General features: G+C 42.8%; 9 protein-coding genes across 9 annotated transcripts in view; 1 reads left to right on the top strand and 8 right to left on the bottom strand.

Moving 5' to 3' along the window:
• Nucleotides 1-1,264: 1,264 nt before the first annotated feature.
• On the bottom strand, nt 1,265-3,441 carry LOC135440083 (glucose dehydrogenase [FAD, quinone]-like). The gene is made up of 2 exons (XM_064699092.1): nt 3,321-3,441; nt 1,265-3,266 (listed from the first exon to the last, which is right to left on the bottom strand). The coding sequence occupies exons 1-2, from the start codon at nt 3,439-3,441 to the stop codon at nt 1,546-1,548; spliced, it is 1,842 nt and encodes a 613-aa protein (XP_064555162.1). The 3' UTR covers nt 1,265-1,545.
• Nucleotides 3,442-4,608: 1,167 nt separating this feature from the next.
• LOC135440046 (oxygen-dependent choline dehydrogenase) lies at nt 4,609-7,141 on the bottom strand. Its single transcript, XM_064699017.1, has 2 exons — nt 6,404-7,141; nt 4,609-6,343 (listed from the first exon to the last, which is right to left on the bottom strand). The coding sequence occupies exons 1-2, from the start codon at nt 6,681-6,683 to the stop codon at nt 4,629-4,631; spliced, it is 1,995 nt and encodes a 664-aa protein (XP_064555087.1). The 5' UTR covers nt 6,684-7,141; the 3' UTR covers nt 4,609-4,628.
• A 4,953-nt stretch (nt 7,142-12,094) lies between these two features.
• Nucleotides 12,095-14,193, bottom strand: LOC135440050 (glucose dehydrogenase [FAD, quinone]-like). The gene has a single exon (XM_064699020.1). It carries the CDS (start codon nt 14,173-14,175, stop codon nt 12,316-12,318), a length of 1,860 nt encoding a protein of 619 aa, XP_064555090.1. The 5' UTR covers nt 14,176-14,193; the 3' UTR covers nt 12,095-12,315.
• Nucleotides 14,194-15,557: 1,364 nt separating this feature from the next.
• LOC135440058 (glucose dehydrogenase [FAD, quinone]-like) lies at nt 15,558-17,757 on the bottom strand. Its single transcript, XM_064699036.1, has one exon. The coding sequence runs from the start codon at nt 17,712-17,714 to the stop codon at nt 15,858-15,860; it is 1,857 nt and encodes a 618-aa protein (XP_064555106.1). The 5' UTR covers nt 17,715-17,757; the 3' UTR covers nt 15,558-15,857.
• A 6,663-nt stretch (nt 17,758-24,420) lies between these two features.
• On the top strand, nt 24,421-25,130 carry LOC135440045 (uncharacterized). The gene has a single exon (XM_064699016.1). The coding sequence runs from the start codon at nt 24,562-24,564 to the stop codon at nt 25,039-25,041; it is 480 nt and encodes a 159-aa protein (XP_064555086.1). The 5' UTR covers nt 24,421-24,561; the 3' UTR covers nt 25,042-25,130.
• A 7,277-nt stretch (nt 25,131-32,407) lies between these two features.
• On the bottom strand, nt 32,408-34,539 carry LOC135440040 (glucose dehydrogenase [FAD, quinone]). Its single transcript, XM_064699004.1, has one exon. The coding sequence runs from the start codon at nt 34,483-34,485 to the stop codon at nt 32,479-32,481; it is 2,007 nt and encodes a 668-aa protein (XP_064555074.1). The 5' UTR covers nt 34,486-34,539; the 3' UTR covers nt 32,408-32,478.
• A 15,267-nt stretch (nt 34,540-49,806) lies between these two features.
• Nucleotides 49,807-52,617, bottom strand: LOC135440079 (glucose dehydrogenase [FAD, quinone]). Its single transcript, XM_064699088.1, has 2 exons — nt 52,371-52,617; nt 49,807-51,604 (listed from the first exon to the last, which is right to left on the bottom strand). Exons 1-2 carry the CDS (start codon nt 52,485-52,487, stop codon nt 49,883-49,885), a joined length of 1,839 nt encoding a protein of 612 aa, XP_064555158.1. The 5' UTR covers nt 52,488-52,617; the 3' UTR covers nt 49,807-49,882.
• On the bottom strand, nt 52,501-60,496 carry LOC135440080 (putative uncharacterized protein DDB_G0279653). The gene is made up of 2 exons (XM_064699089.1): nt 60,344-60,496; nt 52,501-53,364 (listed from the first exon to the last, which is right to left on the bottom strand). Exon 2 carries the CDS (start codon nt 53,338-53,340, stop codon nt 52,501-52,503), a length of 840 nt encoding a protein of 279 aa, XP_064555159.1. The 5' UTR covers nt 53,341-53,364; nt 60,344-60,496.
• Nucleotides 60,497-67,967: 7,471 nt separating this feature from the next.
• Nucleotides 67,968-70,473, bottom strand: part of LOC135440059 (glucose dehydrogenase [FAD, quinone]) — a 13,748-nt gene continuing 11,242 nt past the window's right edge. The window contains exons 2-3 of the mRNA XM_064699037.1: nt 69,754-70,004; nt 67,968-69,349 (exon numbers count right to left, since the gene is read on the bottom strand). Of these exons, the coding sequence (XP_064555107.1) occupies nt 67,974-69,349; nt 69,754-70,004 (1,627 nt within the window). The 3' untranslated portion in view covers nt 67,968-67,973. The remainder of the gene's footprint in view (nt 69,350-69,753; nt 70,005-70,473) is intronic.

The following is a 70,473-nucleotide window of genomic DNA, read 5'->3' on the forward strand; positions in this document are numbered from 1 at the left end:
GAGGCTGCTATCTGGAAATCCATAATCCATATAGATACTTTCGAGTATGTGCACAGAATGCCCATCAAAAATATTATTCCAATATGCGTCACAAAGATATTCTCTCAAAAGCAAATAACAAGGTCTTCCTTTTTATTAATTTATATTTTCATAAATTAATAATAAGCAAATATATTTCTTATGTTTTTTATCCAACTCCTCGCAAAAACTAAACAAAAACATTTTTACTCAAACTTCCAGAATCTTGATTAAATAAGGACTTAAATTGATTCGTCTTTCAGGTCCTTTCAGCCTAAAAGCCGTGTTAACTTAACCTAAACATATCTATATATGAAGGTCAGACTAGAACTAAATACACTAATCTTTCGAGCATCAAATATTCTTCGCGAAATTCCTGCTTAACTCAGATCTATAACTCTAGAGCACAACAAAAATCCGATAAAATCTTTGAAACAAACCAAAAAAAAAGCAAAAAAAATAAACGGGAAAGTGGGGATATCAACGGCACGCCGAACATTGAATACTCTGTAAACAATTGCAGATATGTGAGAAGAATGAAGCTCGTAAGACTGATTGTAGAATGTAGAGCAATATCATAAAGAAGTGCGATTCTGATAAGATTTAGCCAATATAAGCAGCATATGTTAAATAGTAATTCCCTAGGTTAGACAAGATATCTTGAGAAACAAAACAGTTTTACATATAAGAACCTACTTTTCGATCTATCGTTTCTATGACAGCTACATGATATAGTGCAAAGCTTTAAAACTGAGAGACTAGTTCGCATAGAAACAGACAGATCGACAGTCGGACGGACGGACGGACGGACGGACGGACGGACATAGCTCAGCTGTTGATGCTGATCTAGAATATGAATATGCTTTATTGGGTCGAAAAACTAGGGTATTGTCGGTTGTTGTTTCGCTTCTCTTGTTACGCGTGCGTTGCGAAAGAAATGCCCCCTGCTGATGCATATTGAAATTTTCGTATGCAACAACAACAACAACAACAAGAACAACAAACACGACAAAAAGAAGGCAACGGGCACCGGCTCAGCCTTTGCGTACTGATAACCACTTGTAAGGACACCCCTTGGCTTCGAGGCAGCTCATCTGGTTGCCAGCCGCGCCCCACTCTTCCGCTGGCTAAACAATTCGCAACCCCCCTTTGAACTGCCCCCCTCCCCAACAACCCCATGCAACGTTTGCTTTGGGTACAGCCAACAGCTTCCGCTGGCAAGTTTTCAGTTTCATGTTTTGACTATTTGATGACTGGCGACAGCGTCGAAACCACCCCGTTGGATATTTTGTGCGGCTGTGCCTAGTCGAAAGTGTTTCAACCCTCGACACTTGGGACTGGGTGAATGCACTCTGCGGCCGGCCGGTCAACCCCCAGCTTAAGCCAGCTAAAGAACGGGCGAAAGGGGCTTCGGGAGCAGCTCTCGTCCGTCTCTCGTCCGTCTCTCGTTAGGCGATTTCATTTAATTAACTTGGCCGAAGCAAACAACCAGCTCGGAGCACGTCTGGCCTTACCCTTTCCTCGAGCTCAGTGCCAATCGGCCCTTATCAGGTCGGCCGCCTTCTCGCCGATCATAAAGGCCGCCGCATTCGTGTGGGCGGTGGGCGGCAGGGGGATGACACTGGTGTCGACGACGCGCAGCTTGCGCATGCCGTGCACCTTGAGCTCGGGGCTGACCACGGCGGTGGCATCACTCGCCGGACCCATGCGGCAGGTGGCCACCTGGTGGTGCAGCGTGTAGGACAAGGTGCGTATCGAGCAGCGCCAGTAATCATCCGACCCAAAGGGCTTATCCACACACCCAGGCACAGGGCGATCCAGCAGCCGAGCCCCGACAGCCTGCAGTGCTGGCATCTGGGTGATGCGTATGGCCTCCTTGATGCCGTCGAGCAGATACTCCACATCCTCCTCGTTGAGAAAATATTTCGGATCGATTTTGGGCCAGCCAAATGGATCGCGATTATGCAGCCAGAGCCGGCCCACGGACTTGGGATGAAACTGCATCACGAGCAGCGTGAAATGATCCTGTTGCGCCAGCTGCAGTGGCTTGTAGAGTGTGTCATAGATCTCATCCTTGAAGTTGGCGCCCCGCTTGATGGCCGTGCCCTCATCACTGGCCAGGCTACCCGCCAACATTATTAGCTCCAGATCCGGCCAGTCTCTGGACAGCGGCGAGCGCGGCGATTTAAGAAATGCCAAAGCCTCCACGCCAATGGAGCTCAGAGGCGTTGCCGGATTGCCGGCCAGGTAGAAGGACAGGATGTCCGGTATGTTGATGCGCGTGGCGAACAACGTCTGGCCCGTGGTGTTCGTCACAAAGGTGGGTCCGAAGTGGCACATGTGATCGTAGAGGAGCTTACCCACCGGCAGGGCCTGGACCACTGGCAAACCGACGGCACGCAAATTATCTGCCGGTCCGATGCCTGAGAGCATCAGCAGCTGCGGCGAGTTGAAGGCGCCCGCCGACAGGATGACCTCCTTGTGGGCCTTAAACGTGTATTTTTGCTGCTTGTAAACCAGCTCAATGCCCTGCGCCGACTTGGTGGCCACGTCGAGAAGGACGCGTGTCACGCGCGTAAAGGGAAAGATGTGCAGATTGGGCCGCAAATCGCGCACGGGCTGGATGTAGGCGGAGTAGGCGCTGTGCCGACGCCCATTGTTGGTATTCGCCTGCACATAGGACACGCCCAGCTGCGACTCTCCATTGTAGTCGGTGCGCGGATGACCCGCCTCCACGGAGGCAGCTACAAAGGCGTGCGCCAAGCTGCTGCGATAGCGCACATCTTCCACGCTCAACGGACCGCTGTGGTTGTGATACGGCGACTGCTCCAAGCCCAGCAGCTGGGCGGACTCGCTGCGCAGGAAGTAGGGCAGCACCTGGTGATAGCTCCAGCCGCGGTTGCCCCGCTCGGCCCAGGCATCAAAGTCGCGCCGATTGCCGCGATTGTAGATCATAGAGTTTATGGAGCTGGTGCCGCCCAGAACCTTGCCCCTGGGCAGTGCGCACTCCTGGTTGTACATGCCGCGACAGGCGCGAGGCTGCGGCACCGAACGATAATTCCAATTGGAGGCGGTTAGCTGCAGATGCCCGGCCAGGAGAGGCGTCAGGTGTACAATGTTCTCCACGCCGCCCGCCTCGATAAGCGCCACCCGCCAGTCCGGATTCTCGGAGAGACGCGCGGCCAGCGTGCAGCCAGCGGCACCGGCACCGACCACAATAAAGTCATAGCTGGCCAAATTCTGAGGCACTGCAAGCAGTTGACACATTGATCAAAGCAACAGCTGGTTCGGCCTGAACTTACCATTGGGACGCACCGACTGCTCCAGCAGATTGACCAGGCCCAGCTGCTGCAGCTGCTCCAGGAGTCGGGGATCCGCTCGATTAGCCACAACGAGCGTTATTAGCAGCGACAAAAGAAACATTTCACTGAAGCCAATGACACGGGATTAGGGCTTTTAAATCTGTTCAGCTCTCAGCTCGGCGCTCCTTCAGAGTTGAATTGCGACACGTTTTATATTTATTTTATATATTTAATTCGAATGCAGCTAAAAATGCACAAATGCCGAAATACCCTGTGCGAATAATTGATATGCGAGAGTAAGGAGAAGTGACTCGACGAATTCCTTTAGGATTCAGGGTAGCTGCCTACAGAAACATATTTAAGGAAACGTTAAAGTAGGCAATGGAAGTATAGAGAGCATATATTCACAGGGGATTCATTTATTTTATAGAGTTTGGTAAATCAAGCCCAAACGTAGAATGTAAACTAAAGATCTCGAGTGTTTCCTTCAAAAAAAGGGTGTTGAAAAAGGTAGAAAGATATTTAAACAACAAAAATGTCTGCATAAATGTGTAAATGGAAAGAAAGAAAGGTACCCCTAATGTACATCCTATGGGATGTACAAGAAAGGGGATGCAGGCAGCCAGACATCCATAAAGAGACATAAGGATTCATGTTTAAAGGAATATGCAGTAGGATCGTAATGGAAATATTAAAGAAGAAAGATTTAAGGAATATGTCAAAGAATCGCAGTAGAAGCATTTAAGAGAGATACTCTATAGAGGAAACCGTAGTGAAAAATATACATAAAGAAGAAAAGATAGGAAGAACGGCCGGAAGAAAGAAATCTATTCAAAAATCAAACAAGTTTTGTCAATAGAGACTTTATTTGGACTTTCTCCCTTATAGTTGTATTGTGCATTTTTGCGAGATATATTAAATATTATGCACTCTGTTCCTACTGACTGCGATTAACTGCTTACTTACTTACTTAGCTAAGACTGTCTCCGCGCGGAGGCCTTGTACAGAGTATGCTTAATTAGCTTGCTTTCGAGTGCTGGTAATTGAAATATCTTCATAATTTGAACGGTCGCGGGTTCATTTAACTTCTAAAAAACACGCCACGAAGCTCAAAATTCGCGACTGTCTAACAAGTTTGTACACCTTTGGTCGCACTGAAAACCCGTTGGACTTCTCATTAGCGTTCTCCATGGCGATTCTCGCCAGCTTTCAACTCGCATTTTATTGACCCATTTACATTTGACGCAGCCAACTCATCCAGTTATTCAGCTCTCTAGGTCGGCTCGGTCGACTTGGTCGACTTGGGACTCAGAGCCAATCGGCCCTTATCAGGTCGGCTGCCTTCTCGCCGATCATAAAGGCTGCCGCATTCGTGTGGGCGGTGGGCGGCAGGGGGATGACACTGGTGTCGACGACGCGCAGCTTGCGCATGCCGTGCACCTTGAGCTCGGGGCTGACCACGGCGGTGGCATCACTCGCCGGACCCATGCGGCAGGTGGCCACCTGGTGGTGCAGCGTGTAGGACAAGGTGCGTATCGAGCAGCGCCAGTAATCATCCGACCCAAAGGGCTTATCCTCACACCCAGGCACAGGGCGATCGAGAAGACGAGCCCCGACAGCCTGCAGTGCTGGCATCTGGGTGATGCGTATGGCCTCCTTGATGCCGTCGAGCAGCTGCTCCACATCCTGTTCGGCGGAAAAGTACTTGGGATCAATGCGTGGCCATTCGAGCGGGTTGCGATTATGCAGCCAGAGCCGGCCCACAGACTGCGGCTTGAATTGCATGACGAGAAACGTGAAGTGATCCTGCCGATGCCTGGCCAGATGGCGATACATTTTCTCATAGATCTCACCCTTGAAGTTGGCGCCCTTTGTGAGCGCCGTGCCCTCATCGCTGGCCAGGCTGCCGTCGACCTGAATAAGCTCAATGTCGGGTTGATTGTCGGCAGTTTGCGCCGTGGGCACTTTGATGAAGGTGAGCGTCTCCACGCCCCCGATGCTGGACAACTGCGTGTCCGCGCGACCCAGCGTAAAGTCCTTCAGCATGGGCACCGACAAGCGCGAACTGAACAGCGTCTGGCCCGTGGTGTTCGTCACAAAGGTGGGCCCGAAGTGGCACATGTGATCGTAGAGGAGCTTACCCACCGGCAGGGCCTGGACCACTGGCAAACCGACGGCACGCAAATTATCTGCCGGTCCGATGCCTGAGAGCATCAGCAGCTGCGGCGAGTTGAAGGCGCCCGCCGACAGGATGACCTCCTTGTGTGCGCGCACCTGGTAGCGACGACCTCCGTGCAGCAGCTCCACGCCGTAGGCGGATTTGGTGGCGACATCAATGAGCACGCGAGTGACCCGCGCCATGGTCAGAATGTGCAGATTGTTGCGGCGCGCTCGGACGGGCTCAATGTAGGCGCGAAAGGCGCTGTGCCGGCGACCCTTCAGCGTGTTGGCCTGCACATAGGACACGCCCAGCTGCGACTCCCCATTGTAATCGGTGCGCGGATGACCCGCCTGCTGGGCGGCACGGACATAGGCATGCGCCAAGCTGCTGCGATAGCGCACATCCTCCACGCTCAACGGACCGCTGTGGTTGTGATACGGCGACTGCTCCAAGCCCAGCAGCTGGGCGGACTCGCTGCGCAGGAAGTAGGGCAGCACCTGGTGATAGCTCCAGCCGCGGTTGCCCCGCTCGGCCCAGGCATCAAAGTCGCGCCGATTGCCGCGATTGTAGATCATGAAATTGATGGAACTGGTGCCGCCCAGCACCTTGCCCCTGGGCAGGGCGCAACGGTTGCCGGGCATGCCGCGACAGGCGCCAGGCTGCGGCTGCGATTGGTAATTCCAATTTGAGGCGGTCAGCTGCAGTGCGGGCGCCAGCAGCGGCACCAAGTGCATTATGTTCTCGACGCCGCCCGCCTCAATCAGATAGACCTGCCAATTGGGATTCTCGGAGAGGCGTGCGGCCAGCGTGCAGCCAGCGGCGCCGGCGCCGACCACAATGAAGTCATAATTGCCGCGGGGCACTGTTGAGGAATTTTTTTTTGAATTGGGCAGGCACTAAGATTCGGGTGCACATCACTTACGATCGCTGTAGATGGGCAGGCTGATCACATTGCCCAGTCCCAGTTGACGCAGCTGCTCCACATTGGCCTGTTGTTGTGTCTTTCTTGTTGTTGTTGTTGCTTTCAGGGCCAAGGCAACTGGCAGCAGCAGCAGCAGCAGCAGCTGCCACAGTGGAAACTGACGCCCGATCATGGTTGAATAACCGTACGTACGCTTGGCCAATTCGCTGGCGACTGTGCCGGTGAAATTTGGTCTCTGGTCCATTTGAATGCTGTCTGCGCACAGTGTTGCGATTCCCATTTGAATTGCATGAATTTTCAATATATTTATTTGACTTCTTCTTTGCGGAAAAGCTTTGCACTTATCTCAAGCCATGCCAAAGCTGTTTATTGTATTGATTTAAATATTTTATTTGCGCTTTATTTACCTTCCTCCATGGTCACATTTCTCACTTCTCACGTTATCTTTGTTATGTTTGTTAGCGTTATTCTTGGTCAAATATTTCTCATTTTCGGCTGTGAAAGTGTTTATTGTAGAGATTTCCCTCCACGTCCTCCCTGGTAACATTGAGAAAATTTCGTTTGACAATTCCTGAATATCTGTAGCCTTTTATTATCGTGAATGTATACTTGACCCACTTATATGTCCTCCATGGTCACATTGATGCTACTTTATTTAACAGCTATTATTTCGATTGATTCTTTAACTGGAGTATTGATTAATGCATTGTCACACTGTTTTCTATATATTTGTCTATATCCTCCATGATCCTATTTATCTATCTTTGGCCTGTCAATGCTTTCTTTGTTATCTTCCTCTTGTCGCAACAAACTTTTTATTGAAGGTCTGTCTTTTTTGGTCTGTCTAAAGGTACTTCCATGTTCGCCATGGTCACATTTAGCTCGCTTCATTTGTTGTTCATATGTTCACATTATTTAGAGTTTTATATATTTTAGGTTTACTCCTGTTCTCCATGCTAACTTTGAGCCAAATTTATTCGCCTATTGCTCTGCGCATATTGAAGTAATTTTGTTGCCTTTTTCAATAGACTTTGTGCCACTGTACAGCGTTGGCTTCTTCATGGCTTCATTAGCGTGATGCTTGGCTCATCTGAGCTCATCTTAGTTTTCATTTGGGCTCAACGCATTTTATTACCAACTGCCTATTAGCGTTTATTGTCTAGCTTGCTCCCTCTCTCTCTCTCTCTTGCTCTCTTTTGCTCTCTCTCTCTCTTTCTCTCTGTATCACTCGGTCGCTGACTGTCTCTCTGGTTGCCACCTTTCCCCTTGACTTGGCTTTTGTGCGTGGCTCATTTGGCCAGGCCAGTTGGCATTTTGACGGCTTCTTTTGCCAACTGCTTGCCTGGATTTCGTTGTAGTTCTGGTTCTGCGTCAGTTTATGTGCTGCCCGCTGTTATCTGCAGAGCGGAAACTATAAACACTTGTTAGCTAACAACTGGCGAGTGCTTGACTCCGGTGACTCCGACTCCGACTCTGTCATTGAATATTTAGCTTAGCTGGCTTTGTGCCAGGGGATTCGTTAACAGTCAACCCCATAAGCAACCCCATTAGCGCGTTTTTTTTCTTCTTGCTTTTAAATATTTATTATACCCTGTAGCCGGTGAACGTGTCCCAAACAGAGGGTATATTGTGTGTGAAAGGCGGTAGGTGACATCTACCAGGAGCCAGCTACAAAGTATATTAACTTAATCAGATTTATTGGCAGAGGCGAAATGTTCATATACATACAGTACGAGCGAGAGATTTCAGTGTGGAATGTATCGATAAATATCGATTTTAATCGAGCTTAAATCAAAAATGAAAAGGGCCACAGACTTGAGGAGATTATACCAAATTATATACACTTTTTTTTCGATAGTTTGTACCTTATCAATCTCGATAAATATCGATAAATATCGATTTGTTACCTGCGTTATTTTCCCCTATTAGGCATATCTCACAGACTATAGGTACTGTATGCACCGAATTTTTAAAAAGGTTCTCCTTTACATGAACTAAATATGTGACTTTATACCAACTTCCACATACCCTATAAATATATATAAGCTATCGGCACGTTTATTCAAATGGGTCATGCAAATGTATTTAGGCAGAATGAGGCATAACCGACTCCATAGAGTATATACATATATTCTTGATCACAACGACGAGCCGAGTCGATCTAGCCATATCCGTATGAACTCGTCGATCTCGGCCGTTATAAAAGTTATAAAACAGTTTTTTTTTTCTTTTCTCTGACTATTTTTATTCGGTCAATACATTTCCTTGATGAAATTAGAGCTAAGAATACAAAACTTGGTATAAAGTAATAGCTGACACAGATTATAAATATTTAACTTTTTGAAAGCTTGTGCTTTGGTATATGCCTACGTTTAGGTGCCATATTTAAGACCTGCAAATCTGATAATGATAGGACAATAAGCACTCGAGCTATTCCAGCATGCTGTACCTATAATATAAGACACAGTGAGGAAGAAGCACAGAGAGTTTGTATAGACGGAAGCTGGAATGTTTGTAAGGGCAGCGCGCCGCTGTGTACAGGGTACCTGCTAGTCAGGCACTTTGGGGTAGAGTCGCGTGACTTGTTTGATTTTATTTTATTTCGCCTTTTCACATGACAAAGTTGAAAGAAAACATAATTACGAACCTCGAACGCATCATGCGCAATCAGAGCAGATTAAACGGGCTTCAGACTGACAGCCACCCTATGCCAGGCCTTTGTTTAGCTGCAATAAACCACCCCACAGCGGAGGCTGTGCCATGGGATGCAGGACGCAGACACGATGCCTCCAAGCGTCCGTGCGTTGTCCGATCTGTCCGGCATATTGAAAATAGGTATGCACGTGCGCCAAATCCCTGACAACCACTCGCAAATCTGGCAACTGGCAACTGGCAACCGACAGGCCGACCGGGAGCCGCAGTTTATATTTGTTCTCTTTCGTTTTTGTTTTGGTCAGGTAATCGCTGGATCCAGTCAAATCTGTCTGCCTGCCAGTCGAGTCGCCTGCATATGCCCAGTCGCACCTGCCGAACCGCTGCCCCTGGCAACGGCAACGCCCACTCTGAATTCATGAATATTTGATGCTTTGATAATGAAAGTGCCGACTTTTGGGCAGGGGATGTGTGTGCCGAGAGCGGGGAGAGTCGAGATAACCACATCCGTACTCAAACTCCAGCGGGGTAAATGAAATGGGGCGCGAAATAAGAGTTGCTCGGTGACGTATCCAACAAATGTTGAAGTACTCTAAGTTTGACGTAGAAACCCGATGTCTCTAATCAAATATAATTTAATGAAAAAATAAAATAAGTAAAATAAATAATAATAAATACTCACTTTGTTTAATTAAATACAAGCAAGTACTTTTAGTTTGACATGCACAAATTAGTAATTAAAAATAACTCGTTGGGAAAATAATAAAAATAAAAAAATCAATAATAGTCAATAATCCATGACTTAAATGATAGAAATAATAATAAAATAAAAATACATAAATTCAATAATAATCAATAGTTTATTAGGTAAATGAAATAAACAATGATAATATAATAAATAAGCTTCATAATTAAATAAATTATATTAAAATATTTCAAGTTTAAATTTTAAAATAAACATGCAAGAAGATCCCGTCTACCTATCACATTTACTTGACATATCAAACATGTCAAATTCAAATACAAGCTGCTTCGGTATTTGTAGTCCGATCGTTCGATGACCCTAGCTCTAAGAAAAACTCGACATTGATCGATATTATGGATATGGAGGAGTATGTTAAAAATATGATGTACGCAAATATTATTTCAAATTTGACGTCTTTCGATTTTTATCGGACATACTGCGTGGGCTTAGTTGGTCGTTCTGATAAGTACATATTTGATAGGGTCGTATAGGCCTCCATCTGCCAGTTACATAGCCATTGTATACATTTTTGTACACATTCTAAATGGATACAGGGTATACTCATTAGAGCTTGTTCCGATTAACTCGGTGTATTTGCAGAGCTTTAAGCTGCGCCTCAGAAGCTGCGCTCACTTAAAGCTTCAATTCGCTTAAAGTACAATTTTGTTGCATACTTTCAAGCGCCGCACACGAAGTGCTTAAACTTGTTTGGATAAACACACGTCTCGTATTATCGATCTAACAAAATTGTGTTAAATACTCGCATTTTAAATAGTTGAAGTCAAGGTGAAGGCAGAACTTGAACTACCTACCCTAAGGACGGCAAGTAAAAATAAAACAAACTCAATAATTAACACGAATTTGGCAATTAGGCAAGATAATTTGATGCCTAGCTAAAATTAGAAACAATGCATTTGGCCAGCGAAATATGGACTAGAAAATACCCTGTAGACGGAATTTAAATACAACTTTTTCTGTTTTATGTGCTTGACTTGGGCACAATGCATTTAGTTTTTAAATTAAATTAAAAACGGGAAAAATTACATTTAGATGATTTAAAGCTCAACGAAATTAGCTCGGGTTTCTTGGAGATGCAAATGTCAGATAAGAGCCCAACTTTATGATACACTTTTTAACACGTTTCATGTGCGAACAGGGTATTCCAATGGAAGTCAAATATGTGAATGCCACTCGCATATTGTTTCCGCAACAATAAAAGTCGAGAAACAGCATTTAATAAATCTGAAAAAAAAAGAGTCAACAACAAACAAAAAAGAGGCATTTGATTTGGCCGAAGTCGCAGACTTCATAGCTCTCAATTTGATGGGTTTGTTAGCATTTGTTGTTGTTGCTGTTCTTGATAAGCATGAAAATTGCAGGTGAGAAACAACGAAAACAATGAGAATGAATGTGACAATGAGTTATAGAAGAAGCAGATGCACAAGAAATAAATGATAATATAAATGAAAGAAATGATAGAAGCACAAATGTCTATTGTATGCTTGTAAAATGGCGGATTTAAAGAAGCAGATAAATGTATAGATACATATACTGAAACAAAGAAAAATAGATTAAGATACATAAAGTAATACAGATACAGATAAATATATACAGTTACAGTTACAGTTACAGTTACAGTTACAGTTACAGTTACAGTTACAGTTACAGTTACAGTTACAGTTACAGTTACAGTTACAGTTACAGTTACAGTTACAGTTACAGTTACAGTTACAGTTACAGTTACAGTTACAGTTACAGTTACAGTTACAGTTACAGTTACAGTTACAGTTACAGTTACAGATACAGATACAGATACAGATACAGATACAGATACAGATACAGATACAGATACAGATACAGATACAGATACAGATACAGATACAGATACAGATACAGATACAGATACAGATACAGATACAGAATAAAAAATAAAAGACACAATACAGAGGGAGTTACAGATATAGATACAGATACAATGGAAGATTTGTTTACAGATGCATTTTCATGTATATATGTAGATAAATATTTGTATAAATATTCCCATACCAATATTAATACCTACATATATATGCGGATACAAATACTCACAGCTGCAGATAAAGTTGAGGTGTTATAAAATAGAGTTCAATGTCAATGTCAAAAGAGCTCGTGCCGGCCTGTTGCCAAAGTCCAAAGTCTCTCCGAGATGTTTGACGGAATGAGTCGAACTGTTGCTAAGAGGTGGGGAGGGTTTGAGATAACGGCAAGAACTAGTTGAGAATTGTTAAAAGTTTCTTAAAATATTTATTGTTGTCTTAGGAGCTAGCTTACATTAAAATCAGTTCATTATGTAGGACAGACAGAGATTGAATGCGGGCAAGATCTAACTAAAGCCCCGTTCGGCGTCGAAAAGTTTGCGGATCCAGCGAAGATCAGGAAGATCAGGATCAATCGCAGCTAACTGGAACTTGTGGAACGGAGCTCAAACCTGATGTGAAACTAAACCTAAACTAGAAAATGCTGACTGCACTGGGATTTATTTGATATAGCCATAATCCTGCTTGATCATATCGGCGGCCTTCTCAGCGATCATAAAGACGGGTCCGTTCGGATGACCGGACATGATCTCGGGCATGATGCTGGCATCTGCGACACGCAAATTGCGTATGCCATGGACACGCAGGCGGGCATCCACAACCGCCGCCCGATCCGATTTGGGTCCCATCTTGGTGGTGCCCGAATAGTGGTAAATGGTGAAGGTGAAGTGGCGCACATAGCAGGCCCAGTAGGCCCAGCTCTTGTAGGGATGCTGCTTGCAGGTGGGTATCTTGCGCTCCCACAGCTTGCCCTCGATGGCCTTCATGCCGCGCTGCTCCATCAGGCTGATGGCCTTCAGCAGGCCACGCACCGAGATGTCCACGTCGTACGGATGGGCAAAGTAGTTGGCATGTATCAGCGGATACTTGAAGGGATCGCTGCTCTTGAGCATGATGCGACCGCGACTCTTGGGCCGCAGAATCATAGGGAAGATCATGAAGGCATTCAGCGCCTTGTCCTCAATCTCGGCGAACAGCGAATCGTAGATGGACTTCTTTAGGCCAAAGGCGCGCGATATGGCTGGATTGGATGACATGGAACCGCCCACCAAAAACAACTCAATATCCGGCCAGCCATCCTCGTCGCGCTCATGATCCAGATCCCAGAAGGCAATCGCCTCACAGCCGCCGGGCGAACCATATGGACCCTCTCTGCGATTGAACCGGGTCAGCCAGGTGGGATCGGCAAAGTCTTCGAATTTCAGTGATGTGGCATTCGTTGTAAAGGTCACCGCCGGCGCCGTATGATCCTGCAGATTGTAGCCCACGGCCAGATCCGCAATCGGCTTAATGCCCACCTCGCGCAAATGTTTGGCCGGACCGACACCCGAGAGCATCAGCAACTGGGGCGTGTTGATGGCGCCTGCCGAGACAATCACCTCCTTGCGTGCGAGCACCTTCTGCATGCGTCCATCGGTCTGGACCATGATGCCATAGGCGGTCTTTGTCTGCGGATCGATGAGCACCTTGGTGACCAGCGCCCTCTTCTTCACATGCAGATTTTGACGCTTGCCCTTGAGGGGATAGAGGTAGGCGCGATTGGAGCTCCAGCGTGTCGAGTTGCGTGTGGTGGTGTGCAGAAAGGCAACGCCATTCTGAATGCGTCCATTATAATCGCGATATTTCAAGCCATCCTGTTGGGCGGCATCGACAAAGGCCTCCGATATCTTGGAGCGCCAGTTCACATAGCTGATCTTCACCGGTCCGTCGCGTCCCACAAAGTCCTCCTCTGCATCTGGGACGCTGCTGCCCTCGTATTTCTTAAAGTATGGCAGCACATCCTTCCAGCTCCAGCCGGGATTGCCCAGTGCCTCCCAGCGATCATAGTCACGGCGATTGCCGCGCGTGTACATCATGTAATTGAGGACGGAGCTGCCGCCCATCACCTTGCCGCGCGGCCAATTGCAGCGATTGTTGTTCATCGCCAGACAGGCGTGATCCGAGGGCTGTGTGCGATACTTCCAGTTCATTTCGCCCAGCTGCAGAAAGTGCGCTACAATGGGCACATCCATGACCAGACGCTCCGGTCCACCTGCCTCCAGCAGCAGCACCTTCCACTTGGGATTCTCGGAGAGACGCGCGGCCAGAGCACAGCCCGCTGTGCCGGCGCCCACCACTATAAAATCATATTCGCTTTCCATTTCAATGGTATTATCATAGTTCTCCAGCTCCACATCCGATTGGCCGCGTCGCAGAAAATTGATCGTCTCGAAGAGCACATTCTCGCTCTGGGCGGCGATCAGAGCCAGGCTAGCTAGCATTAGACCCACCAACAGTTGGCATTGATACACTTTAGCCATGTTCTTAGCACTTCACTTGATGTTGCACACAAAAAAAAAAAACAACTGTTTTTTGTATATGTGTTTTCAAATTGTTCTTTGGATAGTTTCTTAGACGTTCTTTAGAGTACGGACTGTGCGCGCATGCGTGGCCCGTGCCGTTAGTTCGTCTTGCCCAATCGGACTCGTAACTGGTAATGCTGGCAATCGCTCTGGCCAAGTTCAATTTAATATTAAATATAAGCGCTGCCGTCTCGGCCGAATCGTGTTTGCGAATCTTTTCGGCAGCGCGCTCGATCGGCAGCGCGATCGTTGTTCACGTTAACGATTACTGCCAAGAATCTTCAGAGCGGCAAACAGCAGCAGCAGCAGCAGCAACAGCAGCAGCAGCAGCAACAGCAGCATTGGCATGACTGTGGACACGTTCACAAAGCCAAATTGAAAGCGAAATTTGAGCGAACGCACTGACATTGACTTGAGCTGATCGTTCACACGATCACAGCAGCAGCAGCAGCAGCAGCAGCAGCAGCAACAGCCCCCAGACCATATTGATCGAATTGCGGAAGCTACGCAAAACTGTCTGCAGCTTGCAGGGCAACCTGAGGGCAATCTCGAGGGTCCAATTTTGACATCCATTTAAACGGCGATTCTCGATTGATTGTCTGGCCCGAAGATCGAAGATCAAAGATCGATTGCCCATGCTCTCAATGCGGAAGGGCCCACCACACGCGCACAGCCCATTTTTGTTTTGTTTTTTTTTTTTTTTTAATATTCCATTTAGCAACAATATGTCAACGCATTGGGGAGCAACACATAAATTGTCTGCAACGATCGCGTTGGGTGATCGACAAGAGCACAGTCAAGTTCACCTATACGTTGTTTTTTGCTCTGCAGAAGGTTTGTAATTAATTTAATTCATACTCCGCTTACAACGAACGTTGGTCGATCGACAAGAACACGGGCAAAATCACATTAAGGTTCCTTACGGAACAGGCAGTTTGATTTTATGAGCATCTACTTTGTCAAGCCTTTGGCTAGAAGCGCTTAAAATGTTACAGACAAGATCTTAAGTAAGATCTTTTGCCTGCAGTTCATGTCAAAGACTTTTAAATTAAAATATCATGGCAAGCAGCAGAAATTATAGACCAGATCACAGCTAAAAGAAGACTCATGTGATCTTTAAAGGATATGAAACAATCAAAATCCTTGATCGGGAAGATCATAGCCAAGATCATCTACACGATCTTTAGCCTGTGCAAGTCTTTGGCTTCTATTTATTAGTTGGCCTATTTAAGTGACCCATTCTGTAGATCTAAAGATCGCATGGAAGATCACTTAACATGCTTAAAATAAAGCAACATTTTTAAAGATATTGTATGGAAATAAATATGAGAAAAGATCAGAAGACTTTTGGCAAATATTTATGAGTCAGGATATTGTACACAATGAATGACTTATGATCTAAGTAGAACTAAGTAGGCTGTGCTTTATTCCATGGAACCAATGTAAAGACGAAAGATCCAAAAGATCGCTGGCTAGATCACTTGCTCGATTCTCACTTATAACTGTCACCAATTGTTATTGGAAAGAAAGAAATGGAAGAGCGCACAAAAAATGACCGCAAGGATCGATGGGTGAGCGGCAAGATCTCTGACAAGATCAGTAATGCGATCAATTTTCTATTCATTTAGTCATCACTTTTGCTAGCTATAGTTGTGATCCTCTTTGATCATATCGGCGGCCTTCTCGGCTATCAAAAAGACCGGCCCATTGGGATGACCCGCAACCAGATAGGGCATTATGCTGGCATCCACCACGCGCAAATTTCGAATGCCATGGACGCGTAGGCGTGCGTCGACCACGGCGCTGGGATCGCTGCGTGGCCCCATTTTGGCCGTGCCGGAATAGTGATAGATCGTGAAGGTGAAGTGACGCGCATGACACGCCCAGTAGGCTCTGGTCTGGCGTCCGAGATGACGGCAGGCGGGCAGCTGCGTCTCCAGCACACGTGCATTGATCGCCTTAAAGGCGGGCTGATCCATCAGGCTGACCGCCTGCTCGATGCCGCGCACCGTTATGTTCAAGTCATAGGGATGCGCAAAATAGTTGGCATCGATCCGTGGATGCTGCCGAGGATTGCGACTCTTGAGCCGAATGCGTCCGCGACTCTTGGCGCGCAATATCATTGGCAAGATCATAAAGGAATCGATATTGCTGTTCTCCAATCCGCCAAAGATGGTCTCATAGATGTCCGCCCGGACGCCGAATGCCAGCCGCAGTGCCGGATTCAAATGCAGGCTGCTGCCTGCCATAAAGAGCTCCATGTCCGCCCAGCCCTTGGCACGCGCATCATCGTCCAATCCGTAGAAGGAAATGGCCTCGACGCCGCCCGGATTTCGCAGAGGTCCTTGGTCTCGCAGATATCCGCCCACCGCATCCGTGTTCAGAAAGTTGCGCATTTTCAGCGAGCTGGCATTGCACACAAAGGTCACCGCCGGCGCCACATGATCCTGCAGATTGTAGCCCACGGCCAGATCCGCAATCGGCTTGATGCCCACCTCGCGCAAATGCTTGGCGGGACCGAGGCCCGAGAGCATCAGCAGCTGGGGCGTGTTGATGGCGCCTGCCGAGACAATCACCTCCTTGCGTGCGAGCACCTTCTGCATGCGTCCATCGGTCTGGACCATGATGCCATAGGCGGTCTTTGTCTGCGGATCGATGAGCACCTTGGTGACCAGCGATCTCTTCTTTATGTGCAGGTTGCGCCGCTGGCCCTTGATTGGGTAGAGGTAGGCGCGATTGGAGCTCCAGCGCGTGCCATTGTGGACCGTGGCCTGCAGATAGGAGACGCCCAGCTGAGATGCGCCATTGTAGTCGCCGTGCGGCAGGCCCGCCTGCTTTGAGGCCTCCACAAAGGCTGTGGCAATAGGCGTCCGAAATAGGGAGTAGCTGATGCTGACCGGTCCCTGGCGGCCGGGTCGCGACTCGCCCGTGTCCGCGTCGGGTATGTGCGAGCCCTCGTATTTGCGAAAATAGGGCAGCAGTTCGTCATAGCTCCAGCCGGGATTGCCCAGCGCCTTCCAGCGATCATAGTCATGGCGATTGCCGCGCGTGTACATCATGTAATTGAGGACGGAGCTGCCGCCCATCACCTTGCCGCGCGGCCAATTGCAGCGATTGTTGTTCATCGCCAGGCAATAGCTGTTGGAGGCCTGTGGCCGATATTTCCAGTTCATCTCGCCCAGCTGCAGATAGTGCGCCACAATGGGCATGTCCATGGCATAGCTCTCCGGTCCGCCCGCCTCCAGCAGCAGCACCTGCCATCTGGGATTCTCGGAGAGACGAGCGGCCAGAGCACAGCCCGCTGTGCCGGCGCCAACCACTATGAAGTCATATTCACTGAGCATCTGGTCGCGCTCGTCAAGGGCCTCGAGATCCATTTGATTTTGGCCACGTCGCAGCAGCTCCAAGGCATCGGCCAGGGCATTGCCATAGTAGCTTTGGGCCACTGCAGCAGTAATTAGGCACAAAGGCCACAGCATGAGTAGTTGCATGCCCATCCGGAGAGTTGAGCTGACAGCGAGCAACTGAATCGGCAATCAGTTCGGGAATAGAATCCATTAGAAGAAAGGAAACTTAATACTTGTTAATCACATTTCTATCCGAGCTGATGTTTTAATTATATCGAACAGCTGCTGGCATCAAGCAACGGGCATCAAGCAACGGGCATCGGGCATTGAGCAGGGTAGCTCGAGGTGGGGTTAGAGTCTCACATTGCGATTCGCGAGGCAATGGAACTGCCAATTATACAATATACATATGCACCAAGCTACGATTAAGAGCATGATTAATGAAGAGAAAACACTCTTAACTATATACCTATGATATTGTTGCCAAACGCCTGATTAGGGTCAGGTCCCAAGTGCCTAACATACTGAAACTGGATTCTGGATTGAGATTTTGCTTTTTTTTTATATTATTAAGTATTTCCGATTACAGCATATGGATCAGGCCCGATAGATAATATTCACGCTTTCCGAGTGAGAAATTTAATTGATTTTACAGCATTTTTGCCGAGAAAATTCTTGATTCTTGCATAAATTTCTATGCAAATTTTATTGTGCCTAGAACTTTCGAAATACATATGTACGTATGCGGTTATTTATTGCAAAAACATGAATGCAATAGCAACTAATACGATAATTCGTTTTCCCACATCAAATTGCACCTCAAATTAAAAAAAATAATAACTGGAAAGAATTAATAAATCCTATCAAGATACTCTCGTGAACAGAACGCAATTGGAATTATCTAAAATATAATACAAAACAAAAGATAAATAATGAGCTAATAAAAATGTCATCCAGTTGCATTGGTAAAGAAAAGTTCAGAGTAATTAATTAAACAGAACGCAACCAGTTTCAACGAAGGAATATAACTCGAAGATCAAAAAAATATAAATAAAGATAAAGTATAGAGTATATTAGAGAAGCGAACATATACATATCCGACTAGAGCGGAGATCGGATCAACAGGTCTCAATACGATCTTAATGCCTGGCTTTAGCGTTAGGAAATCGCAGATAATTTCGAGTGACCCCCAGGAACAGAGAGCAAAATCTGTGAAAGAAACTAATTGGATAGAATTGCAAGCAAATGGAAGAAACTCAACTGTCGCGTCTGCTTAAGTGGAATGCATCGTAATAACAGAGATAGAGCGGGAACATGGCAAACCTTCTGATCGATTATAGTATTTAAAAATACGTTTAGAGAATCTGTCAATTCGAGTGAACAGAGGGCAAGATCTGTGGAAGAAACTTATTGGATAGAATTGCAATGGAAGTAGGTTTAACTGAAATGCATAATATTAGCAGAGCTAGAGAGGGAACGGGCTATAGCAGCCGAGTATATATAATTTTTATTTTATTTTAGATACGTCAAGAGAAAACCATTTCCGGATCGCTGTAAATTCGTGTGACCCCTAGGAGCAGAGAGCAAGATCTGTGGAAGAAACTAATTGGATAGAATTGCAATGGAAGAAACTCAAATGTCGAGTAGGTCTAACTGAAATGCATAATATTAGCAGAGCTAGAGAGCGAAAATATCAAACGATCTGACGGAGTAGAGAGTCCGAGGTTGAATGGCTAAATGTCTTGTAGGTTTAACTGAAATGCATAATATTAGCAGAGTTAGAGAGCGAACATATCAAACGATCTGAGCGGGTATATTTTTTTTAGCTACATTAAGAGAAAACCATTTCCGGATCGCTGTAGACGCACGATCGTCTTGAGCTCTGTTGCATCGGTAGATCGCTTTGCAAATTCTAAATTGTAAATTCAAAATTCTAAATGACTTGGCTAATGGCAACTGAACGGGGCTTGTCTGTGACGAGGCTTTTCTGCAATCAGTTGCATGATTCAACAACAATCTTGTATGCGCTCTAGAACTTGCCCAGGTGCCCCTTGAAATCATTGAGTTTCATCACTTGCTGGATTTTGTTTTGTAAATCTTTTAATTATTTCCGTTTGCATGTGAATTATTTAACAAGAGAATGGGCTTCGAACGGCCGACCGACCTATTGTCATCGTCTGAAGTCGCAGCATTGAATCGTAGAATTTGTCTTAAAGCAACCGCTCGAGCGCCGCCCCATGACATACAAAAAAAACAAAAAAACAAAGCCGAAAAGATCTTTCTAGTTTTTTTAAGATAAGTAATTTGTTTAACCCAGCGTTTGATCAAATACCAACAACTGTTTAGGTAAACACCCTGTTGACGCGTTCTACTACTTAGCATAAGGTCGAAACATTGCCAGCGGTTTGGGGACTTAAGTCTGCAAACTTTCCATTGTATGCAAACCGGTTTTAGTTTAGAAATTAATAACCCATAATTGGAAATGGAAAATTATTAGAATGCAAGCACAGAGCTGTTATTATAACAATGGCAATTACATTGTTTTACAACTAATTAGATAGGAAAAGGAGGAAAATTAAATTCTGGAATGTTTCTCCTGTTGTTTTTAAGCCATCTACACCTAACTTTCTACACCTAACTTTAAATTTGTATAAAATTTATTTTATTTTTTCTTAGGTTTTTTTTATGATAATTATCATATATTTTCTTATCGGGTTGTGAGCAAATCAAATAAACCATTCTAAGGGTACTTTATAAGTAAAGTCTACATGTTTCGATATAAACAAACAAGTAAAGTTTGTTATATTGAAATATTTTTCGTGCATTAATGTGAACTAATATGACATTATAACTACTTAATCGATCAGGTGAATCTTAAAGTTAACTTCATTAAATAAAATGTTTAAGCAGCACGAAACAATAACAATTTGAAAGCTCAAGATAAACAGCCGCAAAGTCAGCTTCTCGTTTCGTTTGTCAACACGAACAAATCACAAATCAAAAACCACAAATTTGAGCTTATGTCAAGAACCAGATTGACTTGAATTTAATATACCCTTGAAGAGGGCATTATGAAGAGGGTATTATGATATTGTCACGAAATGTATACAAATAGTTGGAGCTGCCTTTGATGCCATTGACTATATATGGGTAGAACATCGAACTATCATGTATCATCTAGCACTATGGGTAATATTGCGGGAAAAATTAATTTTGGTTCTATATATTTACATCTTCTGCTTTTCCAGATGTATCTTAGTTTACCAGGCAGTCATGTCAACATCTTCCATTTAGTTGGGCCCATAAATTATGAATAATACCGCGCTGAAAATGGAGTACACTTTAAATAGTCTTCGGCTTCATTTACCAAAAAAGCGAAGCTATCTTGACAAAACTTAGCCATAGCGAGCTTGAAAATTGTCTTAAGATATCTCAAGTATTTATCTAACTATTTCATAGAGTTCCCAGAAGTACAATCTGTCGGAAATAAAGCTGTGCTATGAAAGTATTGCCAGGTCACATGTTGGCAAGGGTATTTAGTAGGCGGCTTCTTGTCATTTCTGGCTCAGTTATTTGTTGTAATTCTTGTGCAGGGTAAGCGTCGGCGGCTAAAGCTATGCCAGAACCTTGCCGGCAAGTTCTTGGCAGAGCCAAATGGTCCGTTGGCTCGTTGGCTCGCTGGCTAGTTGGCTGGTTGGCGACCAAGGTTTGACAAGAATCGATGACATTCAGGCGGCGGCATTCGAGTCAAGGTAGCGCCGTTGCCAACTGGTGCGCAATTTCGCAATAGTTGGCAACTCTGCGCGCCTAACGGCAATTAAAGTTTTCGGCACAATCGATAGTTAGTTAGTTGCCGTTGTTGCTGTTGTTTTTGCCAATTTGCTGCTAAGTAGTCAAGAATTTTGTTAGCCGTTGTCTTTGACCGACTTTTCAGCCGGCGAAACTGCGGCCAAATGCGTTTGGCGGCTGTTTTTCGTCTTTGTTTTTCCTTTTATGGCGCGAAATTGTCACCTTTTTTTTTCTTCTCTTTTTAGTCTTTGGAGTTTAGCGGACGCGACTCTGACATTTGTCTGCGTGGGCGTGGCACTGTGGCATGCCACTCATGAACTCTGCGCCTGTTGCAATACTTTGGCTCAATCAGGCAGGTTCGTGTTGACGCAGCTGTTGCTGTAGCATATCAGTAAAAAAAAGAACTAAAAAAAAAAACCCGAATGCGATTCGATAGTCTTGTCTAGTGATGATGACTGGACGGTTTTTTGATCTTGGTTAGCCCCCTCCGCTTCACTAGCCGTTAATTTGTCGCCAGTAGATTGTTCTTTTGGCGACAGTCGTCGGCATACTTGATTGTGTTCGACTGGGTGCGACTCGTTTTCAGCCTGTTGCGGCTGATTTTTATTAATCCGAATTTACATACTATACGCAGCTACGCACTATTGGGCTTTTTTCTGTATACCCTGTAAGTGTTTGGGCTGCAAAATGGGGTGTTCTTGAGGTGTGGCCATAACGAGTTGCGTTTGTGGCTCAACTTTCGGTCTGAACTCGAGAATTCTAAAAGCTAGAGTTATGAAATTTGGTACGCAGCCTTTTTGACCACAAACAAAGGTAATTAATTTCAAATATTTACTATAACCCAACAATTTCTTGAGTTACAGCCATAAACTTTTGGAATGCGTGTACATTTTTATGTAATATTTATATTCTTTGTATTTGGAGCTGTCTCAAAAGTAACTTTCGCATCTTTGATACTCTTGTGTATTCAGTTTTCATGCATTTCAAGGAAACTTGCTTGAACAGCTTTCCCTCTCTATATACTCTACAATATTGCTCTAATTGACTGTATATTATTCTATGTATATGCTATGTACATATATTATTCCGCGGACTTAATTGTTGTTTAATGCAAAGATTTAATTAATTTGCACCTAAGCTAAATGTTTGTGGAATCATATAGACTGGTATATATCTAGTATGTCGATATCGTTGACGCTTGCTAATGAGTGTATTTCACAATCGCATAGCTTAAAATCGTTTGCATTGTTTTGCTACATTTATGGATTCGATTTGTAGACACTCGTAAATATTTATTTTGCAAACAGCCGAAGAATAAGCATATATATCTGTGAATATTTTCATGTAGAGAGAAGTTGCGCCCTGTTATATGACTAAACATAAAAAACCAACCATAAAAACAAAAAAAAAAAAAAACAAAATGAAAAAAGCCAAACATGAAAATCGTTTTTTGCAGCCAACACACAAATCTTCTACCAAAGAATCTTCAAGGTTGCCAGCAAAAGACACACAAATAAACTCCGTCAAGAAACCGCGAAAGAAACAAACTAGCGCTGATTGCGAGAGAGAACGTTAGAATTGGTAGTAAAAAGCAATAAACCAGTTTTGAGGTACCGCAACGGTTAAATGCATAGATAATTTCTGTATCAAAAATATATATATAAAAAAGTATATCAAAGCTCCACAGCTGAAGAAGCGGATGCTGTATTTCTTCCTAAAGAAGATTCTCGAGGGGAAGAGAAATATATATCAATTGCGTTTTAACTAAGATCTGATCAACTGAATTTTTGTTATTATCAAATATTGCAAATACTAGAACAAATAATAGCAAAATATTGCTTGTTCAATTTGTTAGAAAGTCACTAAAATTCCAACCCCTCATCTATGCATTTTAATTAACTTTTTTTAAACTAATTTTTTTATATATTTTTTCTATTTATTTATGTTTTGAGTAATAAAAGCTGTGATAAATGTTGCAAATTGTTGCGGCATTTGAACCGGCGACCTTCCGCTTGCTAGTCTGACGCTCAAACTCTCAAGTCACTCAGGCTCTTGACGTTACGTTTGTCATTCTGGATTTATTTAGATATCAGATATTATATACCAAAATTTACGTTTATAAGTGCGAATATAAAAATTATGCATCTTGCAATCTAATATTTAAAGTGATCTTTAGTTGTAAATAATCTAAGGGATCCCTTTTTATATGAAACATCCTTACCTTAGTTTTATATATAAGTAGCAGGACGCAGCTGAGCTTATATAATTCAAGTGCCCTCTAATAGAAAGTGACCTTAATATTTGCATCTTAGTAATTTGATTTTCCAGAAGTACGTAAGTTCATTAAGAAAATCTATATCTATACTCATAAAGAATATCTATACTCATTGGGAAGAAAATTTCACGAAAATCTCGAAAAGCCGAATAGATTTTTAAGGTAGAGTAGTTAGTAACAAAAGGGTATAGTATTGTACAGTTAGCCACAATTGGTACGATTAGTTTGGTATTGTAAAGTTCATCTAGGTACAATGAGGTACAGTAGGGTACAGGAAAGTAAGGTGCAGTAAGGTACGGTAGGGTACAGTTGTGTACATTAGAGTACAGTAGGGTACAGTAGGGTACAGTAGGGTACAGTAGGGTACAGTAGGGCTCAGTAGCATACAATAGGGTAACGTATAGTAGCGTAGGGTACATAAGGGTACAGTAAGTCACTGTAGGGTACAGTAAAGTACATAAAGGTACATAAGTGTACATTATGGTACAGTAAGTTACTGTAGGGAACAGTAGCGTACAGTCTGGTAAGGTAGGGTACTATGTGTTATAACTTATTATAGTACGGTACACTTGGATTGACTACGTAACTAACTGTACCTTAGGGTACTTTAGTTTTCACAAATTTAGTTAGAGTACAATGCCATTGGGTGCGTATAGGGTAGAGTAGTACTATAATAAAAAGCTATTTACAATTGAGTACAGTTGTTTCAATTAGGTACACATGAATTTAGTAGGCGGCATAACTCTTCTGTGTGGTACATTGAGTTAATGTAGGGCCCAGCAAGTTTCAGTAGGCTGGAGTACTGAATTTAAAAAGCTGTGCCTTGTCTGACTGAAGTTACAAGCATTCAAATTCCAAAAAGCAATCAAATCGTTGGGATACATCTGCTAGCCAGGTACTGTGAATACGACAACAACAACAAGCCGCAGCAAGATGTCCAGATCCGGTGCACAGGAGCAGGAGCAGCAGCAGCAGCAGCAACTGTTAGATAGCCGCATTAAGAGCCGCAATGAGGAGGAAGTGGCCAGCATCCCGGAGCAAGTGGATTGGGCGCTCCATGCAAAGCCGGGACCCTCAGCTGCAGCCTTGGCCAATGAGTTATCGCCGGTGAACAGCTATCAGGAACAGGTGGCAACATCTGCCCCAGCTGAGCAGCCAGTTGGCCTCGAGCATGATCAGGAGCTGGACTCACGCTGGGGCCGCATGTTGCGCACGATGACCCGTTGCCTGGTCTACTGCACCGAGCGCCTGGCCGCCGGCTTTGGGCTGAGTCGCCAGCAGACGGCCTGGTACAAACACTGCTGGGACAATCCAAGCCCACATCCACGTGGCATTACCATTCTGGGCGCCACGGACAGATTCATAGCGCCGCATTCCATGATGGCAGAAGCTGCGGAGGAGAATACGATTTGATTGCTTCTAATTCTCTTGATATTTCAAAAAATGAAGAAATGATAGCTTAGCTTTTCGATAAATTATATAATAATGTCTTGTTCCCTGAATACACTGCTTTTTTTTAGCTGTTGCCACGGACACACCCCAAGACCAGTTTCTTCTTCCATCTCTGGTGTCTGGTTTTCGACGTGTGACAAAAAATAATTTATTCATTTGGAATATAAAACGCAGAGCTATTGTTTTAATATCTTTGTGATGCAGTCGCTTATGTTTTATTTGAATTTTTTTTTTGTGGATAGTATTTCAATTTTTAGATTTTCAAGTGTAATCTCTTTATAAAAGATAATGTCAATCTTGATCTGCCTTAGGTTTAAGAGCACATACATAGCGGGTATTAACCGGTTTTACCCGATGATTGATCAGCACTTTTCCACGCATTTTCCGCACGTGGAATACTTTAAAATTCCTCTGCTACTTTTAGCACACATGCATCCATTGGAATCGGTTTCCGCCTTTGGTGAATTGTCTTAAACATAAAATAATTCACACAGAATTTTGAAAATTAAATTGTAGTCGATTCGAGGGAACTCAAGAATTGGCAGCATTTCCGCCCAATAGAGAAAAGTTCTTAATCACAATGAATTTGTACAAAGATGCTTGAAAGTGAATTCGAAGCCAATCGGAGGGTAAGCCAAATGTTTCACCCAACCGTTTTCCACGCTTTTCTCACACTTGCGGGTGGAATCAACCAAAACGTCATCTAAACGTGAAATAACATGAGATTGAGTAAATACAGTAGGAGCTGTGGGTTGTCAATCAGTCAGTCAATCCGTCAGTCAATCCGTCAGTCAATCAGTCAGTCAATCAGTCAGCTAATCTGTCAGTCAATCAGTCAGTCAATCCGTCAGTCAATCAGTCAGTATGAATAGTTTTTATATAGGTATCCGTCTGTTTGTTACTATCTATACCTTCTCTCTTATTGAGACAATAAAAAAGATCGTTAATCTTTTCTCGATCCACGCTTTTTTCACACTTGCGGGTGGAATCAACCAAAACGTCATCTAAACGTGAAATAACATGAGACTGAGTAAATACAGTAGGAGCTGTGTGTTGTCAATCCGTCCGTCAATCCGTCAGTCAATCAGTCAGTATGAATAGTTTTTTAATATAGGTATCCGTCTGTTTGTTACCATCTAGACCGTCTCTCTTATTGAGACAATAAAAAAGATCGTTAATCTTTTCTTCACACATATTCCATATATATTTTTTGAAGCAAATAATTATTATAATCTTGATAGTGACAACTATTTTGACAGCTGCCTGCACCCACTTTGTGCACTTCCTTGCTCTTGTTCTTCTTCCGCTCTGCAAGTGTTTGAACTCTTGCTGAATACCGACACTTGAAAATGTTTTGTGTATATTTTAATTGTTTTTTATGTGGCGGATCGTTGAGCCGTTGACGTCACTTCCAGCTTGTTGAATATGAGAAAAAAACAAATCTCAAATAATTGCACACTTTAAAGTGCTTATGAGCTGAGCGCAAACAAAAGTGCTACCAAAATAATTATGAGCCCAGTCAACTGAATGGCAATTGACTGACAATCGGCAATTGTCAGAGTTAAGATCTGATTCAAACTGAACAATTGTCCACATGCTTGGCAATTATGCATTATATGTTCAAATAACAAAAGAAAAAACGTCTAACTTCCATACGCCGCAGCTTAAATGCCCTTTCGATTGTCGTGACAAATATTATGGGAGTCTACTTTAATAAGTTTATGCAGATACTATTTGTGGGCAGAATAGTGTAGCTTGTGAATGTCTAGTTTGTTGAAGGTAGTTTGGAAAGTGGAAAGCTCAAAATGCGACTGATTCTTTTTATAAAACTGTATAAAATAGAAAAACGGGGTTTCGAGTTATTTCACCCGCAAGTGTGGAAAAATCGTGAAAATGAAAAGATGTTTCACATTCCTTTCGGTATAAACGGCAGTCAAAGACCTATAAGACGAACCTATAAACGCGCAGATAAAGCTCGTTTGAAGTTGGAAATGAACTTGAACCCGAAACTTCATCCAGCAAATCTTGAAGCTTGCAATATATTTAACTTGATGTGCCTTCCCTTTGCACAAATATTATAAATGGCCGCTGCAAGGGTATACAGATGGGTTCACACTGAAAGCGAAAATGTTGTTCAACTGCCAAACGTTGGGCTAGTGAACCTCAAGTGCTGCGTCACGGCAGTCATCGGCCGGACAATCGGACAATCGGCTTATCGGACAATCGGCTTATCGATTGCCGATTGTCCGATTGGCCATGCTACGTAACGATATTCTATATGCACAATCGAACAATTAGCGATTATAAACGCACCTATTAGATGAATGATTAAGTTACAGCAAAACAAAGCAATTACATTGATGAACAGTAATTTATGGCCAGTTCTGGGCTTATATGTGTTAAAGTCTGTAAGGTATTTTAATTGGCGGGCCAGTGGCCTATTTCCGGGCATTAACTAACGCCCAGCGCTCAAGAAATTAAGTCAAGGTCGTCGCTAAGAATTCTAATAAACCAGTCTCCGCGATCCAAGTCAGATAATGATGCCGTTGATTATGTTGCCACTTATGTTAGTGTAAGCCATGGAGGCGATTATAACTATTTAAATACAGGGTCAAAGCTAGAGAGGGGAGATCGGTCGGATGGAGCGTTAGATGTTCTGTAGAGGCCCCGAAAACATTTCCGTCTCCAACATAGACAATCATTAATAATAATTCCAATGTGACGTTGTAATTTTTAAAATAGCTTCAATAATTAATGCATAACCTCTCCCTCTCTCTCTGTCTTTACAGGTGAGCCCAAACATAGAGTCTAGCTGGTTGCGAAGCGTGCGTGGTAAAAACTTCTTAGCCCTGAAATTCTTAATATTTTTTTTTTCATTTTCAGCTTAGTTTTTGGTTGTTGTTGTTGCTTTTTTCTTTTGGCTAGAGATCAAGTTCACTGGGTCTGGGTCAACTGGGTGGGCTGCGTGAGTTGGCTCTTGTCTAACGGATTCGCATGCAAATGCTAATTGACAAATCATATCAGACTATAACAAGTTTATTAACCTCTAAGTGGAACGTAACGACGCCGAACAAAAAAAGGAAGTTCATGCCTTTGATACTAAAAGAAAAAAATAAAAACAATAACAATAACAAGCTGTTGCCCGCGCAGAGTTTGTAGATGCGATTTAACTTCCGTCAGCCATTGACCCAGTTAACGGCTCGCTTTAGCTTTGCTTTGCATTGCCAAATTTTTATGTATCTACGTCTAAGATTTGTTTGGCTCGGCGAAGGGCACACCTGGTGACAAGTGGCAGCATAAGCCAACATCAGTTGCAGCCAATTGCGACCTGTGCTGCGTTCGCGTGCAACGTTGCGTATACGTAATGCTCAAACAAAGCTCTTCAAATGCCATAATCATGCGTAAACGTTGTTTGGCAAATGCGCTGTGCTCGTTTCTATAATTATTTAAATCCACACAATCAACTGCCACATACCAAATTTGCCAATCCAAACGCTGTTGGACTCCGAGTTCAGCTCAACTGTTTGGGCGGACGTCGTTGTCTTTGTTTCTGCAGGTGTTCTCTGTGGGCGTGTGCTCCACCATCAAACCAATGCATTCTATTCTGCAAGCGTAGTTTTTTCACGCAAAAAATGAGTCCACTTAAGGCAATTCGTTTATATAAACTCAGAGTTCATTTCTGCGTGTACTTTTCTGCACAAGAGATCACCTATCAAAATTGCTTTGTCTAGCTAACTTTGAGTTCTCTTCTGCGAGTACTTTTCTATTGCTAGCTACGTATACGTAATGCATAAACTACTTTAAATGCTCTAGCTGTGAGTGATTCACAAGCACATACCCTGTAATAGACAATATATATATATAGCTTACAAGCAGAGATAGCTTAAAAGAGTTGTGAGTGCTTCACATGCACATACCCTGTACTAGATGTAACTTACAAACAGAGATAGCTTAAAAGAGTTGTAAGTGCTTCACAGGCACATACCCTGTACAAGGGATGACATGGCAAATTAACTAAATCTAGCTCTTGCATTTCGTGAGCTCCAAAACTCAGTCAATCAGTTGAGTGAAGGCGTTCACTCCACATATATGGCTCTTAGATACCCTGCATTCGCTCTTAGTTCGCTAATGTTATTGTAACCTAATGTTAGTTAACCTAATGTTATTGTAGGCTATTTAATATCTTGTGCCTATACACAGCACACATTTGTATGACCCTTTTTTGCCAGAGTACAGGGTATAAACAGGTATAACAATTTGCGACGGCCTTCAACTGCGTGTTGAACCGCCTGCTGACCGTTAGCCAAGTGTAAAATGTAGCTGTAAAATGGTCAAGAGTCAACTCTCAGTTTTTGTTAGCTAAGCTTTATTAATTAAGTCAGCCAAAATTAGCATTTTATCGCTGAGCAAGTTTTTGTTTTTTTTTTTTTTTGTAGTGGAATATTTTCTTGTACCATTTTTGGAAGGCTTTCCGGGCAGGGTCTAAGCTTTTAACACCTTGTGTGCGTGTGTGTTGGAGACACGTTTCCGTTTTTTCTTAGCCGGAAAAATACCCAATGCAATTTGCATTGATTAGTCAATGGTCAGTCGATTCAAGTTGTATTGAATCAATGGAGTTTCCGGCTTCCGAACTTATGGACATGAAAATTGCTGTTCAAGGTCGCCAATCTTAAGCTCTTGAGATGATTTATGACCAAATTGTTGGGCGTTGCTCGCGACGAGTGGCTCGTGTTGTGGCCAAGTTCAAAGTTGAATTTATCGCCGATGCGCCCTTTGTCAGGGCTAAAAAGAAAAAATACCATAAAACATTTAACAATGCTCAGGCTGGGTGTGCTCGACTAGAAGATACCCTCATCTCCAGTTTCCCTTCTTCCCTTTCTTTCTTCTTTCTAACTTGGGTGTTTCTTGTCCGATTCTTATACAATTTTTAGGGCTTAAATATGGCGTACATTAGTGTGCACATACCAAAGCGCAAAGCTCTATCTTTGAAAATACGTTTTTGCTTATGTTGGGGACATGGGAGCAGGTATCCCAATAGCAAAATATTCTCGATATGTGTATACCATATGAATAGGGGAACCTTGCTAGTTCGAGTCAGCTAATCGGACTGATTAAGAACATATAATATAGATTTCTGCATGTTGCATAAATGCTCACAAAATCACTATACCCTTTTTTTAACCCATTTTCAATGGGTTCAGGGTATAACAAGCCGTATATGGTATGGATACCAGGGTCTGTCTCTCTGTTCCTTTGTTTATTTGTTCGGCTTTTTGTTGCCTTTGCTTTGGTAAAACTGAAGCAACGAGCCATTAATTCAACTAATTTCATTCAATTTGCATTTGCGTGTCATTTTGTGCTTTGTCATTTAATGACTGCGCCCAACTGTTGGGCTACATAAATTTCTCATTAGCTAGATATGCGCCTGACGCAACTATCGTTTGTATGTATGGAGCAAATGCTTGTTTGCTGACAAATAAATTATTTACCTAATGCAATTAATTAGAAAAAAGGAAGCATAATTTTTTATCAAAATAAGAATAAATACAACAAGAAATTTTCTAAGCAAAGCGATTACTTTTTTTAAATTGTATCGATTTTTGATTTTCGTAAATTTAAAATTTAAATTCATTTGCGATTAGTTTCTCCATGGAACTTAAGAAAGGAAGGGGACGTAAATATTATTTTGTTTTGATATTTTTGAATTGAACGTAAATAAATTATTTTATCAAATTCAATGAACGTATTTAAACAGGCCAATTTATAGCTTATGAATAAATGCAATTACTTAAAATTGAGCGTAAACAAATTGTGTTATCAAATTCAATGAATAACAATTACTTATAAAAACGTTAATTTGAATGCATAAAGTGTGTAAATATTAAAAAAATTGCCAATTTTAGAGGAACTTTAATTGATTTCGAGGCCCACACTGCGTTTACTCTCATATACTCGTGCTTTCATTCATCGTATGAGGCAGCTATTCATCGTTTGCGTTGCCATCTCTATGGTCACGCCCCAGTTATTTGCTGTTGACAATTTTGGTGTTGCCTGCTTTTAGGCGGCCGGCATAAATTGTTGAATTGCTTGGTCCAACCTTTGGGCTTGTTGCTGTTAATGTTGCCGGGTATATCTATTAAAAAGTATGACACACAAAAATAATATAATTATGTAATTAGCAAACGATGGCAACAAACGAGTTTTATTATTTATATTCTTGAGCGTAAGCGAGTTGATTTATCCTTGCTCGTGTCTATCAAAATAAGTGCTAGTTTATTTGCGGTCAGCCTTAAATAAATCATTAATAAGGCCAAACAGCAAGCCGTTAATTAAATACCTTTGGGGATATGAAACGATATTGACAAGCTTTATTTCCGACCAACTGTTCCTATGGGAACAGATTATGCATATATTTTCTGAGAGTAGTCAATCTCGTAATAGTTGAGTTTACTTAAGATATCTTGAAAAATAGAAAAGTTGTACATATAAATAATTATTTTTCAACCGATTCTTGCTATGAAGCTATATGTATGTAATAGTAATCCGAACTGATCATGATGAGCTTTGTGAATCTGATAAAAGCCAAGTTTGACCTCGAGAAAAAAGGGTCTTGTTTTTTAAATCTAGAACTCCTGGCCTAGTTATATGATATAGTGGCTCGATCTGGCTGAATCTCATATACACACAGCATGCAGAAAGACGCTAGCTTTTTATATTAAATAAAACCTTTTGGAAAAAGTGAAATATTGAACTTAGCTAATATGAATATTTAACAGATAAATAGGGTATACTCAAGTCAAGCATTGTCAATTCCATTTCGTTGTCAATTAATTAAATTTATTAAATAGACTTTAGTTCAGATGTTTTTTATAAATAATAATTATGCTCTTGTGTGGCTTATAAATAGTCAAAAATATTTATACAAATATTAAATTATAAATTAAATAAGACAAAAAAAAAAAAAAGAAATTAAAACTTAATAATAATTGCAATAATTATGTTTAGCTAAACTAGAGTCTAGAAATTATATATAGGGTACATAACTATGACTCGATTTCATGCTTTTCATGCCATTGCATCATTTTGGGATAAATGTTTGCATGGGAAACTGTTTGTTGTTGTTGTTGCTGATGTTGCCAACTATTGTTGGTTGTTGTTGTTGTTGTTTGGCGTTATGTGATAGCAGCCCAAAAAGGCGAACTGTTGTTTGTTTGTCTTAACACTAGATTGAAACAATGGCAAACTTTTGTTCGGGACTTGATAATATAAAAGCAACACGCTGTCCATGAAGGCGACTGTCCGACAGTCCGACAGTCCGACTGTCCGTTCGGTTGTTTGAGTCTTGTAAAGCTAGTTGACCCCTGAGCACACCTGACCCCTGCCCAACGACAGACACAGCTAGCTGCTTGTCAGGCTGTCAGCAGCTGTTGCTGCTACCGTCAAATTGTTGTTGTTGTTGTTGTTGCTGCTGCTGCTGCTGCTGCTGCTGCTGGCGGCCGTCTCGCTGTCGCTGTAGCCATCCTGCCGCTTGACCTTATACTCGGGATTGTTGAGCCAATCCTCCTTGATGAGATCGGCGCCCTTTTCGGCGATCATAATGACTGGCGCATTCGTGTTGCCGCTGCTGATGGTGGGCATAATGCTGGCATCAATGACCCTCAGACCGCGGACACCATAGACGCGCAGTCGTGGATCGACGACAGCCTCCGGATCCCAGCTGGGACCCATTTTGGCGGTGCCACAGGGATGATAGATGGTCATCGATATGGTGCGCACCTGACACTCCAGATAGGCATCGGATAGAAATTTGTGCTGTTTGCAATTGGGCAACGGCTTGCGCCAGAGCCGGCTGCCGAATTGCTTAAACACCTCCGCCTCGGCGACGCGCAGCGCAATTTTGGCGCCCTCCACCAGCGTCTTGGCATCCAGCGGATCATCAAAGTAGTTGGCATTGATGAGCGGATAGTGAAAGGGATTGGCCGAGCGCAGGCGAACGCTGCCCCTGGAGCGTGGACGCAACAGCAGCGGCATTATGGTCCAGCTATCCTTGTTGGCAATGGGATGATAGACCTCCTGATAAACGGATTCCTTAAGACCCATTACCTTCTTGACACGCGCACCATTATCGGAGTTGATGGAAGCGGGCGCCATGTGGAATTGTATGTCCGGCCAGTCGATGCTGCGATTTGAGTATGGTGTGTGCACGAAGGCCAAACCCTCGACACCGCCCAATGTGGTCATGGGTCCGCGCTCGCGCAGCACATACTGGAAGGTGACCGCCGTTGGATTGAAGCGATCCTGCACTATGGCCACGGGCTTGTCCACGAGAAACGTTAGTCCGCCCATGCCCACATGATCCTGCATATTCTCGCCCACAGGCAGATCCTGCAGCACACGTATGCCATGCTGCTCCAGATGCTTGCGCGGCCCCAGCCCCGAGAGCATCATCAGCTGTGGCGTATTGATGGCGCCCGCTGACAATATAATCTCCCGACGTGCCGCAATGCGATAGACCTTGCCGTGCTTCACAAACTCCACGGCCTGGGCGCGCATGGTGCCCGGCTCGATGATGATGCGTGTCACATGCGAGTTCATGGACAAATGAAAGTTGGGACGCTGTCGTATCGGGCGCAGAAACGCCTTTGCCGTGGAACAGCGTGAGCCGCGTCGTATGGTGCCCTGGGCAATCATAAAGCCCGCCTGCTGGGCGCCATTGATGTCCCGATTGTCGTAGCCCAGCTGTGTGCCTGCCTCCACGAAGGCGGCGACCAAAGGCGTGTGCCAGGGCGATTCCTGGACGGTCAGCAGCCCGCCACGACCATGATAGGCGCTCTTGGCCAAATAGGGATTGCGATTGTCCTCGGACTTCTTGAAGTAGTGCAGCACCTGATCGTAATCCCAGCCGGTATTGCCCAGCGAGGCCCAATGATCGTAGTCATGCCGATTGCCACGCACATAAAGCATATAGTTCAGCACTGAGGAGCCGCCGAGGACCCGTCCTCGCGGCCAATTGCAGCGATTGTTCTGCATGCCCAAACAGGCTTTTGTCGACGGCTCCGTCTTGTAGGCCCAGTCGAGTTTGCTTAACTGCAAATAGGCTGCCAACGAGGGCACATCCGAGATCTCGTTCTCATCCGGCCCGGCCTCGATAAGCAGCACCTTCCATTTGCGCAGCTCGCTCAGTCGATTGGCCACCACCGCACCCGCCGAACCGCTGCCCACCACTATGAAATCATATTCGGGCCAGAGATTCAACTGGTCCAATGGCCGTGATTCCGGATCCACTGCATCATAGCGATAATAGGTGATTGCCGCTAAGAGCAAGGGTATTAGCCAGAGTCCCGTGGTTACCACACCGAATGTGGACTTAATGACCGTCGTGATAAATAGCAGATTTAGCACCATATTTGTCTGGTTCCGCGATGATAATGATGGCAACGATTGGATGATTGTTTGGGCTTTTCTGTTTCTGTTCTCGGTTTTAATTAAGTTTCTCTCTCGCTCTCGCTCGCGCTCTCTCTCTCTCTCTCTCTAGGGTCTCTTTCTCTTGTGCATGGCGTGGCGTCTGCTTCGATCCCTTCAATCCGCTGTGTGGCGTTGCTGCTGCTGCTGCTTCTTCACACGAGCTGTTGTTATTTCACGTTCGATAGCTGCAATAGAAAGAACTTTGTTATGATCAAAAGGTTTTTAGATATGTTTTCATATAAAAACTATAAGAGTTTCTAGTTTCAAATTTTCTACGAGATTGAATAACTTGTCTTGCAGATTCCAGTGACCCTTCCAATACTTATAGTGTAAGCACCAAGGTCCCAAAGCTGTACCGTCAAGGGGCCGTACGGTCAAAGGGTGCCCAGCAGAGCCATTGATACATGATCCTTTAGTTGCATAATTCCTTTAATAGTCTGTCTTAAAAGTCCTTCAACTGCTCGCATCCAGTGACCGTCTTTGCTTATAACCAAAACCCTAACGTCTAGGGTACTTTACAGTCAAAGGGTGCCCATCACTATTATCATTATAGGTGTTTATAGTTCTAAAGTTTCAACGAGATCTTATAACCCGTCTTAAGGGATATTCAATTGCTGGCATCTAGTCACTATCTTCACCCAAAACCTTAACACCAATGTCACGAGGTGCCCTACCGTTGAAGGGTGCCCATCAGAGACATCGATATATGAGCTTGAATTTAAAGATTCCCCTTTATAATGTGTCATAAGAGATATTCAACTGTTGCCATCCAGCGTCTGTCTTCACCTAAGCCCTAAAAACTAATGTCATGAGGCCCTTCGTTAAGATACGAGGCCCCAACGTCAAGGGGCCCTACCGTCAGAGGGTGCTCCTGAGTGTCATTAGCAGACCGTTGCACTACCAATTGGCAATTGAGGCTGTTCAGCTTGCACTCATTTAATTAATTTATTTTAAAGCGATTAACCGTGTGCAACCTCGTAACTCCCACAAACGAATGGCTGCCGTACCGGTACGGCTACCTTTAAAGTGTTACACTTTGTGCAATCGAATTCAAACACAATTAGTTGATCATTGTTGTTGATTTCAGTGCGTGCTTGCATTTCAAATTTTGTTGCAATGGCTTTTAAGTGTCCCGTCCCCCAGCCCCCCTTGGCCTGCCCTGAAAAGGGCCATTGGCGTTTGGCACTTGCAGCGGCGACCTTGACGTCGATTGCGGCCAATATCGTTAAAGTGTTGAAAAAAACGCAACCGCTTTGGCAGCCACAACAAATGCGACTTGTAATGAATGTAAACCACGAAAAATGCCGTTAAAAACTGCACCAACAACAAAGATACAAAAGTATCTTTTGTTGTTGTTGCTGCTGTTTGTCTTTCAAATCGTGGAGCCATTCGTTTTTATTACAATATCTACAAGCTCTGATGTAAGAGCTACCAAATTGTTTGTTGTTGTTGCTTTCGGTTATAATTGGCGTACGCTCGCGCGCGATTGGTAAATTTAACAAATCTACATACGAAATATCTTTTTGTTGTTGTTCATTTATTTATCGGACTGAGCATAATTCATTTGCCTTGTCACTCGATCAGCCGTTAAGACTGAACAACAACAACAACAACAACAACATCAGCTGTTGTCACGTTGTAGTTGTTGGCTTGTTATCGTGCGGGTGTTGAAACGTGCAGCATTGCGTTGTTTGTCCGTCTAGTAAACAGTTAAGCTCTTTGGTTTTTTTTTTCTCTTTGGCTAGCTGGCTATGCACCATGGGTAACAACAACCGAAACAACAATAAGTAAAAGTGCTTTAGCTGGGCGTGCACGACTAGAAGATACCCTGAATTCGCTGTCAAGCTGCCCCTACAAACATTCTAGGCTCGTTTTATGTATACATTCATACATTCTCTCTATATATGGAATAGTGGATATGGATATGGATATTGATTATATATGGGATAAGCATTCTTGACTAGCTGCGATATTCAAAGTGCGATCTTTATGAAATTCTCAGGGATTATTTTTAATGTACAAAAGTGTGTGTGTACAGACCAAGGAATAAGGCTTTAGCTTTAAATTGTTTTCTTTAGACACAAAACGTGAAACCCTTAAGATCTGTTTATACTAACTCTTATAATCTTCGAGTAATGCTTAAAAAACCATGTTGCAAAATCGATATTTAATGATAGATAAAAAGTTAAGCTCGTTCTGCTTGTGGTAAACAAGAAAATATTGTAAGTCTCTAGCTTTTGTAGTTATCCAGATCAGCCTAGCTCGTTGTGCTGATCAGGAATATATACATTATGTATGGAATCGGAGCTGCTTCCCTTTGCCTGTTACAAACACTTGCACAAAACCAATATACTGTTTCCACACATTTGCCAGCTGTTCAGGGTATATAGAAATAAGTAGTTCCCACCAGCTGCATTATGCACTGTAAATAACGGTAAAGATATGAGAAACTACCTTTTAAGTAACGAGCTGAGCCTCATTGTTTGCCTGGGCATTATGCTTAGACATTATATATAAAGTATTAACATAATTTCAGACAGGAAATGGCATATTTTGGCAAAATTCATTTAACTGTAAAAATATCCAGTTATTTGAGCTTAACTGTTGCCAGCTTTGGGATAGAATTTGATAAGAACTGCTTTTTGTTGAAAATGTTGAAAGTCTCAATAGAGAGAGTTACATACATATACTGAAGCCTGTTGAGCTGTTTGCAATATCTATAGCTTTAGCCGGGACCCATTAATTTGCTTCTTAAAGGGTATACTGAGTTGTCAGTCGATATACTTGAGCAACATCTTATGTGGTTACATCAACCCGCTCAGAGACCATGCGAGTTGGAGCCTTTAAAGTTGGAAAGCAGCTGCTGGTTTGTCATATGCACAAGTTGTTTCTTTTTCGATAGCTCTCCACATTTAACCGCACTCTATAAATATCAAATTTCAAGATCGATGATTTTTATATATAAAAATATAAAATATATTATAAAATATTTAATTCAAGCTTTCTGCTTTAAACTCAAGCGTTTCCTTTAGAAGTGTGCTGTTAAATTATTGCTTGAGTTAAAACGTTTACGAATGCGATACAAAGAGGAATTCAAGGAATTGGAGTTGGAATTGTTAAAGCTCTAGTTGGGGCTTGTAGGCATGCAAATTGCAGGGTATTGTAGAGTAGTTATCGAATTGTTGCCACATTCGCGCCTGCCACTGTGCCGCCCAATTGTTTTTGCCGCTCGACTGCGCTCGAGTGAGAGGCCAAAAGGCTGCGCCCAGAGCTAACTCTAGCCCAGCTTCAGCTGCTTCTTCAATTCCAGCTCCAGCTTCAGCTCGATCTTTAGCGCTGTCTGAGCTCATCTAAAACAGGTGCCCCCCCCTCCCCCCTCTCCGTTAAAGCAACTAGCCGCATTTTTTTGCAACTTGAAGCTGTGGCTGAAGTTGTAATTGAAACTGAAACTGAGACCCGGGACCAAAGCGCACGCATTTCAGATAAATTCAGTTGTTGTTGTGCAAAAAAATAACCAAAGCCAAAACTATATAAAATATTTGTAAAAAGTCGAAAAAAAAAAATGAGTGGCATGAAATTGGGTCAGCGGCAAACGAGTTTACTGAGGCGGCCCAAGTTGGGGGGCTAGCCGAGAGATAGCGGGGTCGAGTGAATGGGGGAAGGGGGAACGGTATGGCATGGCGTGGCATGGCATGGCATGGGTTTGCCTGTGGTGCCAGGTAGGCCAGGTAAACCAGTTGGGCATCTCGACGAAAAGCGGCTGCTATTGTTAGCCATTTGCTGTTACCAAATGAGCTGTGTGTGCGTGTGTGTGTGTGTGTGTGTGTGTGTGTGTGTGTGTGTGTGTGTGTGTGTGTGTGTGTGTGTGTGTGTGTGTGTGTGTGTGTTATTGTGTGTCAGCCAATTAGCTGTAGCACTTCCTGGGCCCAACAATTGAAGGCCAAGCAAATGCACTGTCAAGTTTGGCACGCCCACGCGCTACATAGATACAAATGTATCTTGTATCTGATGGATGCGCCGGCGCTTGACTGGCAACAACAGCTGTTTAAAGTGCGCGCAATTAAAATGATTTTGTGCGTTAATTTGGCGTAAGCCACAAAAAACTAAAAAACCCAAACGCTGCTCGGGCAAGAGGCCAAAGTCAATGGCCAACAACAAGAGCAACAACAACAACACGAGCCTGAGCTCTAAGTTGTTGCCGGGTTGTCGCCTGCTCTAGGGGTTGCCAGGTGTCAGTCACCTTGACAGGCGTCAAGAGCACAAAGTCACAGCAATCAGTTCAGGCTGCGTTCGCAGCTCGTGTCACTTGGGTCAATGTGCCAATGGCAACACGCAGCAGCAACAACAGCAGCAGCAACAACTTTATTTAGTTGCAGCCGCAGCAGCAATTGTTGCCTTTAATAATTAAATTAACAACTGAGTGCGTTGCGGCAATTTATGTTGTTTATTTGTTATTTATTTAGCTGCAACAGCAGCCAAGTAAATTGCAATGTTTAATTGTTGTTGCCAGTTGTTGCTGTTGCTGCTGCGTGTTGCCTCTTCACTAGTTTGTGTCCTAAGTCTTTTGTTTTGTGCGCAGCGCAGCTGCAGCAGACCGAAAAGTTTAAGCCATTACAGAGAACCACTCAGCCTGGCAGAGCGTTGCCAGATGTAGAAAGTTGCTGTTAAAGCTAACCAGCACTTGATCATTTTAGATCTGAAAGATCTTTAGCATGCTGCTAAAGTTAACATGCTATCTAAACATCAATTCATTTATTCCTATTTCTGCTCGCTGTGAGATCCGTTAGCCAAATGTCAATGTCAAAGTTAACAAGCACTTTAACGTGATTTCATTCACTGTCATGTTCAACAAGTGTTTAGCTGCGCAGCGCTGCCAATTTGTGGCAAACTAATTGCGCCCTTACTATCACGGCGTTGCCACTCTTGCACAAAGAGCTAACATATCGTTAACTGGCGTTTACTTTTAACCATGACCTCTAGTCAGCTAATATAGGTATAATGTAATAATGTTTTCCTGTCAACTTGTCGCTAGGCTGCTAATTTGATATATCGTTCCCTGAAAGCTGGTTTAATCTAGCGCAATTAAACTTCTAGTCAGGTTGAATGCAATAAAGATACTCTTGACGTTAACAATCCATAATGCAAGCCATGAACATTTTGCTGACGAGCAGCTGATAAAGTGCAGCTGCACAATTCAACTGGCAGTTATTAATGTTAACCGCGTCAATTTTTGTCACATATTTTGCTACTACGTGAATATTTCCTTTTTACGCTTATAATTCGCAAACAGTTTAAGCGCAGGCTTGACTATAACCACACAGGGCTTAAGCGTGGGCGAAGTTTGCTGTGGAGCAGGGAAGAGTTGGCTCTGCTTGCAGAATTGTTGTTTGCGCGAGCTTGCAAAAAATAGTCACAGTGTGTGGTTGTTGTTGTTGTTGTTTCGGTTGTTGGTTGTAGCCTACTTATCTAGGAAAGTGCTGCGTCAATGTTTTTCTTGCTTTTCCTTTTACTCATGTATTCCATATATATTTTCAAATGTATCTCGCACTCGTGTGTCTCTGCGCGCAGTTGTTGTTGTGGGCGATTGCAAAATGTTGCCGCTTGCAATTGCTGCTGTTGTTGTTGCTGTTGTTGTTGTTGTTGCTTTTGTTGCTGTTGTCGCACTTGAGTGCCTTTTTGCATTTAGCCAAAACGCAGAGCATATGGGTTTTATTATTTTTGTGAAGGGTACTACCCAAGTTGAGTTGCCTTTTTTGCCAGCAGCAATGTCAACAAGTCCGCCAAAAGTTTTTGTTGCTGCTGCCGCAGTTGTTTTTGTTGTGGTTGTTGTTGTTGCTGCTGCAGCTGTGCTGCACCTGTCCCTACGTTAAAGCAGCGGAAATAATGTGCCTGTGCTTTGGTCAGGGTTTCACTTTAGCTGCATTTCCTTTCACACAAACACATATACACACACTCACGCACACATATGCTTTTATCGATAGAAATCGTTGCTTACTTGAAATTCTACGCGCACGAATCACAAAATTCGTTTGCCTCAGCGGTTTTTCTCGACTGCAGCTCAGGCGTATCCTGTGTGCATCAAAGCAGGTAAATAACAACAACAAAAAAAGAAAAAAAAACAACAAAATATTGATTTATGTATATCGTTAATCGATCTGAGTGGAGCTCTGCGTCCGTGCGGCTGCGTTGCACGCTTTCAACTGAACGCAAACTTTAACGCGAAATCCGTGCAAACAAGCCAAGCGGCGACGACGGCGGCGACGCGTCGGCAGCATCGGCAACTGTTTGGCAACAGCAGCAGCAGCAGCAGCAGCGGCAGCGGCAGCAGCAGCAGCAACAACAACCACAGCAATTGCGATGACAATAGCAACAACAATAATAACAACAACTACGACAAATGGTTGGCAAGCGAGCAGCTGTTGCATATTATTGGCACATCGGCGTCAAACTTGTTGCAGATCAAACATGTTCGAAGCGCTGATAAGGCAAACGAATTAACGTGCTGATGATGCTTATGATGATGATGATGAGAGTTTAGATAATGATGGCAAAGAGAAAAATAGAGAGAGAAAGAACAAATGAGAGAATGAGAGAGTGGGAGAGAGAGAGAGAGAGAGAGAGAAGAGTGAGAGAGAGATGCGGCAGTTGGCTTCCATTGAGAATATGTGCTCGAAAGATTTTCTTGTATGCGAAGAACTTGCAATAATAATAATAATAAATAATACAAAATATAATTATTAATTTTTAAATACTATATGTTTATTATTATTATCATTTTAGCTTGCACACATTGATAACAAAGCGAAGAGAGATAAGCAATTTAGAAACTGGTTTTAATCAAGTAAATATGCTTGAAAGACTTTTTTATTGTGCACACAGATGATAAAGATAATGATGATATTTTAAATAATTACGATAAGCAATATAGTTAATGATAATGATAAAGATCTTTTTGCTTGGGTAGACTTTAGCTCGTAGATTCAGCGATGCAGCTAATAATACGCTGATGTAGACAGTTGAGAAGAGCACTAACTAAAGGCTAGGAACAGTAGAAAGAACGGAAAGCGAACAAAGAAAAAGCGAGGAACACAACAATAACGGATGATGAGCAGAAGAAAGAGTAGGATGGATGCGATTCCAAGAACTTGCCACGATCTAGCTTGTAGATTTTAACCAAGCCGAGATAGACTCAAGTCAAATTAAAAGTCTTAAGTTTAGTAATGATGATTATATTAAACAGAAAAGTAATTAAGATAATTATATTAAGACCAGAGTGTGTGAGAGAGAGAGAGAAGGAGAGAAAGAGATAAGAAAGAGTTGAATGCTGCGAAATGTTTCATGAATGAATTAAGTACTTAAGCTAAGATAAAGATTCGAGATAATTGATGATGGGAAGGAGAAAGAGAAACGAGGACACATTTAAACAAACTGCCAACATTTAGAATGTCAGCCGGAAAATCTAAGCTGTACTCAGACAACAATCGTAGTGCTTATGAAGATAGTTAAGTTAACGACATCAAATGGAAAGGTGAGCAGAGTCGGGTTAAAGGATTAAAAAAGGCAGGAATTGAAGACGAATTGAGGAGAGACGCAAGTAAAGCAAGAATAATTTTATGTCTACAAAATATAAGCTAAAGCATACAAGTCGATTAATCGACAAATGTGCTATAAGTTTTTATCCAACTGTTGAAAACGTTACGATTGGTTATCGATAAGCTATCGTGAATGCATAAATAAATAATCGATAAGGAAAAAAGAAATAAATGATAGCCTGTCGTTGCCGTATCGATAAATTTTAATAGCAATAATTTATTGATAAGTTTTCGATAAGAATCTCGTTGACCTATCGATAACTTGTTAATTAATAAGCTATCGTGAATTTATAAATAAATAATGACACGTTATCGACGAGTAAATAACAAACAGAGAATATCAGATCGTTGACCTATCGATAACTTATCAATAGTAATTACTCACAGAAAACTTGTCAATAAGAAGCTCGTTTACCTATCGATAACGTGTAGTGCATTTAAAAAGAAGTAACGACATGCAATCGATCAGTTAATGAAAAAAAACGATATCCTGTCGTTGAGCTATCGATAACTTGTTAAATAGCAAATACTTACAGAAAACTTGTCGATAAAAAGCTCCTTGAGCTATTGAAAACTTGTTAATAGCAATTACTTGTTGATAACTTATCGATAGTTATGGCAAAAGCAGGTCGATCACTTATCGATTAATTCATGTCTTAACTTGTAAGCCGAGGTTTTTGATTTTCTATGCATGAAATCGATAAGAAATCTTCTTTTATTTCGAATGGCACATTTTCTTCTGGACATGCAGCCAGCAACCGGAATTCTCGCGAAATCTGGCTACCGGGAGATCGTTAAGAAAAGCTGCAAGAATTTTTTGCGTGTGGCCAAGACGCGATCATAACTTGGTTAATTAATGTTGCCCCCAAAATTGGTGTTAACACACTTGTTGCTGCTGCTGCTTAATTTACTACCGTTGTTTTTGCTGTTGTTGTTGTTGTTGTTGCAGTTATTGTTGTTGCAGTTGTTGGTGCTGCTTGCGTGACCGCATTCCGCGAATTACATTCGCATTTCCCACCCCCCCTCGGGCAGCAGATGAATTAATGTTGGAAAATTGTTTAAAATGGAAAATGAAGTTATTTACTTTTCACTTTTTGGCTGAGCAAAGATTTTCGGCACAATATGGCAACGCGTGGCAACTGCCCACAAGCTGTGGCAAGCAGGTGTGTGGGGCAGGCACACAGACAGCGGGGCAGACAGCGGGGCAGACAGCGGGGCAGACAGTGGGGCGGGCGGGCCGTCGTACAGGCTGCAAATGCGTTTGCTCCATTTGCTGCTATTTTTGTCAACTAACCAACTGGCGGCGATAATTTATGTAATCTGGAGAAGAAAAAAATGGCAAATAAAACGCGACTCAAACTGAAGATTTAGTAAATCGTGTTGCAATATTTTTGCAACTTGTTGTCGCTTTTGTTGTTGTTGTTGTTGTTGCTGCGGCTGCTGTTGGGTGTTAATGTGCAATTAGCGCGCGTTTTTCGACTGGACTAGGGGGTGGGGCGGTCGGTTGGGTCTGAATTCGCCAAAAACTCATTGCTCTAATGTTGCAAAAATGAAATGCGAACGCCCTCAAAATATGGCCAAAAAGCCCAACGGGTAAAAGTAGAAAGCATTGGCTCAACTGGCAGATACCCTCTGCTCTGTGCTTTTGGAAAATTCGATCTCAAAAGAGCTCCAAAAACGCTCTCATATAAGATGTCTGAGCGTCGGACAGGCAAGCGAGAGGTCGCTGGTTCAAATTAAGCAGTTACTTTCAATTTTTTCAATTTGTTTATTGAGCGTCTGAGCATTAAACTAGCAAAGGAGAGATCGCTGGGTCAAATCAAGTAGATGTTTTCAATTTTGCTTATTTGTTTATTTAGTATCTAAGCGTCGAACTAGCCAGCGAGAGGTCGCCGGCTCAAATCAAGCTGCTATTTACAACATTTTCTGTTTGCTTATCTAGCGCATCAGCGTCAGAGTAATAAGAGAGAGATCGCTGGTTCAAATCAATCAGCTCTTTATAATGCTGTCAAATACACAGACCTTTTTTGTTCTGCTTTTTAACAGGGGCAACGCCTTGTTAATAAAAGAGATCAGAGATGAGATATTAAGCTGTATTCAACTTAATCTAAGCTAACTACGTGAACAAGGTTTAAGTCTATAGTGATATATATTAGGGGTCAGTTCACGATTCGATCCAATTGCCTGGCTTACCACAAGTTAAGGAAGAGAAGATCGCTTGGTTCAGGGCTAGCTTCGTTTGTTCTTTCCCATGAGGCACAAACCCCAATCACAACCTGGAAACCTAATCGCAGAGCCTAGTAAAACCCTTTTCTGTGCACACTTGCGACCTACAGGGTATACAAAGTCAAAATGTACTTTCGCTTCGAGCAGCGTCAGGAAGCGAATGAACCAGCGAGATGTGAGCTGCTGGCCACTTCGACGGGCTGCTCTGGTATTGCTGCAACCGCATCCAATTAATGGCCAGCTAAAGACTCTTGCTCTGGCTAAGGGCAGTTACCAAAAGTCGCGCTGCCTACGTGAGCCCAATCAAGTGCCTGGCCAGACACCTTCCATTTTGCTCATGACGTAAGCATTTCCATCGAACTGCTCAAAATGTTTTTTTTTTTTTTTTTTTGACAATGCTGCCAAGCGTTTCCCAGATTTCTGCGCACCGCCCCGCCCCCCTCCCGCCGCCTACCCACAGCCGAATTGCCAACGAAATTACATGTCTCCGTCATTCGTTTGGGGCTTGCCGCGCCCCCCCGCCCCCGCCCCCGCATCGCACCGCGCCGCCTCGCCTCGGCCCGCTTTTGCTTCGGGTTCGTTTTGGCTCGGTTCGTTTGGGTTTGGATTCGGGCGGCATAATTGACCGAAATTAAGCAGACATTATTCAATTTGGTGCCGTATCTGAAGACAGCTGCTTTTGCCGGCTTCGCTTTTAATACCCTATGCTCCATTTAAGCCGGGTATGCTGACTTTGTGCAAATATGTGTACAGCAGAAGAAGTATGTCTAGTATTATATATTTATACTATATAGTATATATATATTCTTGTCCAGCATTCAATGCTGAGTCGATTAAATACCATGTAGCTTCTGTATGAGCTTCTAGATCTCAGAGACTTATCAGAACTATCGGAAATGCTTGAAATTTGGAACGTAGCTCTTGCTATTTCCCGCGCAATTTCTATTTCAGCTATAATTTTTATCGTTAGATAACTATCGATAAATCACTTTCTTTTCACTCAATCGATATGAATCGATGTTTAGCTAAGCAATCTGGAAATACCCAATTTATATAGAATATCCAGAATATTGAACTGCTGCAATAACTTATGCATTCCCTTTAAAATGGAAATAATGCCTCAGACTTTGGTATGTACACACATTTGGATGTCATATTAGACAGATCGGACTATAAACACCGAAGTTATTCAAGATCGCATTTGTCCAAGTGTGGGTCAAAGGGAAGAAGGGAAGGCGTCTGCGTAAAGTTCCCAGCTTGTCTGTGCGTGTGCATGTGCGTGTATGCATCATATAAAGGGTATCTGCTAGTCGTGCACACTCGACTTGGATCACTCTTACTTGTTTTCCTTTTCTACTTTTATTTTGGTGTTATTTTGTGTTTATTTTTTTTTTTTTTTTTTGTTATTTCAGCCTGCATCGTCAAATGTGTTCGACATCACGTCGACACATAAAACGCGACTCGATGCCGTCCGTTGCGGCATTTATGGGATAGTCATGGGGCGGAATTTCATATAGGGTATTTGCCAATGCATTCCGCGGCCATAACTCGAGTACTCTGCAGCTTTTGATTGATTCAAACGAATCGCACACAAATTGATTTGAGCCACATTTCATTTGGCATTGTTTCTTGGCTGGAACTCACTGGCGAATTTCTATCGGACATGACATTCGATAACCCTTGGTAAATGATCTTTTTACTGCTCCCAGCTTTCGTGACTCTGTCACATACTCATAAGCCCATTTAGATGGTTTGATTGGTTTTTGGTGTTGTTTATTAGTTTGTCTTGTCGTTTTTGGAATTTATCCTATTTATCTCTTTATATTCGTTATGTTCATTTCATCAAAATGATTGTTGTTAAAGATGAGCTTAAGGTTTTTTGGTCAAAAAGACTTATTCACATTAGGTACAACTTCAATTACTTGGCCACAATTAAACCGCTTTCAATGGGGCTTAAGAGCTGGGATGATGAAACTGTAGTTACATTATGTGATGAAGGTGCACGTTAAGACGGGGTTTCGGGAAATTCCACCCGCATGTGTGGAAAAATCACGAAAAACCTTTGTATGAACATTTTTTGTTTACCATCCAATCGGTTTCAAACTCATTTTCAAAAGATCTATTAGAGAATATATTTTATATAGAATATATCGGGTATACCCGATATTAACCTATGACATAGGTCAAAATTTCCCACCCCCATAACTCGGTAAATTCTCAACCGATTTTCACGAGGTTTGGCTTTTTGTTCACGGCTTGACCTGTCAATCAATTTGGCATCTAAATCTGACAACATTATTCTGTTGGGTCAAAATCCATGTTAAAATGGTACCCTCAAATATCGTATATAGACATAGGTCAAAATTTCCCACTCCATAACGCGGTCAAACAACGGCTTAGCCACACGGCTTGTCCGTGTGTTTTTCTGACTGCATCGCTCAGGGAAGCTCATAAAGCTTGAGACTTAAAATTGAAATATATTGTCTTGATATCTGTGGATTTTTTGGCGACACATCCACTATGTAGCTGAATTTTTGGCTCGAGCTAGCTGGAGGTTGGCTTTTTTTGTTAAATGCATAACTCTTGCTTGTTGTCAATGTATTTTAAGCACACTTCGACTGTCTTCTTCGGTACGTAAATTATTTACAGGCTCATAAAGTCTGACGGGCAGTTTATAGCTCAGTTAAATATTGACAAAATGTAAAAAAAGCGCCTACTTCAAGCCAACTGGTTATTCAACTATTATCGATAGATCAAATCGATTTTGAGACAATTCGAGAATTATAAGAGCTAGTCACACCAAACTTGACTTGAGACACATGTGATGGCCCTATTCATGCCTTGCAAGTTTCACAAAGATCGGACCATCAACTCCGAAGTTACACAAGCTAGCATTTGCCATGAAGTCGGTCTGGTGTCTGAGGGAAGAGGCAGCTTAGCTTGTGGCTGTAAAGTGCGCAGCAACAGCCACACAGACGTGTAAAATCTGTTCGAGCTGGTATTGTAACATTATGTATTCCAGCCTCCTCCGCCTAGGTGTTGGATTAGCCGCGTCTTGATCCTCAGCGAAATGCGGGAAGAAAAACAACAGAGAGTACGCCCAGCTAAACTTGCAACACACATTTGCGATGCGCACAACAACAACTGGCCGGGCAACATCTTTCACAAAAACCCAAAAAAACAACAACAACAACAACAAAAATGAAAAATGTGCCAATTGCTTTTTCGTTCCCGGGTTGCGTGTTGCATTGTTTTTGGCTCGCGGCTGCCGCTCTCAGCCGATTAATGACCCACATTCGTGTTGCCGCACTGACCACAGACACTTTGAGCACTTCGCACTGTGTGTCATCATCATCATCATCATCAACAACAACATCGTTATCATTATTATCATCATCATTGCCATCTTGGTCTTCTGCATTATGATGAGCTCTGACTCTGTTGACTTGTTTATTGTTTACTCACTCGCCTCTGCTTTGGCCCAGCCAACGTCTTCGCATAACACTTTCCCATTTATTTTGGACTCACGTACGCCGCATCGTTTCGTCGTTTTGCTAACCCACGCCCAACCCCCCCCAACACCCCTTCTCCACCACCCAGCTTTCGCACTGCCCTGCCCTGCCCTTTGTGCGCCCACAGTTTGCCCTCAGTTGGCCATAATATGACTTGGCATTTCGTTTAAATCAAATCAAATATTTACTTTGACGTCCGTCTAAAGGGCCTTATATAAGAAACGCCTTGGGTGGTTTATGTGCAGCTCTGCTCAGCACTTTTGCGTATGCTTCGTCTGGTCTTTAATACCCTGTAGTTAAAGCCAAAACGAGGGTAACTGCAACTGTGTATTATAATTTAGACCAGCTTTAAATATTGGATTAAACCAGAAATTTATAGCTTCTAGCTATGTGAACTCTGCAGTTAAAAGCCTGTGAGGTGTGTGAAAACATATGTGCATGCATCTGGGAATGACTTCAGGGTATCCTGCTAGTCTAGCTATCTGCACTGCTCGGCATTCTTTTTTTTATGACCGCACGCAAATTGCAAATTGTGAATTGTTTATTGGGAAATGGCACTGTCAGGCCAAAAATTAGCGCTGCGTCTTGCAATTGAATTGGTCAACCAATTGGGCCATGCCCCGGCGTATTGATCGATCGCATTAGCTGCACGCTGTTAACTTGGCCAACTCAACTAACGGCGCTAACTGATTTAACTGCCTGGTTTAACTGCTGTCTGGGCCGTTCCCCGGCTGACACCTACGAAATAAAACGTGAGCGCTGCCAAATATGTCGCCAATGCGTTAATTTTAGTGCTTAACCTTGGCACAGTTGAACAGCAATAGGTGAGCGAGTGAAAGAGAGGCAGAGAGCGCGACACCGAGAAAGAGCTTGAGAGACAAGCAGATGCAGAGGCTAATAGTTAAAAGCGATTGTACAAGCAGGAAATGCTTGATGGCCACGCCTCAGCGTTCGCGCGGCTAGTCAGGGAAATTGTATTATGATTCCATTTGATTGCCAGTCAAGTAATTTGGTAATTTGACATTTGGCCAGGCTTTTAATTTTGACCAAATAGCGGAAGACAAAAAACGCTCAAATGGCCAACGTCACGTATACGTGACAGCTGGCTGCTGGCAGCTGGTGTGTGTATGTGCTAAATGCAAAACAAGTGGCTGGGTAAGTGCAGTCACTGCATTAATTAAGTGCAGCATACTTGTAGGCGGCTTTGTTAACTTATATTCGCTTAAAACATTAAACAGCAGACGTGTTAACTGTGCTCAAACTGTACGAGCTTGGACTTAAAGTAAACAATAAATATTGATAATTTTATGCAATAAGTAATACTCAGAAGACCCTTCAGGTTTCTTCACGACCCGGCAAAAATAAATATTTTACAAACCCAGCTAAAATGGCTTCTGCGGTACGTGTACGTACTAAATTGAAGCGAACGGCATTTCTATAATAAGTGTTGCATACTTGCGGGCGGCGACAGAAAATATTCATCTCGAGCTATATTGCTTTGATTTGTGATACAAACAGTATATGTGGGCATGCAATATATATTAATTAAAGTTTGAAAGTAAATAATAAATAAATGTATTTATAATGACTTAAACTAACCGGTTTGGCCATTATCACTGTGGTGTGTGTATGTGCTAAGCGCAGAGCAGCAATCTGGTTAGTGTATTCGCTGCACATAAAACTGTTGCATACGCGCAGGCTGCAGTTGAAAATGTATATCAAAAAATTCAATTATTCTAAAAGTTTAAAGTTTTTATTCGTTTATAGCTACTAAAAACAAATAAAAATACATGCATTTGCATTAAATTACATCAAATAGAAATAAATAAAAATATTTATATAAATATTTAACAAAAAGATAAAATAATATAGCTGGAATTATAAAATACAACTTAAAACTAAACAAGATGTTGCTGCAACAAAAACAAGAAAAAAAAAAAAAAAATACGTTTTTTATAACACATTTGACTAGTTGATGGAAACGTACAACAGCAACATTGAATGCAGCTAGCCAGCGGCTGCTCGACGTGCGCCCCAATCCTCCTTAATCATATCCGCCGCCTTCTCGCCAATAGCTATAACTGGCGCATTCGGATTGCCGTTGACAATGGTTGGCATTATGCTGGCATCCACGACACGCAGCCCAGAGACGCCATAGACGCGCAGACGGGGATCGACAACGGCCGTAACATCCCAGCTGGGACCCATGCGGCAGGTGCCCGCCGGATGGTATATGGTGAAGGTGAACTGCTTGATGCAGCACGCCCAATACGCGTCCGATTGGAATGCCAGATGCCGGCAGCCAGGCAGCGGTATGTTGTGGAGACGCGAACCGAACCGCTGAAAGGCCTGCGTATTGGACACATTGATGGCCAGCTTAATGCCCTCGACGAGCACATCGATGTCCTGCTGATGGGCAAAATAGTTGGGTATCAGCTTCGGCGGCTGCAGCGGATTACGCGAATTCAAACGCACCCAGCCGGTGCTCTTGGGCCGCAACAGCAGCGGCAATATGGACCAGGTCTCGCTGTGCTGCAGCGGCTTATATACCGTATTGTAGAAGCCATCGCGTAAATTTAATATTTTTCGTATCTGCTCACCGCCATCCGAGTTTATGGAGCTGGGCAGAAAGTGAAACTGTACATCCGGCCAGTCGACGGCGGGGTTCTGGTATTTGGTATTCAAAAAAGCAACGCCCTCAACGCCCGAAAATGTCATCGGGCCGCGCTCTCTCAGTATGTACTCCATGGAGACGGGTATGGTCTGGAAGCGACTCCGTGTCACCGTCAACGGGGCATCCACCACAAATGTGAGGCCGCCCAGGCCCACGTGATCCTGCATATTGTTGCCCACCGGCAAATCCGATACAACGGGTATATTATGCTCCTGCAGATGCTCGGCGGGACCAATACCGCTCAGCATCAGCAGCTTTGGGGAGTTGAGCGCTCCGGCGCTGAGTATCACCTCGCGTCGCACAAACACCAATTGCTTGCGGCCCGCCTTCATGTACTCGACGCCAATGGTGCGTTTCTCTTTGTCGAGCAGCAGCCGTGTGGCCTCCGCATGGAGCAGCACGTCCAGGTTTTTGCGCAGGCGCACTGGTCGTATGAAGGCCTTGCCGGTGCTACAGCGAGCGCCACGTCGAATGGTGCTCTGGGTGAGCATGAAGCCCGTCTGCTTGGCTCCATTGATGTCCCGATTCTCGTAGCCCATCTCCATGCCCGCCTGCAGGAAGGCAATGGAGAGCGGTGTGCGCCAGGGCGCTTCCTGCACGGTCAAATAGCCGCCCGTTTCGTGATAGGGCGTGGCCGCCAGATACGGATTACGCACATCCTCCGACTTTAGAAAGTACTTGAGCATCTGGTTGTAGTCCCAGCCCGGATTGCCCAGCGAGGCCCAGTGATCGTAGTCGTTCTTCGAGCCACGCACATAGACCATGGCGTTCAGGACGGAGCTGCCGCCCAGGACCTTGCCGCGCGGCCAGAAACAGCGATCGCCCTTCATCGCCTGGCAATACTGGCGCGTCGATGAAGGCGCCGTCTGGTACTTCCAGTCCAGCTCGGTCAGCTGCAGATAGCCCGCCAGCGCGGGCACGTCCGATATCTCCGTCTCATCGCCGCCCGCCTCCAGCAACAGCACCGTCCAGTTGCGCACCTCGCTCAGGCGATTGGCCACCACGGCGCCGGCTGAGCCGCCGCCAATCACCACAAAGTCATACTGGCGACGGATCTGCAACAATTCAAAGCGAACAATTAATCGTGGCCTTTGATTTCTGCGCGTCTAGCCTAAACACTCTGCATGGGCAACTTGTCTTCCTAAAATGTCCAAGAGTAAGGTTTGCGAACTATCGCATTTCCTTTGAGCCCAGTCCAGATGTCTTTCTGACAACCAAAGTTAATTGAGGCACTAACAGAGTTCCTTTTCAATCTTCTCAATTCCCTTTATTCCTAATTAAAAGCTCTTTACCTAACAAAGGTTTTTTTTAACTTGAATGGAATCGAAAGAGATCCAACTTAAATTGAATGGAATGGAAGAACTTCCAACCTTACAAGCTCAAACCTTCTACTTTAACGAAATTCCTCTTGAGCTATCAAATTTTCTCACGACAACCGAAGACTACTCTAAACTATATGAGATGACTTGGAGAGCCTAGATGTCTTTCTGACAACCAAAGTTAGCTGCGGCACTAACAGAGTTCCTTTTTAACCTTCCGATTTGCCTTTATTCCTAATTAAACCGCTTTACCTAACAAAGGTTTACTTAACTTGAATGGAATGGAAGGAAATCCAACCTTACTTTATCAAAATTCCACTTGAATTATTAAGTTTTCTCACGACAACCGAATACCTTTCTGAACTATATGTGATTCGCGATTATCTTTTCCTGGATTTAATATTCCCAGCACTTGACTTGGAGAGCCCAAAGTGCCTTGGAAGTTATATACCAAGGATATTTAGCAATTAACAAAAGGCAACAGCTTGGACTGGCTACTCACGATTGATGGCTCCTGGACCTTGTTCTCGGGATCGATGCTTTGATAGCGATAGTAGTTCATGCCGATCGCCAGTAGCGGGATCATGCCAAGCAAAGACGTCATTGTGCCAAACGCCATGTTTCAGTAATTGTCAAATCCACGGATCTTCCGGACAGTTTCTGCCACCAACAACAGCGGCCGCTGAGCAATTGGAGCTAACGCTGGCCCGTTGCTTGGCTGCCGGATAACCGAAACTGGCAGCCGGCGCACTGGCTGAGAGCGTAGAGCTGGCAGCTGAATCGCCGCCCCCCAAAATTTTTGGCGTATAGTTGCGTATGCCGCCGGGGCGTGCCGACTTGAAATGGGCGCGTGCCCGTTCGTCCTCCTCCAAAATGTCCAAATACGATTTGATATACAAATGATGGCTCAGATAGTGCTTCTGCTTGTCCAGCGAGCGACCGGACTTGCTGGACAGCAGCGAGCTGGGACAGCCGCTGCTCGAGCTCGCCGAGCTGCTGCTGACCGCCGACAGCGATGACAGCGACGAGCAGTGGCACGACGAGTTGTAGATTCCACTGTCGCTGCTCTGCGAACTGCTGCGCTGCAAATACTTGCCGTTCAGCTTGGCGTAATGCGAATCACTGTCCGTTGGCAGGCTGCTGCGGTTGGCCAGGATCTTGGTGCGCTCGTATGTCTGCTTGCTCAGATTGTATTTGTGGCGCAGTCTATAGTTCGCCTCGTAGTCGTCGGTGCTGTTCGAGCTGCAGCTACTCGATAGTTGGCTGGCGGGCGTGTATATGCTATCCTTGTAGCTCTTGCGATGCGGCTGTCCACGCTTCTGGTTCTGGTTCTGGTTCTGGTTCTGGTTCTGATTCAGGCAGTGGTTCTGGTTCAGGTGGTGGTTCTGGCTCTGGTTCTGGTTGTGGTTCAGGTTCTGGTTCTGGTTGTGGTTGTGGTGTTGCTGCTGCTGTTGCGATACCTCTTGGCCCATATTTCAACTGCAATATGGACAGAACTGCAATAAACAAAAACCAAAAATTCTTGATAAAATGATGATGGATTTGTACAGTTTAGGAAGGCGACAAGCTGCCTTTGAGCCGAACAAAATTTGCCTAACCAAAGCTTTATTTATTTAAAGTGGAGTTTATTTTCTACTTCCTCTTCTTCCCATAGCTCCGCACTATTAAAAATGCTTGCTTGATTCCCTACAGCCAAAATTTGTTGCCTCTAACTCTTAAAAGCGCCGTAATATGCCCAGAGTATTCAATGGCAATATCGATTTCTATTGATATCGATTTTTTAATTGTAAACTCGATCATTTCTCTAGCTCTTTAAGACGCTAGGATCGAAGCGAATAGACATACAGAAGTATATCATTATTCTAGATCAGCATCAACAGCCGATTTGATATGGCCAAGTATGTCCGTCTGTCTGTTTCTGTGCAAACTACTCTCTCTCTCTCTCTCTCTCACTCTCTCTCTTTCTCCTATCAGTTTTAATTGTCTCTGGCTAGGTCCTTCTTTCTGTTGTAGGCAGTATTTATGTCAGAGCCGGCCGGATCGGATCACTATATTAAAAAGGGTTCTTGGATGGCAAACTTTTCTGTTTTCCAAGATATTTACAAGCTTCACTCTTCTCACATATTTGCAAAATCGTATGGCAAGTGTCTATTTTCCGTACTTTCGCGTATTCCATGATGCAGCCAAAGTCTATTTAATGGCAAGCTGCTCGGGTCGTGTACCTCGTTTTCAGTGGGAGAGGCTGCTTCTGTAACTAAATCACAAAAGTACAACTACTACGTAATTTTTGGCCAGACAATATATATATACAATATATATATATATATATGTATATGTATATAGTATAGAAGGTCCTCTTGAATAAATAATTCATTTTATGTCAGCATTATCAAATGCTATGCTGGATTAAATATATAATATATAATAATAATATATGACAATATTAATACTAATCATAGCTGCTGTTTAATTAGATCCCAATAGTCAACTCTTTCAACTAAGTCTGAATCTGGGATATATTCGAATGGGATAAGATGGAAAGCTCGAACAGTCGAGAAGGCAGCTTTAAGCAGCTGCTGAATAGTTGAGCTCAGAGCTAATCCCAATTAGATATTATTCCAGCGCATTATCGTTATATTGTCTGGCTTCTGGCACATCGCATCGGATAAGTTGAATCTTCTCTCTGCTGTTTGTTTCGCTCTCTGAACTGGCTAATCATTAACGGGGGCTCAGCGCGGAAGCGATGATGCCTATTTTGCAATCCAATTGGCCAATTGTTGACGTTCATTTGCATGGCCAGCACACACTCACGCACACACACACGCACGCACGCAGCGGACGCTGCACGCGGTCACAAACAAAAGACTTAGGCAACGAACTTGTTTACATTTTTCGCAAGCAACCAAAAAAAATGTTTTTCGTTTTTTTTTTTTTTTAAATCGAAAAATTGAGAAAATGAATGAAAGAAAGAAAGAAAAAAGGTTATCAAATCACAGATTGAAAATCAAATTCAAATGATGTCAAAACGGCATCTCATTAAAGACATGCGCGAGCCCCCCTCCACCCGCTCTCTGACACTCTCTCCCTCTCTCTCTCTCAATCTCTCTGTCTCTGTTTTGCTGAGCTGCGATTATGCGACGCGGTTCATGTTTTTCAAGTTCAATGCCGCCAGCCGGAAAAGCGCAACTTTGCATCGCGTCTCGCAATACTCGACTTTTCTGGTTTTTCTTTCTATATATATATATATCTTTTATTTTTTGTTGTTGTTTAAGTTATCGTAAAATGCAATTTCGTTATTTGGTTTGTTTGTCTGAATGTCATTTGCCGTCTGCCGCCGCCCGTCCGAGTGTCAGCTTTAATTGCGCACTGTCCGTTAGATGCTGCTGCTGCTGCTGGTGCTGTGGTTTTTCCAGTCTACGGCAACAACATGTTGTCGTGGTCGATTTAAACGATACCAGTGAAAGCAAACCCCACACAGGCCGCCAGAGACAGGCCTAACCAAGCAGGAGGAAAAGAGAGAGGGGGGGAGAGAGAGTGAGCGAGGCAAATAGAGTGAGACTTCCTGACACTTCCTGGTCCTTGGTCAAATCATAAGTTTTTTTTATATAAAATCGATAAATATCGATCTTGGGACATGGTTTCTTAAGCTTAACTCGAAAATACACTAAACTTGGCAAATACAGAACATTAAAACAAAAAACAACGTATATTTAAAGGCAACGACTTGCGCTTGGGTATACATATTCACTTTTCTATGCCATATTTAGGCACTACAATTTTCATAAAGATCGGACTTTAAACGCCGAATTCACCCACACAGTGTGGGGCAAAGGGAAATAGAAGAACAGCCTTGGGTTTGTCTAGCTAAAACAACGCCAGCTTGGCGCTGGGTACACGATATCTCTTCGTCGGGCACTTGCACTGGCGTTAAAGCATATTTTTGCTGCTTAACTCATATTAAAACAAACAGCTCGAGTTTATGTTTTGTTTAAATAACAACTAATAAACCACAAGGCGTAAACACACAACCAAAAAAAAGCTCTTTAACTGTTTGACTAATTAAAGTTGCCGTTGGCAGAGTTGGCTATCGACACTAGGATGGCACTAGGATGTATATTGGCTGCCCTGCTCGCAGCTTTGACTGGTTGAGAATTGCAATAGTTAAGCCACGAAAAAAAAAGCCAAACAAATAAAAAACAACATTTGCTGATATGTACACATGTATATCCACATACTCTGATATATATGTATATACATATATTTTTGGATTACCCGCAATGAAAACGTGAAAATGTAATTGACTTGAAGTCTGGAAGTTTCCGAGTCGCGTTTAGAGCCCGTCGCGTCGCGCGGTTCGCTTGTAACTGAGCCATAAGCCAAATACCAACAAAAATCTACACCAAACTATAATTCAAATCAAAATGCGCCGTTAACTGCCAAACGCAATAGTACACAAAATAATAATAAAAAAAAAAAAAAAAAGGAAATAAAACATAAAAAAAGTTGAAGTAAAACGGCAAACGTCGAACATGGCCGCTGCTGCATGCAACATGTTAATTTATGCAACGCCCTTGGGACAGACGACATTTGTGATTTGGGCCAGCTTCAGCCGGCTCGAATCCCAGCTTCAACTGCCCGCTCTTTAAGCCCATCTTTAACGCCATCTTGCGCTGGCTAAGATGATGCAATCGAGCTCTTTTCGGGCTTTTCTTCATTCATTGAATTTGTGTGTGCCTCCAGCTTTACATCATATTTATGTATATAGAGCTCCACACTCCACACTACGCCCCTGCTCAGCAGCTACTCCCAGCGAACTGTGGCTATGGCTTTAGCTCCAGTATGATGAGCTCTTGTCAATTGTTCATTGTTCATTGTTGTTGCTGGTCTCTTATGAAATATACACATTGTTAGGAACACAGTTCACATGGAGCCATAGACAGTCGCTGTTTGGGTCTGTCTGTCCGTCAATTATGATTTGACAGCTTTTAATTATGACTGGGCTTAGTTTACGGCTCATAATTGATGACATTTGTCTGCATATTTTCGGTCGTTTTGTTTGATTTATTTGCATAGCTCAGCTTTTTAGTGGGTCACTCAGCGTGGCCGTAAAGCCAACTTAACTGCCAGCTGCAGGTCTTGACACTTTCTCACCTGAATCACGCTCGCTGCCGTTTGCCGCATCGAAATATAAGTATTAAAAAATACCGCGACTAATTAGTCAGCTGGCTTAGTTTATGCGTTAGTTAATGGCGCCGAGTTCCATTCACATTTCCGGTCGCATTTGCTTCTGTTGCGGCACATTAGCCAAGTCTGTCTGTCAACCGACGACAATAGCTAATTGCTCACGCGACATGCGCTGGCTATCGATAACATCTGTGCAATGTATTTCTTTTCCTAATTGCAGCGAATTGTGCTCCAAATATTCGCCAAGCGTGCCAACAGTAACAACTTCGCAAAGATTTCATATTTTCTTTTTCTGTGCAATCTGCACGTACGCTTTACATGTTATCGATAACAACTGTGACAATATATTTGCGGGCAAAGACAAGTGTTAAGGGCTAAATTCAGAAATGCACATGTAATCGATAACAGCTATGATTATTCGATTATTTTGGTTATATTCATATGTTATCGATCACAAGTGTTATAATATTTGGTATGCTTCTTTTCCCCATCATAAAGAGGAACACATTAAATATTTAACAAACGATAAAAAATGGTGATAGTTTTTTGGTTAGCTTCAATTCAGCCCCCAAAAAGTACTTGTTATCGATATATTTTGTTGGTTTGTTTCTCTTTACATCAATTTCCCTATCAGATTCCCTAACATTGCATGTTATCGATAAATTAAAACTGGCATAAACCTTATGCTGATACTTTTCAAATCGTTAAGAAGTATATCAACAGATTTGTTTCTTATATTCAACAAGTGCCTGAAGCCTTCAACAATAGCTTATGTTGCCCAGCGCTAAATGGTATCGATAAAAAATATAAAATGATAAATTTGCTATATTAGTTTGGATTTTTGTCCACATTTGCCGATCAAGCCTATCAAATAATATTTTTATAAATGTGTCTAGATGGTGTTAAGTTGATGTTATCGATAACAATTGTTATCGTACAGTTAACATTCTCCTTTTATTCGCATAAGCAGCCCGAAGTATTGATAACATCGGGGAAAGCACTTATTATCGATAAGAGCTGGCCCATAAATTTCATTTACTTGACACTCTTATGTTGTAGATGTTATCGATAACAGGCGACTTACTAGCAAGAGCTGTTATTATCGATAACAACTGGGCCATAACTTTTCATTAGCTTGTCACTCTCATGTTGTATTAATTCAATTGATAACTGGCGGCTAACTAGCAAGATATATACGTAAATTGCTCAATAATTTTGACTGCTGCTGTTATCGATAACATTTACTGTACAACTTTCGTTTGCTGCTGCAATAGCTGGCATGTTTTGCGTTTATATCAATCACCCACTCGTGTGTTTTTTTTTTGCAGCTGTGCAGTGCATGTAATCGATAAGATCTCAGCCATAACTAGTATTTTTTGTTGCCTTATCTGCCTTTTCCCCATTGTCCAGATTGGCTGATCATGACAGGCTGCTGTCGCCTTTTGCTTTTCCAGTTTTCCTGGTCTACGCCTTGGTCTATATCCGCCAACTTGGCTATGAACTTGATTTCAGCCAATGCCAATCAAATGGCGCCCGAGCAGGGACATTTTGGTTTTTTATGGGTTTGGTATTAGTTTGGTGACTGTGGCTATCTTTCAAACGTGTGTCTGTTTATCGGCGCTTACTTTCCTTTCGGCTGGTTTTCCGTTAAATCGTTGTTTTATGCCGCGGTAGCCGCATGATCGACTATTTATAGCTTCGACGTGCACAAATTGATAATAATTTGCGCGCGCAGGTGCGAGGCGGCGGCGGCACAGCCGAAAGGTAGAAAGTGTCAGTTGCCAGCGAGCACGTTCATCGGGCCCAAAGGGAGCTGCCCTGGGCTTGTGCTGGGGGAGGGGTGTTTAAGGGGGGGGGGGGGGAGGGGCATCGATTGCAATTACATAAGAACGCACAACTCGCACGGAATTCAAATGACGCAAAGAACCGGTCGAGAATTGGTAATGAAACGGAAATGAAATCGAAAATGGAAATGATAATGATAATGAAAATGAAATGGTAGAGAAATGGGCATCAAAATGGTATTAATCAAATGTCATGATAGGAAATGATATTGAAATGAAATGGAATATACACAAATGACAATTTAATGAAATGAAAGTGAAATTGAAACGTTCTGGAAAGTTATATAAAGAAATAGATGGAAATGGAAGGGCAAATGTTATTGAAATTGCATTAAGAAATAGATGGAAATGGAATCGAAAATGGTATTGAAATCAGATATAAAAATGGGTGGAAATGAAATGGTTAGTGGTATTGAAATTAGATAGAAAAATAGATGGAAATGGAAAGCAAAATGATTTAGAAATTAGGTAACAAAATATATGAAAATGGAAAGGAAAATTGAATTGAAATTAGATCGAAAAATAGATCGATATAGAATCGAAAATGGTATTGAAATTAGACAATGATATAAATGGAAATCGAATGGAAAATGGTATTGAATTAAAGTGCAACTAATACGGAATATAATTAAATCAAATGAATATGGAAAAGAACTCAGTGGAATTTATATGGAATTAAAATGGAGTTGATTTGGTTGTGAAATTAAATCTGAATCTATATGTATATATATTATATAGAAAAAGGTTTTGCAACAGTTTTGAAAATGTTCAAAAACGACAAGAAAATACTAATAAAATAAAGTTGAAATAGAATGAAAAAAGTTTGCCGCGAAATGGCAAGAAAATGAAATTTGAATGGAATTGAAATAGTATGAAAATGGTATTATATTGGAATCGAAATAAAATAGTAACACCTATAAAATGGTATTAACATTAAATTGAAATGAAAATTGACAAGCAAAATTAAATTGGAATCGAAAAGAAATTGCAACGAACATTAAAATAGTAATAAATAGGACTCTTAAAGGTTAACATAAATGAATAATAATGAAATTAAATGAAAATAGAGAAATGGCAGACAAATGGAATTGAAACGAAATGCAAGTGAAATGTAAGAGATATAGAAATCGACCTAAAACGGGCATTAAAATATGAAACTGGAATATTCTGGAATTTTGGCTTATATTAGAGAAATAATATTGTACTAAAATGGCAATATTTTGGAAATGGACAGACGGAATGATAATGGAATGCGTATTGGTATTATAAATTAAAGTTAAAGCCAAAAGTTTCGATTACATAAACGAATTGCAAGCGTTTTGCGCTTTCCAAAAAGTGAAAATTAGGACAAGTAAATCAAGTGCGTGGATAGCTGCAGGTGTGTGTGTGTGTGTGTGTGTGTGTGTGTGTGTGTGTGTGTTTAGTACAAGACATTTTGTCAACTTGCCTCCGCTTGTTGTCGCTGTTGTTGTTGTTGTTGTTGCAGCTACTGCCGCAGTTGCCGCCGCAGTTGCCGCTGCTGCTGCTGCTGTTGTCTGCGGCTGCAGGCGTTGCCTCGTCTGCAGTTACCACAAACGCAACCGCTTGCCACTTTCCTTTGTTTTACACATCTCCCTCTCTCTCTCTCTCTCTCTCTATATATATATATATATATATCTCTTCACTGTGCAACGTCTTGAAAAAAAAATTAACCAAAAAAAAAAGCGACAAGAAATAAACGTTTTTTGGGCATACGACGCAAAGTTCACTTGGGATTTTGAAAGCACAACACGCTTAACTTTAGCTGATAGCGACTTATTTAGTTTTTAGCTTATTTCTGCTGCTTCTTATTGTCTTTTTTTATATAATTGTTGACAGGCACTGTCACGACGTGGACGACGACAGCGGGCGCTGACTGTACGATACGCACGCTACGGGCTCGTCTTGTTCAATGAGCAAATCGCTTGAGCGCAGTCGCCGCTCAAGTCCCAAAAAACATATATGTATATATATAAAAAATAAAGCTCTTCGCTTAAGTCACGCCAAAAGCAAAGCAAAACAAGCTGGAGAGCTACGGCACGCCGAAGACTAAATACTCTTTACTGTTATGCACCATTGTGAAAGATATTTGTAAAAATAGTTTGAAAAATGCAGAACACAATCATTTGTCGACCGATTGTTCCTATAAAGCTATATGATATAGTAGTCTGATATTGTTAAGATTCGGATAATTTGTTTGTTCCCTACTGAAATCAGCTGAAAGCCAGTTGGCTTGAAATATCTTAAAAATAAATATCTTGTAAAGTTTATCCTATATTAATCTAATATTTGGCCCATTCTTGCGTTCTTTATTCTTTATTCGTCCGATCTGATCAAGTATATATGTATATATATATCTATATATATGTGTTACATACTCTGTGAGAAAATTATAATACCCTACAGCAGGGCACCAAAAGCTGCCGCCTGACCATTGCGGCTGCACTTTCGTTTTCATTCGTCTTCGTCGGCGTCTGCCTCTTCTCTTGCTCCTTCATCCAAATTGGCTTTTGTCTTCGTCTTCGTCTTCGTCTTCGTCTACGTGCGCTGCCCAACGTTTGAGCTGGGTTTCTTTTCTTTTTCTCTCTTCTTCCCCTCTCTTCTTCTCTCGCAGAGCTTGCAGCTTTTGCCAAAAGCTTTTGCCTTTGCTTGTGCTGCTCCACACTTGACACTGATCGTAAGCGATCAGTTTCGCTTATCGGCCCATTATTGATTGCTTTTCCTCTCCGCGTGCTTGGATCACCAGCCGATTTTATTGGCTAACTGGCATATGAACACACTACTTGCGGACGGCCTTATGGCCTGTCTCTTGCTTTCAGGCTACACCCCATGATCATCTCTCAAGCTTTCTTGTGAAAGTCATTTGAGCTCGTACTAGATACCCTGTATTCTACATTATTCTCATATAAGTCTGTTCTCTTCACACTTCTCCTTAAAGCTATGAATTGAGATTTCACCAGAATTTCTATGCCCTTCCAGTGGGTATTATAATTTTGTCAGTCCCAGTTATGATGTACAGCACATAGAGATAGAGACATATTTCTGTTGCGGGCAGCATACATATGTATGTCGTAACCGGCCGGATCGGACTACTATATCATGTGAATATCATAGGCGCGATCTGTCTAAAATTGAATTCTACCATGTTTCTTTCATATAGGAAACATCGTAGAAGCATTGGACTATTATATATTGTTTGCAAAATGAGTTTTTGTCTGCAAGAATGTTCTATTTCACGAAATATCTTTTCAAACTTTGCAATTACGATCTTTACAATTCTCCTCAATCTCCGCACATCTGCAATACCCTTAGCCTTCCCTATGCATACAAAGTTATTATTTGCAAAGAATGCCATTTATTATTAGTGTTATTAGGGTATCACATAAATTGGGCAAGATTACAATTAGCCATGTTTTGTGAGACACTTTCCAACACTAAACAACTCTATCCTTAAAGTGTTGTAGATAATTTATTTATTTCCTGGGCCACTTCTGGCCTCTTCTATCGGATCTTTTAACTCTATTGACCCCTCTATCTAGCTCAAGCTCTCGCTCTCTCTTCCTCACTTCCTCTCTTCCATCAACTTACTCGTTCCCTTCCTCGACTCTGTTCCGAAGGACTTTCTCATTAAGCTCTACCAGCTCTAATATATCAATCAAATTGCTCCTCTCTCTCTCTCTCTCTCTCTCCCTCTCTCTCTCTCTCTTACTCATTTCCCATTTATCTCTCTCGCCCTTTCTTCCTTTCTTTTTCTCTGTTTTTCATTCTCGCTCCTATCCAACTCTATCAACTCTTATATCGAAATTGTCTCTCCTTACCTCTCGCTTCCTTTCCCTATCTCTCATTCTCTTATATTTTTATTCTCTTACTTTCTCTTTGCCGCAAAATCCTCTTTAAGTTCTTCTAAATCAAGTAAATCGTTAAATTTATCTTTCGCTTCATTGCTTTCTCTCTCTCTCTCTCTCTCTCTCTCTCTCTCGCTCTCTCTCTCTCTCTCTCTCTCTCTCTCTTTCTCTCGCCTTTAGGCTTTATTAACTCTAGTATATAATTAACTGAATCTCTCCCTCCCCCTCTCTCCATCTCCCTGCCCCTCTCTCTTCCTCTCTCTTTCCCACGCTCTCCAATAGCTCCAGCTCTGACATTGTCAGGCCAGGTTCACAGTCAGAGTGCAATGTCTTTCAGCTGAAACGTTGAACGACCCCCCCTAGGAAACCCACACGCGGCTTGTGCATTTGGTGAACCCACTTTGCACCACCGTTGCCCACATTTGCTACTCGAACTGCTGTCAACTGTCAACGCCGGCATCTTCATTCACTCTGTCATTCATTCATTTGTTCATTCATTAAGACATTCAAGTGGCTTGAAATGCTGCTTCTTTTTTTGTGCTTCTTTCTTTCTGTGAACTCTGTGGATATTCGCCAAGTGGGGACACACACGCTCAGCGCATTCGCAGCATGCTTGAATCACAGCGCCAACATTGAACTCGCACACACACTCACACTCACACACACGCACACGCCACAATTTAGCCAGTTAAATGAAGTCAAATAAATTTTCTTCCCAAGACATTCGCATATTTCTTGCCACTTCCACTTCCGGCACTTCCCAGCCAGCTGGGGCTTGACTGCATTTGGCCACGCGGTGAGTCGCAGCTGTGAAATGGTATCAACAACAACAACAACAACAACAATAACAACAACAACTGCAACAACATGGGCTGCTGCTGCTCCGCTTGGCCAGCGGTTGACATTGAAGCCGTTTTTGGAGTTGGCAAACTTTCGTTTCGCTCAATTTTGGGCGGTCAATGCGCTGGCCAGGCAGACAGTCGCTGGTGCCGTGGGGAGGGGGAGCTGGGGGTCGGTTGCTGCAGCATAAATATTTATGCGTTGCACTTGAGAGCATTTCTGGCAGCAGCAAAATCAACCCCTTGCGCCCTGCCCCCCCCCCCCCCCCCCCAGCACAGCTGCAACATTGAATTTATGGCCATTTTCCGCGACCTAAGTCGTAGGCGCCAGTCGAGGAGTCGGAACGGCAAATCCATTGCGGCCATTATCAAAAAAACAAAAACAAAAAAAAAAAACGAGTAAAAATCAGAACGCTAGTGACGCCCAACTAGGCGATACTCTGTTCCCAGTAAAAAAAAAAATTAAGCATTTTTGGCTGAAGCTGATTTCTTGTGAAGAGAATAAATAAATAATCATTTTATTCTTCAATCGATAACAATTTTGAATATAATTATAATCATTTTGGTGAGCTTGGCTTTAGAGCTGCAGGGAAATACATATAGTAAATCTTTATATATAATACAGCTTGACTGACTGATTGACCGACTGATTGATGGTTATGAAGTTGAAGTTATGAAGCTGAAATTTGCTCGCGATTTTGAAGAGTTCCACCCGCAAGTGTGGAATAATCGAGGAAAACGATTGCATAACAACTTTTTTTTGTTAATCATTCAATGGGCATCAAACTTATTTCCAAAAATTTACTAGTCAAATTCATTTGTGCTGGGTTTCACACTTTTCGCCACGCTTCCACCCTTCTAGGTGGAAATAAATGTCAAAGGTTTTATGGGCGAATTTTTAAGTTTCTTCCGATCGTCTTTAAATTTATAATCAAAACCAAATGAATACGTTTTTCAGCGTTGTTGAGTATTTCACCCGCAACTGTGGAAAATTGGGGGAAGATGATCTTTGTTAACCAACCGCTCGGTTTTAAGCTTCAATATACTCCATCTTCCATCCTCCCGTTCCACACGCAAATGTGGAAAATTGGTGAAAAAGTGTTGCATAAAAGATCTTTGTAAACCAGTCGCTCGACTTCAAGCTTGAATATACCCCATCTTCGAGCTCAGAACAGAGTATTAACTGCGCTATGTAATTATAATGCATTTTGTTAACAAAATCATTGGCCAGGCCCAACCGAATGGCCACCACCTCCATAGAAAAATAATATTAAGAAAAGCAAAATATGCAATGCATTATTCAATACGTATACGTATCATTGTTCAAGCATCGTTAAGTTTTTTTTTTATAATCCCAGCCCCAATCAGCATTACGGTGCGGCCCCCGTCCCCAAAAACCTCCTGCGTAAAGCCTAATTGCAATCATCTTCGAAATGAGCTTGTAATTGCAATCGCTTCGGAATTCCATTTAACGGTTCCCCGGCGCATCTAATTGGACAACGCATTGAGTGAACTTATTTGATTTAATTAATTGTTTTTTTTTTTTTTTTTTAGCTAATTTACGCACTCATTGTTTGTACAATGAGGAAAAGTCTATCTATTGCCTTGAATTATTTGCTGGCCAGATTGCGTAACATCTGCCTAAGGCCATACTTAAAATGCGATTCGGATATTCGTAGCGGCTTTTCCGCTTTTCCCTAATAAAAAACAAAAAAATAAATAAAAAATAAATGAATAAAAATATCTCATCAATAAAATATATCTAATTGGTGTCTTTAGCTTCCTAGCTTTCTAGGATTCATTTTTCTTGGATTAAATCCACCAACAGTTTATTTAAACGATCTGGCAGCATTAAAAATTTGATGTGTTCGTTAAGTTGGCTGCGCCTACTAAAATTGATTAACGATTCATAAAGAAAACGTGCTATAAATCTTTTGTAAGTGATCTGGCAACATTAATCAATTTAATGGGCGTGTTAAGTAGGCTGCGTCTGAAATTGATTAATATTTTACGCTTGTTAAGTTAGCTGTGGCAAGCAAATACTGATATTAATCGTTGTCAATCGATTATTCGACAGTTGCTGACGCTTATATCCAACTGCAACTGTTTCCTTAATTATCTAATTGATAAGTTTTGCACGTTCCGTGCGAAGCCTCAAACGTGTATCTTATGCCGACGACGTGACAGATTAACAGAATTTATATTGCGAATTTGTATTGAGATAGATGCGCACATTTATACGAATAATGTCACATTGGAATGATGGATGATATAACTACTGTCTAAAGGCTTGCCTGTTCGTACTTTTTTTCTCAATAAAAATTTATTTAGGTTTTCTTTTTGCGATCCAAGCTAAATGATCTTGAATGGCATACAAATTTTACTTCATTTCAGATAAGTTGTAGAGTCCTGATTTAAGTAGCCAGTTACAAATGGTTTCGTTCGATTGAAGCATATATGATATATAATCATATATCATGCATTAAATATTATATATCATATATTATATATATTATAAATTTTGTTATTATATATCATATATTATATATTTCTTTCGTTTGGTTGGAACCAAAGTGAAATCTAAATTTTTCCTATCATATTGTAAAAATATTGTGCACGTGAAAAGAGTATCCAGTTATATTAATATATAGATACATATATTTTCTATAACATTTTTTAGCAAAATTATAAAAAATTATATATCAAATAATTTTCAACTTTAATAAAATTGAAAGATATTTCCAAAACTAATATGCGAACTCTAGGAAGTAGGCTTAACTTGAGAAATTCGAATTCCATATTCGAACTAATACTTGCATAGCATACTTTTGGGTTCAGCTTAAACGAAGTAGAAGTTATCTTCAAAGTTATCTGACAAAAATATTTGTGCTAAATATACAATATTGTAATTTAGATAAAACGGAACTGCTTCAAGGCGTAAAAGCTTAAAATATTTTTTAAATTAAATCTAGCTTTATAAAGCTTGCATATTGCATTTATCTTAAGCTGAGTTAAACCTTTTTTAAATTTCTTTTTTGCAGGTAAGCTTCAAAGTTAAGCTCAGCTTTTGGAACGGGAGCGTCAGCAAAAGCTCGCAACAAAATCAATCGTAAAGTAGACTAAGGCTCAAGGTTTCTGTTCTCGCTGATCGCAGATTGCGGCTTGTGCGCTCGCTAAAAATGCGCAGGTTTTGAAAGCACTGTGAAATAATATTTCGCAGCTCGCAACAAAATCAATCGTAAAGTAGACTAAGGCTTAAGGTTTGTGTGCTCGCTGATCGCAGATTGCGGCTTGTGCACTCGCTAAAATTGCGCAGTTTTGGAAAGCACTGTGAAATAATATTTCCCTGGCTTGTTTTTATTTTTATTTTTATTTTATTTATTTTTTTTTTACTCATGTATTCGTTAAATATAACAGCTATTTAAATTCAAACACTGATTACTTCGTATCCAACTTAAGTGCTAATTGAGGTACTCCAAGTGTACGCGGCGAAGTATAAAAAAAATGGTTCATATTTAGTATCAGACACTCGCACAAAAAAAAAAAAATAGTATATATATATGTAAGTAAAGTATATATGTATATCCACGTATAAAACAAACAAACGTATTAGCATAAATGACTCGATATTTACAAGAAGCGCTTATTTGACTAAGGACAACGCACAGAAATAGGAGCAGCAGAGCGAACTAAAGCTTAATAAATTAAACGTGCGATGTGCGCACATGCGACGAGAATTAACTAACTAAAACCTATTCCCGGTTAAAGAGCCTGGTTCAATGACACGAGCTTAAAGTAAAGCTGTAGTTTGAGATTAATCTTGTGCAAGCAACAGCACACAGAATGAGCTTTGGGGATTTCTTTTAAGTGGCGGATCGTTTTTAAAAGCTCTGGCTGAGCTTTTACCTAAGCTAAGTTGACTAAAATGAGGCTTGAAACTGAATACTCATCTTCAATACAAAAGCTTTTGGCGAGCTTTTTTGCGTTAACTGATCAAAATAAAGTTTAAGCACATGAAATTTTGGGCTTAAGATTATAAGCAATATCAAGCATGAAAGCTTTAGCAACTGTTTAAGAAATTAAAGGAAAGCTCTTAGTGAGCCCTAAAAAAGGATAAAAGAGCTTTGGAAACTGGTTAAGAAAGTACATTAAAGCCTCATTTAAGCTAAATTCTATTGACTGCTGACATTTAAGCTCAGTTAGAGTCCAAAGCTCTACAAACTGGTCACGATGCGCTTTCGCTTGACTTTCATTTCTTTTCCACAAGATTATTCTCAAGCTTAAAAAGCTACTTTAAGCAACTGTCACTGAGTGATCAGCATATGCCTCCGGGTCGACTCACAACTTTACCCCTCTACCCGCCGCCCGCTGCCCGCTACGAGCTTGGCAATGGCCATTGTCGCACCCTTTCCGCGAGCGTCTCATTGGCGGGGGTCAGCGAACGCTTCGTGCGCCATTGCTGATCCGTGGGCTTCGTGGTGGGGGTCAGCCACAGTTGCTTGATGAGATCGGCGCCCTTCTCGGCGATCATGACAACCGGTGCGTGTATATTGCCATTGGTAATGGCCGGCATGATGCTCGCATCGATGACACGCAATCCGGGGACACCGTAAACCCGCAGCTGTGGATCCACGACGGCCCAGGGATCGCTGGGCGGCCCCATTTTGGCCGTGCCGCTCATATGGTAGATGGTCATCGTGTACTGCCTGATAAAACAGTTCCAGTACTCGTCGGTGAACAGGGTCAGATGCTTGCAGTTGGGCAGCGGCTTGCTCCAGAAGCGAGCACCGAAACGCTTCATCGCCTGCGTCTCGCCGACGGCAATCGCCGCCTTGACGCCCTCGCGCAGCACATTCACATCGTCCGGATGGGTGAGGTAGTTGTGGTAGAGCAGGGGATAGCGCAGGGGATTCTTCGATGCCAGCTTAATGTAGCCGCGACTCTTGGGCCGCAGCATCATGGGGAATATGCCAAAGACATCGCGATTGTTCACCTCGCCAAAGACCTCCTGATAGAACTCGTCGGTCAGACCGTGGGCGGTCTTCACCTGAGATCCGCCATCGGACATTACCGAGGCGGAGGTCATCATGAAGTTCATATCCGGCCAATCGTCGCTGGCATTTGCATATTTGGTATTGATAAAGGCGACCGCCTCCAGCCCAATGCTGGACGTCAGCGGCCCATCCTCGGTGATGGCATACCGCAGCGCCGTGTTTATGTTCACCATGCGCTTCATCACAATCGAGATGGGATAGTCAATCAGGAAGGCAATCCCGCCCACCGCTATGTGATCCTGCAGATTCTGGCCGACGCCGGGCAAGTGCTGCACCAGCGGTATGCCGACACGGGCCAGCTCCTCGCCATGGCCAATGCCCGAGAGCATCATCAGATGCGGACTGCCGATGGCGCCAGCGGCCAGCACCACCTCCCGCGTCGCATACACATTCTGCAGTTGGCCATCCCGGATGAACTGCACCCCGGTGGCGCGTTTCGTCTGCGGATCTGTCAGCACCTTTGTCACGTGCGAGAAGAGCGCCACATGCAGATTCGAGCGCAAACGGGCCGGTCGCAGAAACGATTTGGCCGTCGAGCTGCGCGAACCGCGACGCATATTGAACTGGTAGAAGCCAAAGCCCGTCTGTTGGGCTCCGTTCACATCGACGATATCGTAGCCCATCTCCTCGCCGGCCTGCAGAAAGGCCGGCCCAATGGGCGTATTGTAGGGCGAATCCTGCACTGTCCAGAGGCCACCTGCAATGAATGTGTTCTAATTAAAGTATTTCAAGGTGGACGACAGGCGAAAGGGTTATAAAGAGGCTGAGCGGGAAAGCTGCTTGAAAGCATCACAAGAAATTAATTGTTTAAAAAAAAGCTTTGAAAGCTCTTGATAAGCCGTATACAAATACCATAAAGTAGATTACTTAAAGCTAAAGTCAGATAATATCATGAATCTTGTGCATGCAAGAACTTAAAAAGTGTGCTAAAAAGCATTTCCTTCCAATTATTGGAGAATTCAGTCAACGTCGCTCTTAAAGCACCCGAAAGCTTTAAGTAATTATTGCATGCATTCAATAAAGCTGACTTAAAGCTTTAAAGACGCTTTAAAAAGGCTTTTATGTAGGCGGACGGGGTTGGTTAACTGCACGAGAACTTACCTGTGCCATGGTAGCGTTTGTTGCGCGCCAGGTACGGATTGCGCTGATCCTCCGACTTGCGGAAGTAGGGCAGAATCTCCTCGAACGACCAGCCGGGATTCCCAAATGCCGCCCACTGATCAAAGTCCCGCCGATTGCCGCGTATGTAGAGCATCGTGTTCAGCACGGAGCTGCCGCCAATCACCTTGCCACGTGTCCAGCAGCAGCGTTTGTCCTTCATGGCCTGGCAGGCCGTCGCCTGAGGCTGAGTGCTAGACAGGGAGAGAGAGAGAGATAGAGAGAGAGAGAGAGAGAGAGAGAGAGAGTGTGTGTAATGGAGAAGATGGTAGAGAAAACGTAAACAATTAGCGAATGTGTTGGCAGGGCTTTCATCATTAATCAACAGGTAAACATCGCACGACAATAAAATCGCATTAGCTAAGCTATTCAAGGGCCACGCCCACCCAAACACGCCCTTCCCCGGCAGCGACAGCCACTTTGTACGCGCCATTGACCGTCCGCGGCAGTAATGCAAACAAAACAGAAGCTGGCAACAAAACGTAGACGGGGCAACAATTGTTGGCCAGTGGGCAACTTTATTACAGCATCAACAACAACAACTAACAACTAACAACAACTAACAACTAACAGCAACTAACAACAATTGCCGTCAGTGTTGTTGATTAGGAAAAAGCTTTGTGCAGTTGAAACTCAGACCACAAATTGTACATGATCTGCGGC

This window comes from Drosophila montana, unplaced genomic scaffold (assembly GCF_035044405.1).
Source record: "Drosophila montana isolate Dmon_TW-CO22-7 unplaced genomic scaffold, ASM3504440v1 contig_787_1, whole genome shotgun sequence".
Taxonomy (NCBI): domain Eukaryota; kingdom Metazoa; phylum Arthropoda; class Insecta; order Diptera; family Drosophilidae; genus Drosophila; species Drosophila montana.

Coding starts and splice junctions, on each gene's coding strand:
- LOC135440083 (XM_064699092.1), bottom strand. CDS start 3,441: ATGTTTCTTTTGTCGCTGCTAATAACGCTCGTTGTGGCTAATCGAGCG. Junction 3,267..3,320: donor GCAGTCGGTGCGTCCCAATG/GTAAGTTCAGGC, acceptor AACTGCTTGCAG/TGCCTCAGAATTTGGCCAGC.
- LOC135440046 (XM_064699017.1), bottom strand. CDS start 6,683: ATGGGAATCGCAACACTGTGCGCAGACAGCATTCAAATGGACCAGAGA. Junction 6,344..6,403: donor CCTGCCCATCTACAGCGATC/GTAAGTGATGTG, acceptor ATTCCTCAACAG/TGCCCCGCGGCAATTATGAC.
- LOC135440050 (XM_064699020.1), bottom strand. CDS start 14,175: ATGGCTAAAGTGTATCAATGCCAACTGTTGGTGGGTCTAATGCTAGCT.
- LOC135440058 (XM_064699036.1), bottom strand. CDS start 17,714: ATGGGCATGCAACTACTCATGCTGTGGCCTTTGTGCCTAATTACTGCT.
- LOC135440045 (XM_064699016.1), top strand. CDS start 24,562: ATGTCCAGATCCGGTGCACAGGAGCAGGAGCAGCAGCAGCAGCAGCAA.
- LOC135440040 (XM_064699004.1), bottom strand. CDS start 34,485: ATGGTGCTAAATCTGCTATTTATCACGACGGTCATTAAGTCCACATTC.
- LOC135440079 (XM_064699088.1), bottom strand. CDS start 52,487: ATGGCGTTTGGCACAATGACGTCTTTGCTTGGCATGATCCCGCTACTG. Junction 51,605..52,370: donor AGGTCCAGGAGCCATCAATC/GTGAGTAGCCAG, acceptor GAATTGTTGCAG/ATCCGTCGCCAGTATGACTT.
- LOC135440080 (XM_064699089.1), bottom strand. CDS start 53,340: ATGGGCCAAGAGGTATCGCAACAGCAGCAGCAACACCACAACCACAAC.